Source organism: Argopecten irradians, chromosome 9, assembly GCF_041381155.1.
Source record: "Argopecten irradians isolate NY chromosome 9, Ai_NY, whole genome shotgun sequence".
In the NCBI taxonomy this organism is placed as follows: domain Eukaryota; kingdom Metazoa; phylum Mollusca; class Bivalvia; order Pectinida; family Pectinidae; genus Argopecten; species Argopecten irradians.
In genome coordinates, this window is record NC_091142.1 from 28,267,492 (window position 1) to 28,339,580 (window position 72,089).

General features: G+C 37.7%; 3 protein-coding genes across 7 annotated transcripts; 1 reads left to right on the plus strand and 2 right to left on the minus strand.

Annotated features, from left to right (window-relative positions):
• Positions 1–1,500: 1,500 nt before the first annotated feature.
• Positions 1,501–22,877, plus strand: LOC138331958 (GTPase Era, mitochondrial-like). The gene is given in 13 exon segments (XM_069279855.1): positions 1,501–1,519; positions 2,073–2,185; positions 2,697–2,852; positions 4,946–5,073; positions 6,073–6,206; positions 6,956–7,017; positions 7,954–8,066; positions 8,456–8,569; positions 8,571–8,703; positions 10,290–10,501; positions 18,946–19,095; positions 19,379–19,456; positions 20,460–22,877. Coding segments are annotated over 12 exon segments (1,518 nt in total). The 5' UTR covers positions 1,501–1,519; positions 2,073–2,142; the 3' UTR covers positions 20,655–22,877.
• Positions 10,696–17,126, minus strand: LOC138331956 (uncharacterized). Its single transcript, XM_069279854.1, has 2 exons — positions 11,719–17,126; positions 10,696–11,470 (listed from the first exon to the last, which is right to left on the minus strand). Exon 1 carries the CDS (start codon positions 16,367–16,369, stop codon positions 12,071–12,073), a length of 4,299 nt encoding a protein of 1,432 aa, XP_069135955.1. The 5' UTR covers positions 16,370–17,126; the 3' UTR covers positions 10,696–11,470; positions 11,719–12,070.
• On the minus strand, positions 22,152–59,488 carry LOC138331959 (signal peptide peptidase-like 3). Of its 5 annotated transcripts, none has more exons than XM_069279856.1 (14): positions 59,131–59,488; positions 38,402–38,579; positions 37,443–37,520; positions 32,988–33,064; positions 32,520–32,639; positions 30,710–30,788; positions 30,158–30,270; positions 29,611–29,717; positions 29,243–29,314; positions 28,830–28,918; positions 28,335–28,380; positions 27,551–27,701; positions 26,840–26,949; positions 22,152–25,600 (listed from the first exon to the last, which is right to left on the minus strand). In XM_069279856.1, the coding sequence occupies exons 2-14, from the start codon at positions 38,446–38,448 to the stop codon at positions 25,532–25,534; spliced, it is 1,158 nt and encodes a 385-aa protein (XP_069135957.1). In that variant the 5' UTR covers positions 38,449–38,579; positions 59,131–59,488; the 3' UTR covers positions 22,152–25,531. The 5 variants fall into 5 exon arrangements, with proteins under 5 accessions (XP_069135957.1, XP_069135958.1, XP_069135959.1 ...); XM_069279857.1 differs by lacking the exon at positions 59,131–59,488 and adding an exon at positions 40,449–40,563; XM_069279858.1 differs by lacking the exon at positions 59,131–59,488 and adding an exon at positions 40,377–40,472.
• Positions 59,489–72,089: the final 12,601 nt, after the last annotated feature.

Here is a 72,089-nt window from a genome sequence, read left to right on the forward strand (position 1 = left end):
CTATGAGGCAAAAGTGCCCTCACAACCAGGCCATAATGGGTTGAGTACATCATCCTCACATGAGACCCATTTTTATGACATTGTAACAGAAGCACGTCAAGAGACACCTCGCAACGTTACTTCATTTCCACACCATGCCATTACATTAATAAAAGTACAACATATGAATTATCGCAGAAATATGATTTTTTCTATAAAGCGGGATACAGCTCCATAAAAGTAGATGGACTGTCTTCTGTAGAAAAGCAGCATTTGCTTCCATCCCCACACATGTAACAGCCTGTCCGCCATCTTGACGTCTTGGTGGAAGCGACCGTTTAATGACGTCATACAATGGTAACGTTACAATATCAATAGTGCCCGCTTCAGAATCCAGTATTTTGGTCACGTGATGTACTAACATAGGGTAAAGGCACACCTCCCGTGTGCGTAATGCGCTGTGTGTGTAAATGTCTTTACGTTGGTTTGGGTTTTTACTTTTACCACATTATTTTGACTTTGGAATTTTAGAGCATTCTTTTGACTTTGGAATTTTAGAGCATTCTTTTGACTTTCAATTTAAGAGCATTCTTTTGACTTTGGAATTTTAGAGCATTAAATTCTTTTGACTTTGGGTTTTTACCAAATTCTTTTGACTTTGGGTTTTTACCAAATTCTTTTTGGTTTAGACTTTAACAGCATTCTTTTGGGTTTTCGCATTTACCGTATTATTTTGAGTTTCCACATTCTCTTGGGGTTTGATTTTTTACCACGTTATTTTTTACCTTTTTTCTCTCTTCATTTTACCACATCATTTTTTACTTTTGAATTTTACCACATTATTTTGATTTGAACTTTTACCGCATTCCTATATGTTTTTCAACTTACTATATTATTTTTGGTTTGAACTTTTAGTAAGTTGTTTTTAATTTACCACATTATTTTGGTTTTGGACATTTACCGCATTCTCTTTTGTCTTTTGGACTATTACCACATGTTGTTTTGTGCTTTTGACTTTTACTGCATTCTTTGTCAGTTTTGACTTTTAACACATTCTTTCTGGTTTTGACTTTTAACACATTCTTTTGGGTTTTGACTTTTATCTGATTCCTTTGGCTTTGGACTTTTAGTAAAAGTTATTTTGAGTTTGGACTTTGATCGCATTCATTTTGCTTTGGATTTTTACCACATCTTTTAAACTTTTACATGTACCTTATTCATTTTGCTTTTGAATTTTACCTCATTCTTTGTGTTCGTACTTTACTAGAATATATTGCGTAACTACTTTTAAAATGCAAAATTATCAATCTCGTGAAATAGGCCCCAATACACTTTTCATGCCATTCGAGGCGTCATCGGATTTTTGGTTTGATCAATGAGTATGTGAAGGGAGGTAACTGCTGGATAGGAAGCATTCCAAACATATGTCAAATGCGCATGTTTTATTCTTGGAAAAAACGGTTGACGGATTCGTTCCTCGCATTTTCCCCTCAAGTTGAACAGCGTCATTTTACTGTCGTGGACTAGAATGGTTGCCATTGTAATGTTTTACATTCTTCAAATAATAGACACTTGGTCTACTTTATTTCGAAAAAAATATAATACCAGATATCACAGATAATATCCACACTGCTCATGTATTTTAATGATATATGTTTCTAGTTAAAGCTATTGTCTAACACAGTTATTATTTTCGCGCCTTTGAACTTCAACATTAATGCTTTTGTAGGCTACTGCCGCGAGTTTGGTGTAATTTAATTTGTATTAAAATGTACCTAAATGTATCGGAGTTTTTTTCGTCAATTTATTTTCTTTTAGATAAAAAATTGTATAATACCAAACAGATTTACAGATATTTATATATTTCAAATGCCTGATTCAGACAGAAACACATTTATAACTATCAGTAGAGTCCTACAGTATCCTCTACTGGCTGTCTTTATCTATGTTTCTGAAGTTCAGGTGAAAAATAACATCAAATTATCAGCTTATCGAAACTGTTCGTATTAGTATTTTTTTTTTTCCAAAAGCAATTTACTTATTTATTTATTTATTTATTTATTTATTTATTTATTTATTCATTTAACTCCCAGTGGATTATGTGCTAGATCAGGCGTAAGGGAGGCAACTCCTATTCAGAACTCTCCAGTCACTGAAAAAAACATGGCGCTGTCCATGACAGGCACGTTGAGGATTTTGAGACAAGGTAAATTAGTGATTATTTATTCTATCGTTCCAAATTGACATGATTCACATTAACTTGTAAATTTATTTGAACTACTTTTTAACTATTGTCTTTGTTGATTGTAGTAATTGTATGACCTATTGTCCTTTCTTTACCTACCAGGGACATGTTTACATGCAGTGAGTGTAAACACCATTTTCCTGTGGCAAAATCACAGGTGACTGGCTCGTCGTACATTATATATTACGTAAAACATTACATACACACTTAAAAACCAAAGATGAGCCTGTCACCTGTGGGTAAAATATATAAACTGTTATAAATTGATCTGACAGCATGTCATGTCTAGATTTCTATATATAGCTGAGTGACTCTGACTGAGTTTGTAACATATTATGATAATATTTAAAAACTAGCTATTTAGAAAATGCTATATGAGGTACTAAGCTAGATATCTACATTAAATAAAGTATAATTTGTACACTAACTTAGAGTATAGCTCGTCAAGCAATTTTATTGATAAATAATACAGGAAGGACTTGGAGCCAAGTTGTTGGATATTACCTAAACCGGCGTCAAAATTCCTCAAAATGTGGAGAGGAATCAGTTTCATCCCAAGAAGGAGTAGCATGGCAACAACCAGACTGGAACGAGGACTTCTTAGACAGAGCAGTTGGATGCACAGAGGGTAAATAATATTCTTATGATCTCCCCTGAATAATTGATTAACTCCTTTTATGAGATGGTGTGTAGAACAGAAGGTCACCGCTAAACACCATGATTATCTCCCTTAAGGAGATGGTGTAGAAGGTAACCAATATTCTGATTATCTCTCTTTAGGGAATGGTGTAGTACAGAACTAAGAAGGTAATCAGTATTCTTATTATCTCCGATTAGGAGATGGTGTAGGATGGTAACCAGTATTCTGGTTATCTCCCTTTATGAAATAGCGTAGTACAGAAGGGCTGTAATAAGGTTTGATTGGTTGGACCAAGTTGTTCATTTATAAATAAAAGACAGACCTAAAGACATTGTTTTCGGGCAAGCCTTGACAAAGCCTTCACAGACCTTTTATAAAAAACTGCAGGTACATCAAGATTTATACATGAAATAATGAATTTAACTAACAGTCAAACTGGTTGTTTCGAATAAACAAAAACAGACAAGGTCACCATTTTTGTGGTTATCTCCCTTTAGGAAGTGATGTAGTACAGTAATCACTGGTATTCTGTTTAACTCCCTTTAGGGAATGGTGTAGTACAGAAGGTAACCAGTATTCTGGTTAACTCCCATTAGGGAATGGTGTAGTACAGAAGGTCACCAGTATTCTGGTAAACTCCCTTTAGGAAATGGTGTAGTACAGAAGGTAACAAGTATTCTGGTTAACTCCCTTTAGGAAATGGTGTAGTACAGAAGGTAACCAGTATTCTGGTTATCACCCTTTAGGGGATGGTGTGGTACAGAAGGTCTCCAGTATTCTGGTTATCTCCCTTTAGGAAATGGTGTAGTACAGAAGGTAACCAGTATTCTGGTAAACTCCCTTTAGGAAATGGTGTAGTACAGAAGGTAACCAGTATTCTGGTTAACTCCCTTTAGGGGATGGTGTGGTACAGAAGGTCACCAGTATTCTGGTTATCTCCCTTTAGGAAATGGTGTAGTACAGGAGGTAACCAGTATTCTGGTTATCACCCTTTAGGGGATTGTGTGGTACAGAAGGTCACCAGTATTCTGGTTATCTCACTTTAGGGAATGGTGTAGTACAGAAGGTCACCTGTATTCTGGTTATTTCCCTTTAGGGGATGGTGTAGTACAGAAGGTCACCAGTATTCTGGTTATCTCCCTTTAGGGGAATGGTGTAGTACAGAAGGTCACCAGTATTCTGGTTATCTCCCTTTAGGGAATGGTGTAGTACAGAAGGTCACCAGTATTCTGGTTATCTCCCTTTAGGGAATGGTGTAGTACAGAGGTCACATTATTCTGGTTATCTCCCTTTTGGAGATGGTGTAGTACAGAAGGTAACCAGTATTCTGGTTATCTCCCTTTAGGGAATGGTGTAGTACAGAAGGTAACCAGTATTCTGGTTATCTCCCTTTAGGGAATGGTGTAGTACAGAAGGTCACCAGTATTCTGGTTATCTCCCTTTAGGGAATGGTGTAGTACAGAAGGTCACCAGTATTCTGGTTATCTCCCTTTAGGGAATGGTGTAGTACAGAAGGTCACCAGTATTCTGGTTATCTCCCTTTAGGGGATGGTGTAGTACAGAAGGTCACCAGTATTCTGGTTATCTCCCTTTAGGGAATGGTGTAGTACAGAAGGTCACATGTATTCTGGTTATCTCCCTTTTGGAGATGGTGTAGTACAGAAGGTCACCAGTATTCTGGTTATCTCCCTTTAGGGGATGGTGTAGTACAGAAGGTCACCAGTATTCTGGTTATCTCCCTTTAGGGAATGGTGTAGTACAGAAGGTCACCAGTATTCTGGTTATCTCCCTTTTGGAGATGGTGTAGTACAGAAGGTCACCAGTATTCTTTTTATCTCCCTTTAGGGGATGGTGGAGTACAGAGGTCACCACTATTCTGGTTATCTCCCTTTAGGAGATTGTGTATTACAGAAGGTCACCAATATTCTAGTTATCTCCCTTTAGGAAATGGTGTAGTACAGAAGGTCACCAGTATTCTGGTTATCTCCCTTTGCAATTACTTCAGTCACAGTTGACACGTCCACTACTGTTGGATGCTTGTTTGATTGTGATGCTATATTTACATATATTTTGTTTTCAAGATAAGCAAGAAAGAAGGCTGAAGATGGACCCTGACCAGCCAGTAAATCCTAAGGTGTTACAAGTGGCCATTATTGGTACATATAACAGTGGCAAGTCAACCCTCACCAATAGCCTTATGGGCTGGAAGGTAAGTACAATGTACAACAAGTCTACTCTCACCAATAGCCTCTTGGGCTGGAAGTCTACCCTCACCAATAGCCTCATAGGCTGGAAGGTTAGTACAATGTACAACAAGTCTACCCTCACCAATAGCCTCATGAGCTGGAAGGTTAGTACAATGAACAACAAGTCTACCCTCACCAATAGCCTTATGGGCTGGAAGGTTAGTATAATGTACAACAAGTCTACCCTCACCAATAGCCTTGTGGGCTGGAAGGTCAGTACAATGTACAACAAGTCTAGCCTCACCAATACCTCATGGGCTGGAAGGTAAGTACATTGTACTACAAGTCTACCCTCACCAATACCTCATGGGCTGGAAGGTAAGTACATTGTACTACAAGTCTAGCCTCACCAATACCTCATAGGCTGGAAGGTAAGTACATTGTACTACAAGTCTACTCTCACCAATAGCGTCATGGGCTGGAAGTCTACCCTCACCAATAGCCTCATGGGCTGGAAGGTTAGTACAATGTACAACAAGTCTACCCTCACCAATAGCCACATGAGCTGGAAGGTAAGTACATTGAACTACAAGTCTACCCTCACCAATACCTCACGAGCTGGAAGGTTAATACAATGTAGTAGAGTATATCTATTCACACTGATCAAAGTTAGGTTCTTTTGTAAGGATTATATTGTATCCATGTTATTGTTAAACTTCAAAATAACACAGATTACAGTAGAATGTGATAATCTGGATGTTGGAAACCTCACATAATATCAGGGAACAGATTTTATTATAGACTTAGTTAACAGCATCTGACAGGTCTGGAAAAATTCACAATCCAGACGTAAATGCTGGGGACACAAATATTCAAATAATCAAGGGTCTACTGTATTTTAGTAAGATTTACTGATTAAGTAAACAGCATCTGTGGACGGAAGAGTTCGTAGTATCAAGGTTCTACTATATTTCAGTACGATACTATGTACAAAGTATTTTGTTTACAATTACCATTGACAGGTGTCTGCTGCTTCCAGTAAGATACACACGACACAACAGAATGTGTTGGCGATACACACAGAGGGGGATACACAGATCGTGTTCAGGGACACGCCCGGTCTCATTAGGGGCAGCAGGATCTCCGCTAAACAAAGGTCAGCAAACAAATGTGTGTGACATAGATAACCTTGACCTTTGTTCAAGGTGATTAAATCACATGGGTCAAATACATAAAATCTTCTTCTCAATAACTGTATTGCCGAAAGAAATAATATTCTATTTGTGGATTTTTTTCTCCCACACTTAGTAGAAAAAATGATGAGATTCCACTTGGTTTCCAGCCTTTTCATCGTGCCATTATTGCAGGAACGCCGTTATGCGTCAAAATTGATGATGTCATCTACAATGGGGGGCACAGTTACGCCGCATGTATTGATGACGTCACGTTATTGTCTAGCGTGTGTGAGCTGTCTTACACCCCGCTGTGTAAGATAGAGATAAGTTTTCCCTAGCAACCGCGGGATATCCCTGTGAAGTATGGGAGAAATAATATTCTATTTGTGGCTTGTACTGGTGAACAGCCATTATATTTATAACCATTGTCTATTATTCAAAGAATCAGATTTGCTTAGGTCTTTGAAATGGCATCAAAACAACAAAATTAATATATTCATACACCTGATTTTACGATGCTTGGGATTGATATTGGTAGCTATGTGTACTGTTTTAGTTCAAATTAATACTGTTAACCTTGACCTTGTGGTCCTAGGGGTCTTGCATGCTAAAAGCTTATAATGTTTTCTTTCTATAACCAAGACGTTCATAGAAGTATTCCCAATTGAACTCTGTCTATAGTGTAATGTTGTAGCTAACACTATAGAAGAATATATATTTATTTTTGTAGAGATAAATTACAGAAGTCCATACTTGAAGATCCAAAGAAGAGTTTGGTGAATGCAGATCTGAGTAAGTTTTCGTTCATTTTCTGAGCAAGATGTTCCATAAATTTTAGATATATTGTTTATCAATCTATATCATCAATAATTCATGTTACAATTATTACTTTAATTGAAATCTTTAAACTTATCTTACTGCCTGTCTCATCTGCTGTCGAACACATAGCCTTCAGATTCGGTCTGCAAAAGTCCAGAGATGGATATGACAACAGTGATAGTAACCTCTGGAATATCAAGTATGGGGGTAGATGTTACAGCAGTGATAGTAACCCCTGAAATATTGAGGATGGAGTGGATATAACGACAGTGATAGTAACCTCTAGAATATTGAGGATGGCGTGGATATAACGACAGTGATAGTAACCTAGAACATTGAAGATGACGTGGATATAACGATGATGATAGTAACCTCTAGAATATTGAGGATGGGGTGGATATAAGGGCAGTGATAATAACCCCTGGAATATATAGAATGGGGGTGCACGTTACGATAGTAATCGTAACCCCTGGAGAGGGGGGATATAATGGTAGTGATAGTATCCTCTAGAATATCAAGAATAAATTAGACCAACCTTTCAGTGAATGTCGCATCATACAGTCACACCAACTTAGGATGTCTCAGTCATCAGAAGATAGGACAGATTGTACTCAACCAACCTCACTGTCTAAAAATCACCATATTTTGCTTGGATTTAGGCTTTATTAGTTTAAAACATCTAGCTAGGTCATTTAGTGTGGAGAAAGCCAGAGTCAGTAACCTGGCAACTGCCCCACATGGGATTCACACTTAGGACAGACTTAAAACACAGCCACTGTAGCCCTCGCCATATTCCATCGTAGGCTATAGTTGGTATGAACCAAGCAGGTAAAAAGCATTATTAATTATGGTACTGTACATCTGTGAATATTTACTGAACTTTTTAGTTCTAACTATGTTGTATTACAGTCTGTGTGCTGGTGGATGCTTCTGACCGCTGGGACATTGAATACCTGGACGAGAATTTATATCATCTTTTAAAGAAAAACGAACACATCCCATCTATTCTAGTTCTAAATAAGGTATATACATGTAGATGCATATTTCACTGGAAAACATATCTAAAAAAAATTAACACATTTATTAGCAAAGTTTGCAACAACAATATACCAGTGAAGGGTAACAGTAACATTTTGAGCTATCTGAGATTTTGGTTGAAGTTTACTTTTATAACAGTGAAAAGTTTATTTTTAGTTGAGACTAACAAAAACCATATTCCTGTTAAATGAATTTTTACACATTCATGTATGTCCCCTCAAATTTTTGTATAAAACATTTAGGTTTCTTTGAAAAAGATTGTTGGCTGCTGTATACAAGACTCAGAATTGTAATTTACTATTCGAGGATACAGATCTGTATCAGTTTAAAAAATGAAATATGTTTTACACTGATTGATTGTTTTGACCTTCAGATTGACCTTGTAAAGCAGTCGTCTTTCCTGCTCCATGTGACTCGTAGTCTCACCATGGATACAGTCGGCGGTAAAAAGATCCCCTTTACCACCAGTAAGACAGAAAAAGGATGGAAGGAAGGTCAACGACATTATAGAAACTATCAAAACAGGCGGGAAAAAACAAAGAGCTGTGAAAACAAAACTGGACGCCTTGTTTGATAGAGTTGATCAAGTTCGTGGAGCATCTCACAGAAATCTCAGTGAAGGTATTTCTTTTTGCATCTCACCTAAACATTGACAAGTTCTGTACACATCCATCTTAAAAGAAAGATATAATATACTACTGCCATTAATAGCTTAGAAACTATCAGGGATTCTATGTGATTTTGCATTTGCATATTTCAGAGTTATCTGCCCTTGCAAGCAAGTTTTAATTGCTATTATCAGGTTTTAAGGTCATCTGACCCGAAGGGTCAGAATGACCTATTGTCATCATGCACCGTCTGTCGCCGTGCTCCGTATGTAAACTTTTCATTCAAACAACTTCTTCTCAATAACTGAAAGGCCTTGAGTACTGATATTTGGCCTGTAGCATGTTTGGATAAAGGGCTATCAAGTTTGTTCAAATGAATGACCTTGACCTTCATTCAAGGTCACAGGGGTCAAAAAGGCTAAAATCTTTAAACGTCTTCTTCTCAAGAACCACACTGCCCAGGGTACTCATATTGGGCATGCGGCATGCTGGGGTGAAGGACTACCAAGTTTGTTCAAATAAATGACTTTAACCTTCATTCATGGTCATGGTCACAGGGGTCAAATAGGCTAAAAAATTTTAACGACTTCTTGTGAATAACTAAGAAGCCTAGAGACCTGATATTGGGCCTGTGACATGCTGTTATGAAGGGCTACCAAGTTTGTACAAATGAATGACTTTGATCTTCATTCAAGGTCACAGGGGTCAAAAAGGCTAAATCTTTAAACGACTTTTTCTCAAGAACCAAAAGGCCCAGAGTACATGTACTCATATTGGACCTTCTGCATGCTGGGATGAAGGGCTACCAAGTTTGTTCAAATGAATGACCTTGATCTTCATTAAAGGTCACGGGGGTCAAAAAAGCTAAAATCTTTAAACGACTTCTTTTTAAGAACCAAAAGGCACAGGGTACTCATATTGGGCATGCAGCATGCTGGGATGAATTTGATTTGATTAGTTTATGGTCCTATTAACAGCCAAGGTCATTTAAGGACGTGCCAGATTTGTTGGTGGAGGAAAGCCGGAGTACACGGAGAAAAACTACCGACCAGTGGTCAGTACCTGGCAACTGCCCCACATGGGTTTCGAACTCGCGACCCAGAGATGGAGGGCATGTGGTAATATGTCAGTACATCTTAACCACTTGGCCACAGCAGCTGGGATGAAGGGCTACTAAGTTTGTTCAAATGAATGACCTTGACCTTCATTCAAGGTAACAGGGGTCAAATAGGCTAAAATCTTTAAAAGACTATGTTGTATTGTGCCAATAGTCAGATGACCGTTAAGGCCCATGGGCTTCTTGTTGTTTTTGTGAGCGTAATGTCAGATTTTTCAGGGATAATTATTGCTCACAAAATGATGATGTCACAATTGATACAAACCTTTAGTGATAGATAGACGAAATACAATAAAACACCAAGTGATGTACATATATATATAAGCTAGGATGTTCCTTTATGATCAAGATATGCGCAAATTTGAAGTAACATCGGAATAGTTCTCTCAGATGATTACCATTCTGTATCCAGTATTATTTCTCATAAGGATATTCTTGAGTGACTTGATTTTTGAAAATTCTTCTTTTAACGATACACTCAGGTGATTCACATGACAGAGAAACTGAAGGTCACCAGGAAGGTCAACCAGGTAGACAAGGTGAAGGTCATTATAAAACACCACAATACACAGATATCGCCCGGCCTGATATCCCAGAATATGCTCTCAGACCAGCCCTACCCAAAGGCTGGGACGGTTTTGAGCGTGTGTTTATGGTCAGTGCACTGTATGGCAAAGGGGTACCGGATCTAAAGGTTAGTTGTTCTGTCTTATTTTAATCATGTGTATGAGTTATCTGCCCTTGTAGGTAGGTATTGATTGTTATATCATGTTTGCAAGCATATAGCATGATATTTTTTCAGAGGAGATGACACAATTCTTTCTCATAGACTATTGTAACCTAACCGAGACATATTGCCACATGTTTCACAAATGAAAGAACAACAAATTACAATATTTACATTTATTACAATTTACAGCATAGACTATACAGAATATACAATATCCAATAGCCATCCACACTCCATATACACTCCCACAATACTCCCACAATACTCATTCAGTGAATCACACTTTAATAAGTATATATTATATATTTATATTACAATACTATATATTACAACAACTTTAGAATTTACACCTATCTAATAATAATACAACAATTTCCTAACACTAATTTATTCCCTCTATATAAAGTTCATGAGCTCCATACCGCTACACTGTACACTGCTGCTTCCACTAATCCCATACAAAATGTCAATGATATCCCGGTGTGTTCCCTCTGTCGTTCCATATACTCCATATACAGATATGGCCAGTTGTGCCTGTCTGACATCAGGCGCTGTACTGTAAGACCGTATCCAGGACTAACAACAGACTGTATTCATACATGTGTAATAGTTCTCGAGCGCTCCTTATGGTATAGGGTCGTGTACCAATCATCAACGACCTAGTACGAATAATCTCACTGCCGCAACACACAGCTGGGCCTCCATAGGGTATAATATATCGTACAAGTAGTCACCATAATTCCTGTAAGGGTCTCAATCCCTCACCAGGAGTCATCTCACCAGGCATCAACACCAAATGTCATATTTCTGGGTAGTTGTGTAGTATGGGGAACACCATCTGTATATGGCTGTTCAGGCTCCCATACAGTTCACATACAGGTGGTAATTAGCGTACGTATGTGTAGATGATGTGGCGTAGACATGGGCATGGAGCTACAATATATAATTAATAAAACCTATCAGAATACTACCTAACTTTAATATATTATAATTATACTAGAATAAATACAGGTATTGAATACCAAACACGGCAATACACATCATCGCTCTCTACGTCGCATACGCGTACCTGTTAACTCAATACTGTCAACAAATCATCATGCACGAGCTTATACACCTTTACGCTCACGGTCGTTCATATACACGACATATACAGGTAAATTAAACATAAATTGACTTACCGTGACTGCATTTCACGCTCCTTATGACTTTATGGAATGCAAAGAAATCCTAATCCATCAAGATGTCTGCCGTATTGCCCACGCTAAGCTTACCTTTCTGCCTCACGCATGCGTAGTTCCTATTATGAAGTTACGCGTGAGAAATGGCGCGTAATTTAAATGTGCTAACAACTATACTTACCAAATACTTAACTAAACATATGTACACGTCTCGAGGCGGTATGTGACATACGCCCTGGCATTGAGAAATAAAATCGGGTAGCAATTTTTATTTCCCCACACATCACATACGCCAAAGACTCATATACAGCTAATAGCTATCCTATACGTAGGATTAACACCAATGATCAACTTACAGTCTACTCAAACAATCGGCCCCAACGTTTTCACTTCCTCGGATCGCTCTGATGGTGAACCTGTATGGTTGTAACACCAACGCCCACCTCATGAGACGAGAATTGGTTCCCTTCAGTTTGTTGAGATACAGGAGTGGCTGGTGGTCAGTCTCAAGAACAAAATGTCGTCCATAGAGATATCTTTGGAACTTCAGCACTCCCCAAACAACAGCTAAGCACTCCTTTTCCACTACTGCGTAGGCAGTCTCTGCCCCTTTGAGTTTCCGACTGGCGTAAGCAACTGGAAGACGATCTCCAGCCTCTTCCTGAAGAAGCACTGCCCCAATGCCATAATCAGAAGCATCAGTCTGTAGGATAAATTCCTCTTCCAAACTTGGCAACTTCAGAATAGGACTTGAAGATAAAACTTTCTTCAGCGTCTCGAACGCTGTCACTTGTGCTTCGCCCCAAACAATCTTGTGTGGTTGGCCTTTCCTTGTCAGGTCGGTCAACGGTACGGATATCGCTGCGAAATCCGGTATAAATTTCCGATAATATCCAGCCATCCCTAAGAACGAACGCACCTGCTTCTTCGTCTCAGGTCGCGGAACGCTAAGTATAGCCTTCACCTTGTCTGAGTTAGGTAAAAGACGCTGGTCTCCCACAATGTGGCCTAGGCATTCCAGACTTCCATAACCCAAGGCACATTTAGAAGGTCTTGCTGTGAGATTAGCTTTCCGTAGACGAGTGAACAAATCCCTCAAAACACGCATATGGTCGTTCCAGTTCCTAGAGTAGATGAGAATATCATCAATGAAACTTTCAATGCCGTCCATACCTCGCAGGAGTTTCCTCATGATGCGACAAAATGTTGCCGGAGCATTTACAAGTCCAAACGGCATCACTGAAAATTGGAATAGTCCGAATGGCGTAGTGAAAGCTGTTTTCTCCTGTGCGGACTTTGACATCGGCACCTGCCAGTAGCCTTTGCTTAAATCTAGACGTGAAAAGTATTTGTGTCCAGAGAGCCTTGCGAAAATATCATCTGCATTAGGCATCGGCTCTGCGTCAAAAATGGTGACGCGGTTGAGTTGGCGGAAATCGATACAGAAACGGTTGGTTCCGTCTTTTTTCCGTACAATCACCACAGGCGCCGCGTATGGAGACTCTGACGGCTCGATGACACCCATTCGTAACATCTTATCTAGTTCTTCTTTAATTGTGTTCTTCATACTGTATGGAATACTATGACTCTTCACTCTGACAGGTTCACATGTTGTTGTCTTTATGTCATGTTTCCCTAGGTTTGTCTTTCCTGGAACATCAGTGAGTACATCTTCAAATTCCGCTAAAATATTCCTGATATCCGTTGTCTGATCTGAGGTCAGTAACTCTGATACTGCGACGTCATCTATCGACTCTGTTCTCGTCGGTGGCGGAATAGTGATGATATTCCCAGGAGGAAAATCATCATCTTCACTTTCGTCCTCGTCTGTTACCATGGCATTACATACCACTGACAGTACTCCAAAATCTTGTCCCACCATCACCTGACATCTCCGCTCAACATACAACTTCAAAAGGTTGGCGTGTAACGTCTTCTTCTTCCCTTCAACATTCACCCTGTAATCCATTGAACCCCTCTTTTCCTCAATCATGTATGGTCCTCTCCACTGCATCAAGAGTTTGTTCCTTTTGGTCGGTAGAAGTACTAATACCTTGTCTCCAGGTTTCATGTCACGAGCTTTTGCTTTCCTGTTGTAGTACTTTGCTTGGCGTGACCTTGCTGATCGAAGTTGCTCTTGTGCCAACTTACAAGTCTCTTCTAACCTATCCTTTAGGTCCACCACGTACTGGTATGTGGTCTTTGTATCTGGGTCTGGAACTTCCTTCGTCCAAAGTTCCCGGAGAATCATCATCGGTCCTCTGACCGTTCTCCCGTAGAGCAACTCAAAAGGCGAATAACCAAGGCTTTCTTGGGGTACTTCACGATAGGCGAATAAAAGCGCATTAAGGTACTTGTCCCAGTCTCGCGGACGTTCAACGCACATCTTACGTAACATCGCTTTAAGTGTCCCATTGAATCGCTCTACTAAGCCGTTGCACATAGGGTGGTAAGGAGTTGTCGATAACTGGCGTATTGACAATAATCTGCTGACCTCTCGCATCAGTTCCGAGGTAAACTGAGTTCCACAATCTGTCAGTACTTCACGTGGAATTCCAACACGACTATAAACATCTACCAGGGCCTCAGCCACACGCTCAGTCTCGATTCCCTTTAAAGCGACGGCTTCCGGGTACCGGGTAGCATAATCTACTATAGTAAGTATATAGCGATTTCCTCGATCAGTAACCGGTTGTAATGGTCCCACCAAGTCTATGGCAACACGCTGGAATGGGGTATCTATAAGTGGCATTTGTCCAAGAGGTACCTTGCTAATCCTACCTTTGGGAATAGTCCTCTGGCACACATCACAGGACCTACAGAACCTAGTAACGTCTGATGCCATACCCGGCCAAAAGAACTCTGTGCGGATCCTATCCATAGTCTTCTTAGCTCCCAAATGTCCAGCCATCATGGTATCATGAGCGAGTCTCACAACTGTAGACCGCAACTTCTCAGGTATCACCAACTGCTTGAAAACCCGTCCTCCTTCAACACCTGGACTATGAAACTCTCTGTAAAGCAACCCTCGTCCTACATAAAATCTAGACGACCCACCATCTGTTCTGTCCTTGACACTACCTTCCTTTGCGAAATGCCAGTACTTCGCAAGCGACCCATCAGTCATCTGTGTCTCTTTAATCTCATCTGGGCTTCCGATATCCTGCATCACTTTTGGCACCTTCAAAGGACGATATTGCTGACCATCTCTCTTCACTTGCGCTCTTGTCTGTACAGCTTGTACGACTTCTTTTGGTTTCCAGTCCTTATCTGGTCCATTAGCATGTCTAACCCCTGGAATATTCCCCAGTATTACATCATACACGGGATTATCCATACACCAAGCACATAAACTTCCGACAAAGTATGGCGAGTCTACAAACACCTTTGCAATGGGCACCACCACTTTATCACCATTCGCCACGACACAGGTCTGTGTCTCACCTGTCAAATCCTCATCAGCCACCAGACTTCTACGAATAACTGCTCCTGAACATCCAGTGTCCCTAAGCACCATCACAGAGTGATTCCCAATCCGTCCCTTTATCACCGGCATACCACAGCTTACCTGACGTTCACATGATGTTGACAATATATTCGTCCCTGATGCCTCTGGTTTCACTTCCTTCCCTACCTTCTCCATATCACAATCTCCAGTAGGCTTGACAATAACCTTTTTACCTCTGGCCGAAATACACTGAACCTGGCCTTTCTTCGACTTCTTAGGACAGTTGTACGACAAGTGGTCAGTTTTATTACATATAAAGCAATGCTTCCCTGATCCTGACTGTTTGGACCTAGAACTGTACTCGGTCGATGACTGCTTAATAACTTGGCTGTCTCCGGACTTACCATTTACCCCATTGAACTGCTTCTTATGTCCATCAGGACGAAACTTTAGTAGATTTGCCGTATTCCCTCTAGCATCTGCGAACTGATCCGCCAATTTAGCCATCTCGGTAATCGTTGCTGGAATACGCTCCTTTAGGAACAATGTCAGTTCGTTGCCACAAGCTTGGATAAACTGGTCCCGAATGATCAAGTCTTTTACACCCTCAAACGTTTTCGGTGAATTCGCCATCTCCAACCATCTCAAGAAATAACTATCTAACCTTACGGCAAACTGCACAAAAGTCTCTCCAGCTTCTGGTCGGCCCGTCTTAAACTTCTTCCTAAATCCTTGCTCAGTTGTCTCAAATCTTTTTAACAAAGCATCCTTCAATACGGAATAATCCAGACTCTGATCTACTGGTAGTCGGCTAAACACATCCAATGCCCTTCCTTTAAGCAATACACTCAAATTTGATGCCCACTGACCTTCCCTATCCCATCCTTGGGTAGTAGCAAATCGTTCAAATCTCTGCAAATATGAATCAATGTTGTCTTTGCCCTCCTCAAACGCTGGTAATTTAGGACCCCGTAAGTCACTACCACTAACTTTCGGTTTAACATCCTGCTTACCCTTAAGCTCCAAGATTTCTACCTGTCGTTGATGTTCTTTAACAGCCAATTCCTCCTTCTCCTTGGCAAGTGCCAACTGAATCTCTAGTTCCTTCTCAGCTGCTTCAGTCCTCTTTTGGATCAGCTCCAGATCATGCTTCCTGTCAGCCTCTATCTTCCGAGCCTCCCGCTCGCGTTCTCGCTCGCTCATCCCTTTCCCTAGCCTGCTCTGATAGGATAAACTGTTGCAGCTCTTTACCTTCCAGACCAATATCCGTCCCCATTTCCTTCAATTCTTTTAAGGAGGTCATTGTACACTATTGTACTATACACAACAAAATAGGCAAAGTAACAAATATCCTGAACCATTTAACAATAAGCAATGCTACAAACAACATATATCCTACCTGATATACCTACCTGTACACCAACTTTAGTATCTTGAAAGTAAGGTAAAAGTAAAACACTTACCTCTATTGTAGACGAATGTCACTTTCATAGATGAATCCTGTATAGCTGGCTCTTCTTGTAATACTATACTGACACCACACTCAGATTTATTCCACTCTCAGAGCACACACTCCAACATTCAAAATTCATCTAAACTGATTTCCAATTCAAATGTCAAACGTGTGAGCAATATCATCCCACCGCTGCCACCAAAAATTGTAACCTAACCGAGACATATTGCCACATGTTTCACAAATGAAAGAACAACAAATTACAATATTTACATTTATTACAATTTACAGCATAGACTATACAGAATATACAATATCCAATAGCCATCCACACTCCATATACACTCCCACAATACTCCCACAATACTCATTCAGTGAATCACACTTTAATAAGTATATATTATATATTTATATTACAATACTATATATTACAACAACTTTAGAATTTACACCTATCTAATAATAATACAACAATTTCCTAACACTAATTTATTCCCTCTATATAAAGTTCATAAGCTCCATACCGCTACACTGTACACTGCTGCTTCCACTAATCCCATACAAAATGTCAATGATATCCCGGTGTGTTCCCTCTGTCGTTCCATGTACTCCATATACACAGGGATCACTCTGGAATTTTTTCATGAAGGGCAGAAGGGGGGTCTAGGGGGGCTTCGCAATGGCATTTTGGCAAAAAAAACCCCATAAAAATGGTAAAAAGCTCATTTAAGCTCTTAAGTGAGACTCAATAATGGTAAACGTTTAAATGATTAAGACTCGTGCCGATTGGTTTTCGGATCCCTCAGGATTTTACATTAAGACGTATAGATAATCTGATGACTTCCGATTTCCGATAGTGGTCATGCTAACGAGGAACACGACGCCGATTTTTTATTGACGCGGCGCAAATAAGAGTAACACTTGCGACATTTTTGTAACGATTGCGCCCAAATATCCCCTGTTATCAATTTGAATGCGCCATTTCAGGAAAGTATGCGCAAATGGCGCAATGGCGCGGCCCAGAGTGATCCCTGTATACAGATATGGCCAGTTGTGCCTGTCTGACATCAGGCGCTGTACTGTAAGACCGTATCCAGGACTAACAACAGACTGTATTCATACATGTGTAATAGTTCTCGAGCGCTCCTTATGGTATAGGGTCGTGTACCAATCATCAACGACCTAGTACGAATAATCTCACTGCCGCAACACACAGCTGGGCCTCCATAGGGTATAATATATCGTACAAGTAGTCACCATAATTCCTGTAAGGGTCTCAATCCCTCACCAGGAGTCATCTCACCAGGCATCAACACCAAATGTCATATTTCTGGGTAGTTGTGTAGTATGGGGAACACCATCTGTATATGGCTGTTCAGGCTCCCATACAGTTCACATACAGGTGGTAATTAGCGTACGTATGTGTAGATGATGTGGCGTAGACATGGGCATGGAGCTACAATATATAATCAATAAAACCTATCAGAATACTACCTAACTTTAATATATTATAATTATACTAGAATAAATACAGGTATTGAATACCAAACACGGCAATACACATCATCGCTCTCTACGTCGCATACGCGTACCTGTTAACTCAATACTGTCAACAAATCATCATGCACGAGCTTATACACCTTTACGCTCACGGTCGTTCATATACACGACATATACAGGTAAATTAAACATAAATTGACTTACCGTGACTGCATTTCACGCTCCTTATGACTTTATGGAATGCAAAGAAATCCTAATCCATCAAGATGTCTGCCGTATTGCCCACGCTAAGCTTACCTTTCTGCCTCACGCATGCGTAGTTCCTATTATGAAGTTACGCGTGAGAAATGGCGCGTAATTTAAATGTGCTAACAACTATACTTACCAAATACCTAACTAAACATATGTACACGTCTCGAGGCGGTATGTGACAACTATTGATGTCGCAATCTAAACCTACCTGTAGTTGCAGATAACTCATGTAATATGACAGACAGATACGGTATGTAGGTTTCTATTGATTGTCAAGTCAATTATATACAAGGCATGTCAATTACTTAAAAAATTCTCTGTTCAGCCAAATTAATTAGAATATTAGTGTTTTACTTTAGTTACGTTTTTATGAGTGCAACATCATATTTTTCAGAGAAAACAAAATTTCATTGTTTGCAAAATGATCACATCACAATCAATATTACCTACAAGGGAGATAATTCTGTAGTAGGTAGGATAAACAAGTGAAGTTGAATCATCAATTAACAAGTTATATTGATTTTACTATGAATCTTGATTCAGTGAGTAATGTCTTTGTTTATTGTCTGTACAGAAATTCCTGTTTTCCTGTGCTGCACCGGGTGATTGGTGTTACCATAGCTCTGTAGTTACGGACCAGAACCCATACCGACTGGCAGAGAAAATCGTTTGGGAGAAAATGCTGGAAAATTTACCTAACGAAATGCCATATAAAGCATATCCTGTAAGTTTCATAGTATGTTCTGCATGATTTTTTCTAAAGAATTTATTATATATAGATAGCTCCAAATGGAGACGTCTATCATCATCCGGGCTTAAATTTCATTATACATTGAAGGAAGTAAAATTAACTCCAATACTTGGATAATTCAAGTGTAGATATGGTGATAAAACTGTAGCATAGTTGTACTGCTGGTAGTACCGCATACATGTACATGTATTTTGAGTGAAATTTGTTTCACCATGTTTTCGTTTCTTCATTTAAAGCTGGTGATTATAAATTACAGGTAGTGACGCATTGGACGGTAGAGAATGATTTACTCATGATCAAAATGAATATCAACATGTTTAAAAATAAATTTGTGGTAAGTACTTATAACTGATAAGTCTTTAGTTATACCTCTGGTGTTATGATGTGCGATTATATGATCTGCAGTAAGCTACTTTACTTTTGTATACTCTATATTCAGTGTCTACACTAATTTCAATAATTTTGTGACCTTGACCAATGACTCCTACTGACGATGGTGTACTATATAGTGTATTCCGTTTTTGCATATTACAGGGTTAGCTCCCTTGCGGGTAGGTATCGATTGTTACGTCATTATTTTGTGAGCGCAATTAATGTCGTTTTCTTCGAATCGTCTGACGTTATGCTCTTAAACACATGACGTCACAATCAATACCTACCGGCAAGTGCAGATAACTCGTAATATGCAAATTCGGAATACGCTTTGTACAATTATTGGTGAAACATTTCAATTTGCTTAAGAGCTCTCTCACAAAATTACGGGAAAATTTGTATCTCCCGAAAATCAAATGATTTACAGTAATCAGTTATCATGAAGCCAAGAGTTTGGAAGATGGCTTATTGATTTTGAGATAACATACAATATATGTAAAGGGGGTCTGGCTAGACGGTAAAAATACACTGAACTTTTACCAGCTGGTGTTCGATTCCTGATTATGATCTTAATAATTATGTGCTTAACTACACAAGTTTTCCCTAGGAATGAACTCTATACATAAGACCTGGCCCTTTGAGTACCTATACATATTCAGCCAATTATTAAAACATTTCGGTTGGGTAAAAATTGTACCTTTTAGTTTTATTGGAGCACTGCTGCATCAAAAGTTTCTATACTTTTTGTAGCTCTCTGATTATGCATATAGATACATGTACATGTATTTAAAATTCTCTCAAAATCATAATCTCTACTTTGCTGCTCACAAATCGTCAATTCTGCAATCTGTACCATTCCGTCTTCATTTCAAGTGGAGTCAGGGCAAAGTTATGTCTTGGACACATATTTAGTTTTTATTTGAAGAAAAGCTGTTATATTTTCGTGTTGTTTATTCATTACTCAGGAAACGACAATTGGAAAAGAAGGATCGACAATTAAAAAGATTCACCAGGAGGCCCATACAGCACTGATGGATGTTTTCAGATGTGATATTGTTCTACAGTTGTTGGTGCGTAAGGAAGAGGGACGGTACAAAAGGAAATCGGACTATAAATCTACCAATCATGAGCACAGTAAAGAAACATCTAAATATTCCTGAAGATATTATCGATCTAGAAGTAGACTGGGAAGAATGTTATATACAATAAATGTTTTTAATTAATAAGATGTCATATCAAAATAATATTTGTTCTTTATCAACATCAGATAATTTGAACAAAATCTACTAAGTTTCATGAACATTCCTTAAATTTAACCTTAACTTAAAATTCTTCATAGGAAAGCATTACAGAATTTAAGGAAGGCTCCTAAACTTAAGATTTTTCCTGAACTTTTATAATGCTTTTCTATGGGGACATTAAAGTTAAGGAATTCCTTAAAGTTAAGTTATGTTCATGAAACTGGGACCAGGTAACATAAAATTCTCCATAGGAAAGTATGAAAGGAGCTACAGAAAAAAAAATTTGAAGTTAGGAACTTGTCAATAGTTTTTCAATATTCCTTCATTTGAAGGAAATATCCTACCACATCACTTGAGTTCATTCATAGGAAAGTACTAGATATAAAAGGAGTTACAGGAAAAACTACTCACGGTAACTTAACAGATTCAAAGTGAGTTTTTAATTGGTATTCTGAAGGCCATAGAGCCAGTAATAGTCTTTTATCACTTGAATTTAAAACGTAAGTAATAATGGGACTAATTCATGTACCACGTAATACTCAATAACGTTTGTGTGGGACTGGTATATCTCCAGTGGCGATGGAATGTAACTCTATGTAATCTTCCTGCTGAAATGACTACGTTAGCACGGGGTATCATCTTTTGACGTCCTTCCATCACCAATAGAAACAATAGTCCCGCACAAAAGTTATCAGGTATCATGTGGTATGTGAATTAGTCCCATTGTGTAAAGTTATTGCTGACCTATATTTTGACCTTTGATCTACATGCGTGATAAGTTACTCATTAAGCTCAGTTGTTCAAAAGATAATTAGGCGTATCAAAGTTTTAACAATAGTTTTCAAATAAAGATTAAAGGTACAATTCAGTAAGGCTAATTCTGTTCAATAACCATGAAGCAAAATACGACATAAATGTATTATTCTACATTCCTTATGAAACATTTAACAAGAAATATTGATAAAGTTCATGACATTGTAAAGTATTTTGAAGGATACCGTTGAAATTCCAAATTGTTGATTAATACGATTAAACAAATGCAATACATAACCACAGAGAACTTGGTTCAGCATACAAGGCATCCGACCACTATATGTGTAATGGCGGAATGTAAGTGAGTTTGAACATTTCACATACATTTCAGGGCTTTTCTGGCATATCACAGTAAAACCAACTAATCTAATTTCAATTAGAACTGGCTTGTTTCCACAATAAGTGCAAATTTTAATGTATAAAATTATTAAGTATTCCATTCTTTACCTACTAACTCAATTTATTTAAGGGAGATAAAACCACAGGCTTTGCAACAAATGAGAAAGAAAATTCCACCAATCAAGTTATATTTAAGCTAATCACCTTTTGAACATCTGAGCCCTGATTACAGCGAGATTACAAAGAGATTACAAACATAAAATATAAAGTTTAAAGAATTTATTACATGTTACATGGTTCCACAGTACAAATCACATATGTGCTTACAATTACCCTGAAACACTCAAAACTTCTGTATCACAAGTACGCATGCCCTTATTCTCGCACTATTCTCACACTTGATGCCCCATTCATTCTCAACCTAATTACGACTGTTTATCAAATCACAACTTGACGAAGCTTCGCAAAATGATATGCAGATCTGCAGCTAGGTCCTTTTATGATTATACATATACATGAAAACGAGTATGGTAAAAACATCTTACAAAGGGAGGCAATCCCTGATCTTTTGTCTGTAGAATAATCTGCAGTGTGGCACTATTCATAAAACATCGGTGTTAAGAAATCAAAAGCACTAAAAAATGATAATGAGAATTGAAATTTTATATCAAGGTGAGTTAGTTTTAGATTAAATAATTCCAATTGGATTTTTACAACAGTTTTTTTCAACTACAAGCAGTTCCATGCATTTTGATAAGCTTATGCAAAAACAAAAAAACAAAAAAAAACAAAAAAACAACTGCAATAAGTACCAAAGTTGTCTTGAAATCTGGCTTGAAAGTGTAACTATGTTTCTCCCTTTCCTTCTGCTTTGTGCAATATCTTATAAAGAGGACACAGCATGACCTTGGCTAGACAAGAAAATAAGTTGAGTACACGATAGAGGACAATTAGCATAGTGTGATGAAATTCACAAACGGCATAAAAACATACTAAAATATGAACGGAAATATCAATATGTGTTGACACTCTACTATATTAATGTCGTCTTTTATATAGACAGAGCTATCTAACCTGAAGTAAAAAGTGTAATGTTATTTTGTGAGAAATTTCCCGAGGCGATAATCAATGTCCTAGTAAAGGCAGATAACTCTATAATTAAATAACTCTAAAGAGTTGCACGACAATTAAATGTGTAGTAATTAACATCATCAGACTTTTCACCATGGCAACATACACTCATATATGTTGATAATGACAAATGGAAGCTCGGAAATTTTGGCATTAATCACTGAAATGTCTACAATCATATATATTGCTGATTCTGATTTTGTTTTTATGGATTATGGATGGTAACATTACAATACTGTAGTATCGACAGACAGCACCATCTAATGCTGACAAAGAAAATGATAATTATTAACCATTGTTGGTTTGATGAACACACTATGATAATGCAATGCTTGCTGATCTCTGTTTAAAATTCTTGATGAAATAAAATTCTGACAGGAAAATGACAATGTATTTAAGCATGTGATGGGAATAGGAACACCTGAATATAAAGATCTAATGACTACATGTATATATATATCGAAATGTTTTTGCATGATTTTTTGTAGGACATTGTTCTTATTGCGAAAAATCACTCTGCAAAATAAGTAGTAATTTTTCAGCTTGATTACAAAATCATAAGTTTAAGTAAAAATCATTAATGTTTTTATCTGTGAAAATAATTGGCTGCACAGTTAATACAATCACAATCTAATTATCTCACAATTTCATTGTATTGAAAAAAATGAAATATCTGAACAGATCTACTAATGGCTGAAACCACGACATGTAGTAACAACCTGTAAAATAACTCTATCACACATATAAACACAGTTGAAACAAATATTCATGGCTCACTCGTATACATTTAACATATTTATCTTAAAATTAAAGTACACTGTAAAAATTCAGCTGCATTTTTTGTTTTATTTGATATCATATTGGTGACCCTTTATAAGAAAAGAGTTAACAAGAAAAAAATCATTATTAGGTAATCAGTTTTGAAATATTGGTTGAGAGTACAATGCTCCACTGGAAAGATTCCTAGTGACAGGAATTTTTTGTCATTAAAGAATAATTCTACAATCGAATTGCTATATTTTCAAATCTTTTTGTATAAATCTGATATTTCTTTGATCAAAATTTGTATAATGGCTCTGCATTATCTTTCAGTGTATAATTGTATCTTAACATTTTATAATTCTCAAAATTTCTTTAACTAATCAATCAAATATATTTGGGAATTAGATATTGCAATGTCCAAAAGTTATAAAGCCTTCCAAAAAATTTGAATTACCTCCCCTGGTTCAGAAAACTTATAAAATTATACTCATTAATTACCACAACGTAAATCAAGCACTGCTATTTTTTAAAATCAAGTTATTCTTGACTAAACAATATACTACATTTTAAAATATGACAATATTTTACACTTTAAAATGAAATAAATTGAATGTGCAGATAAACCCTGCTGCATTATAAAATACAAGTACAGTATAAAATTTCAGTATTGTACTTGTGGTATCTTGTCCTTGAATTATTATGAAAGATCACTTAATGGTTCAATAACAACTGCAATGAACCATAAAAACTGGCCAAGATAACTTAGGAATGAGTTCATCAATATGATAAACACATACTACATACCAATCAACACACTCACATAGCCAAAAAAAAAACATTATTAAATCTAGCTACACGCTAGAGCGATTCCCACAGAATCTGACATAGTCCAGATGTCTCTAACCCTCGTAATGTTGTCTTCAGCCCACATATTCAAGTTTCTTAAAAATCAAATTTACATAAAAGTAATAAATCTATTGTGTACTGATGATACAATTTCATTCTAAGATTAATTTTTATATGTTGCCATGGAAACTTTCCAATCATCCAATCACATAAGTCACCTTTTCCTTATTCTCATATATATATATCAATCAAAGCCCAGATGTGTCTTTTTTCACTTTTGTATCATTTTGAGTCTCCATATCTCATACTGGAGGACCATGTGGTAGATAAGCCTTTGGCTTTGGTAACATATAAATCCATCCTCAATAAATAAAGTTTATTATTACATATGTGGTTTGCTGTTTCACTTTACTTAGAATTGTCAATAGGACTCTACAATCCGAGGATCCTCTTCCCTTCCACGTTTATTATCATATAAAGACAATCTGATTCATCCAAATTCACATAACAAAGGATTTCAATACTCGCGCAAAGTCAAAACCAAAGATTTCATCATGGAGCAGCCATTGTTTGATCACAGAGACTTTCTCCTGTAAAGAATACTTCTTTTTCACACAGAAATCTGTCCGTCGTGTGACCACAGTTGCAGAATTTTTTTTGTGTAATTGAATTCAACTCTTCACAGCACATATCCTCATGTAAGTTTTTTTTAACAAGATACAAGTTTCAGATTCATGAATATGGATGAAAATTAAATGACAATGTCACAAATTATCATGTCCTTGAATGATCTTCAGATCCTTATGAACGTATCCTCACTCCTGATATATATATAGTGTAATTGGATGTAGCAGGTAATAACTTGTTGAGTTTCCCATGTTGATGTTCACTAGTGCACAGATCAGCTATACGTCCAGGTTTTTAGGTTGGATCTGAACTATGAAAGGTTCGTGCCACATTCGCCGAAGATCTCCCTGCAAAAGACAAAAGTAGCATTAACGATCTTAATGTATAAAGAATTCAATATTGTTATATATGTCCTTTCTGTCTTTCATACTTTCATAATTTGACAACCAATGATTCATAAATCAGAGTCAAACATCTCCTTAAATATTCTTATTAAACTCAAAATACTCAGATTTCAAATTTCAATAAAAAATTTTGTTCTGGAACAAATGAAATGGGATTGAACAAAAGGCAGGTCCTATTTAAGTGCTTCATAATCAGACTTCTGGCAATGAAAAAGGAAGAACCTCAGAGTATTATAAGTCAACTATTTCCCAATATATTGCAGATTTTCACGATCATAGAAATATACCACTAAATCGCAACAATGACAAGCTATACAGTATACTGTTAAGTTGTGTATGTCCTGTTCAAATTTCATAGTGGAACCAAGGGTATTACATACAAACATGTACAATTCTAGTTATTTTCCCAATCATATGCAATTGTTGTTGTCATAATTAAGAATGTGAAGTGTTAAAGTAAATTATTTGATAGTGGAAGAAAATCAATTCTATTGAATTCACAGAAGTAGACGGTAGTAGATGAACATTATTTTCTTACATCACATATCAACAAACAACCTCAGAAAGTATTCAAAGGATGAGTAAAATATTAAATATATTTACATCTCATTTCGGACTTGCTAATATGAATACCCCAAGGCTCAAATTCCATCAACAGGGTTTTCTGTCCGCATATATCAGGAGAAAATAAGTCTATCCATCAAATTTACAGGTCAGTGGCAGGTTAGGACGGAAAAGACACTGACCCCAACAGTAACCCCAACACTGACCCCAACAAAGTCTACCTCATATATGTCCAGAAAATTAACTCTTCATGTTAGGCTATCAAATCCTACACATTTTCACATTTAGACATTCCATATAGCCGGTATTTTCAGATATTTTCTCGATTTCATGGGACATAAGTTTTATCACAAAGATTTTATCCGCAACTAATTGAGAAATGGTTGAGTGTTTTGTGCCCTTAAAGCCAGTCGTTTAAACAGCAAAAATATAATTTTCTTTGTTTTTTACTTGAAATCGCAAAAAATTTTGACTCACAAAAGTAATCAAGTACCTGTATACAGTATTAAGGGTGATTAATGAAATAGGAAAATCAAAAGAGCAGAAGTACTTCTGATATTTCGATTTGTGTTGTGTTGCCATAGACAACGAGCATGTCACACAGTCGAGAGTGTTTACCTTTAGGTAGGCCATCGTCAGGAGGGGTAACAAGGTGAATGGGACAAGGTACAGGAGAGCAGGCTGGGCCGCCTTGAACACTTCAGAGGATACAGTTGCCGTTAACAAACCTGAAACAGGCAAACATTATATAAACCTCACTATGTAATAACCAGATACAGCATAACTGGCAGGGCATCCAGTTGACCCTAGACTTATAGCAGATTCAGGAGTCAATTAACCATTTCTCAGAATTCTGAAGGGTAAAAAAAATATGACAAATAGACATGTGTTTCAAACTCAAAGAGTCAAATCTGATTTTTGGGAGCAAAAACTAACTCTGAAGGGTCTACTGGATGCCCTAATTGTGAGCAATGCAGTATTTAGAAATACTTATAAATATACTTGTACACATCAGTTTCAGGTCATGCTTAGCAGAAGTCTTTGAAAGCACTGTTACTGTGTAAATGCTGTCATTTTCAGACTAAAATTAGGGAATAATGTTGAAATATATGAAGCAAATTAAAAGCTTTGAAATATTTGAGGCAAATGAAAAGCATAGCAATGTCTGTTCCAAGTGAATAATTATAACAATGAGCCTAAATATGCTTTTAGGTGTGATTGAATCTTTTAAAAGACAATAGGTTATAACAATGAAAAGTGAAGGCCTGCTTGATCTTGTAATTTGTGGAGTTTACTGTATATTGATGGCTAAACAATACCACAACTTACCAAGGAAATAGCCTATAAGAGAACAATGGAAATAAGTAAGTTTCTGTACATAGTTGGAGGGTGGGGGCACGCCTGCCTCAATTGACGACACCTGTGTTTTCTTGTAGGCATCATATCGCAACACAAAACACAGCAACAAACCAGGCATTACCTATAACAGAAAAAATGTCTTAGAGAACAGCTGAACCGAACAACAGAATAACCAAAACTACAGTCATTGGGGCTAACAAAGCTTTGTTTTTTCTTCTTTATAAAATCTCAGATCAACTGATTAAGGAAGTGCCAGAATGAAGTTGATGGACTCAAACTCAAGTCTCTGAATACAGGGATTTGTATTTCCCAAAACAATGTGGGTAAAGTATAATTTACCTTTGATTGGTCCCACCTTTTGATGATTGTGACATCATATTTTGACGTGAATTTGGTGACGTCATAATCACCCAAAGTTGGGACTAATTAATGGTAAATCATACCTCACCCACAACATTTCAGGATCTCCAAACCCCAATAGTCTAAAGGCACTGACTGAATGTCGGACACCTTAAGATCGCTTTCATGCAGGATTAATTATAAATCAAATCTGCAATATAGGGATTTTGATAAGTGCTACATGAATAAATAAATAAATTATTATTCATACACTCTTTCAGAATTTGTTAATGATTTGATTATTCAGACTCCTTGCCGTAAACAGAATTGTACAATTATTCAGTAATAGGTAGGTTGTTTTTTATTGTTTGCTTGTTTTCTTTTCAAAATGAAAATAAGATATTGTTGTACTTACAATATCCCCTAACCCAAGCATGGAAAAGTGACTAGAATTCTGCAAACTGTAAGAGAAAACATCCATATCATACAATCATATAAAGTCAAGTCACGTCAATCAAACAGCATGCCATACAGATTTACATCTTATTGAACGACTGCAGTTTACATTTATTGCCCATATTTCATGTAAAATCTTACTACTGTATAGACACTGAAAACATAAGTTTCACAAGAACTCAAAATATTCATTTTTAAAGACTTTCTCACAGGAATTTAATTATGTCTTTTAAACATGTGGTGATTAAAAGTCTGGATTTGTTTTGTCCATGAAACATATGAAGTTTAATCTCATATGAAAATAAGCAGTAATGGAGACCAACGGTTGATTGCCCTTTGCTCAGATAAGTGTAGCGACAGAGCATAGTGCTATCAATCGTGGGCCTCCGACAATGGAAAAGTTGTTTCGCATTAAAACATATTTTTGTTTGTAAGAAAATATTGGGTAGGTTACCTTGGAAACACTAATTTGCCTGGCAAGGAGAGTTTTGGAGCGTCTCTCATCAGGCCATTCAAATGAAGCTTTTTGGCAAGAACCCCTACCTGTAAAATATACAACACATGATATGGTATAAAGAATGACCGTGAAATCAAATTCTTCTCCCAATCACTAGTAACTCCTACGTATTAACTGTCATAACTAAATAAAACATTCTCTTTCAAATTTCATTAGCAATATTTCTGTAGCTTTCTGTTTCCCATTTGTACTTAAAAATTGGGATGTATGTGTTTTAATCTCAAAATATTTATAAAGATAATTTTATCTAGCATAATTATGCTTTGGTAACAAGCTGAATATTCTTATTTAAAATTGCTATAATGCATTAAATCAAATATACATGATCCGATGCAAAAACATTAACTTACAGGATTTTCAGCTGGTCTAGTTGCAACTTTGACCATAACATTGGCACTAAATATGTACGAAGAAAAAAATACCTGTGGGAAAAAAAACCCAAACATTTAATTCAATTTATAACATGTTATATATACATCGTGATAAGGTTTGCTACAAAAGTTACAAAGCAAGCATCTGGTATTTGTTTGTTTGACCCTTATAAGGGGAGATAACCACTACCTTCTAATATCTCAATAGGAAATCATGCCCTCACTGCATAGGTGAATGGTACAAATTTCTAATATTCCTCCTAAATATCCAGACCTAAACTATTGTTTTAGCAGAACTTTTGATACAATGACTTAAATGATGCCAGAGATGATGTTTTGTAACTCACCCAGAACACATCATAGATAAGAAGACCGACCAGGAGCAGGGTGGACACCTTGAGGCTGGGAAGTCGGACGAGAGCTATAAATGCCACACAAAGACCCATTCCCAGGGCTGCAATAGAAAACAATACAGATATCATACAGACACATAGGCAATTAACTGCATTCAGGCGGCAGTCATGGGCTAATGAATGTCAACTGAAAGCATTTCAATCATTACATTCACATTTTATGGTAATTTTGCAAAACTTCATCGAGATGTTTTGTTTATTTAAGGACTGACTAGTGAAATTTGGTTCTCATAAAGATTTCACAGAGAAATAAGTTTCTATAAAGAATAAACAGATGATTGGGGTATCTACAATTATTGTCAGCACAGTAATGGTTACATTATATTCATAATCATGATATGTAACATTTATGGAATCATAATTGCTAATTAAGCTTGGTAATGTTATTCATGTGACTGCAAAGTGAGATTATAATAAAGATAAAAATATCACATCATTATTGCAGGAAGGGAACTTTGAACTATTTTCTACGGTAACTTACCGTCCATGAGAAGCCAGTGGCCAGTCAGCACCCAGACACACACAATTAAGAAGGCTAGACAGAAGGACAGGATCTCTGCTGCAGTGAAGCGGCCACACACACCAAAGGATATCCTGGCAAGACACAATTATTCGTGTGAGAAAAATCCATAATAGGAACATCTGACTAAATACCACCATAGCCTTTTACTTGACAAGCAATATGGTAGATGTATGTAATTTCTCATTCAGATTATAATCAGGCGGTATTGTTAAAGTTTGAAACCCTTGGCGCAGTTGCCATGAAACAAATGTAAAGAGTTAATTTTTCTCAGGTAATCCAGTTTACATCCAACTCCTAAACTTGGGCATTTCTCTAAATGACCTTGGCAGTGAATGGGACATTATACAAAGTAAGTCTAACCTATATTGTTTCCAGAGATGTAAGGGTGATGAAGACTATGAGAAAGTTTTATAGTTGATATCATGATTACACAGATAATAGTCTGTTTTACTTCAATATGAAGTCAGGTCTCAGTTTCAAAAATATTCCTTAACATTAGGGACGACTTACTTTTGTCCACTGGAGCATGGCTTGATGAGGTACTGTGACATTGGTAACAACAGGAAGGCAAACGCTACAGTCGCTAACACTGTAAGGGAAAACAGGCAAGTTAGACAGAGTTATGGCAGGAAGGGGCTTATTGCCTTTTATATATGACCTTTAGGCAAAGCTGGAAGAAGCTTATTTTTTTATGACCTTTAGGCAAAGCAAGAAGGGGCTAATTGTCCTGTATGACCTTTAGGCTAATTAGGAAGGGACTTATTGTCTTTTATGACCTTTAGGCAAAGCAGGAAGGGGCTTATTGTTTTTTATAACCTTTAGGCTAATCACAAAAGAGGCTTATTGTTTTTTAAGACCTTTAGGCAAAGCAGGTAGGGGCTTATTGTTTTTTATAATCTTTAGCCTAATCAGAAAAGGGGCCTTTTGTCTTTATTGACCTTTAGGCAATGCAGGAAGGGGCTTAATGTCTTTTATGACATTTCTTTAGGCTAATCAGGAAGGCCTTATGTCTTTTATGACCTTTAGGCAAAGCAGGAAGGGGCTTATTGTCTTTTATAACCTTTAGGCTAATCAGAAAAGGGTCTTATTGTCTTTTATGACGTTTAGGAAAATCAGGAAGGGACTTATTGTCTTTTATGACCTTTCTTTCTGCTAATCAGGAAAGCCTAATGTCTTTTTTACCTTTAGGGAAAGCAGGAAGGGACTCATTGTCTTGTATGATCTTTTGACAAAGCAGGAAGGGGCTTATTGTGTTATATGACCTTTGGGCAAAGCAGAAGGGGCTTATTGTCTTGTTTGGGCTTATGGCTAATCAGGAAGAGGCTTGTTGTCTTTAATGACTTTTAGGCTAATCAGGGAGGAGCTTATTGTCTTTTATGACCTTTAGGCAAAGCAAGAAGGGGCTTATTGTCCTGTATGGTTTTATGGTCAAGCAGAAAGGTCTTACTGTCTGTTATGGACTTAGGGTCGATTAGGGAAGGGCTTATTGCCTGTTGAACACTGTTAGTGTTAATCTAAGATGAGGTACGTAATTGTGATCTGTGATCTGACTTAAATTACAGCCCAGCATGTATACATGGTCATAATCACCTGCTGTCTAAAATATCATAATTACATATGTAAAACAAAGCTTTAACACTTTCTCTGTTTCACACCTGTGTATTACTTATCTACAGGTGGTTACTAACTGTTTAACACCTCGACATGAGGTGAGAACACAGTACAGGTGAGTGCTTTAACACCTGAACATGAGGTGAGAACACAGTACAGGTGAGTGCTTTAACTGGTAGTTACTGTGGTACTGATTAAGCTTTTTATCTAACTGTTTATCTGACAAATTGTCAGTTTTCTACTGCCTGTAAAATATGGTTCACCAAACACAAGTGTTCATGGTTGTGAAAATCAGATAAAATGCCAGGTTAAAAAAATTTTACGCTCATAAAACATAAAATCAATCTTCAACAAATTTTCTTCCACCTTCAATATATTTTCTATGACTAGACATATGTGTTTAAAGTGAACATTATGGAATCCCTGAAAACTAACATACCTAATCATGACTTGTCTATGAAAACAGCTTCACTAACTAACAATATTGTTTTATTTCAAAAGTACATAATTTTGAAGTCATTTAACTTTTCCTTAATATAATGTTCCAATTTTCAAATTTAGGAAGTATATCAAATATCACTGTTATATGAAACAGAATTTTACATCTTGTAGGCATAGTTCCTATCTAATAACAATGAATAAAATGAAACAGTTTAAAATTAACATTAAATAAATAATTCAAGGACAAGTTCCCCTTATTGTGCCTCACCTGCAGTACAAATTGCAAACACCATCTGTAGTGAATCAAAGAAGAGGAACATTACAAGGAGGGACACTGAGGCTCCAATTGGGAGAAATGCTGCCTGGCATGAGTCAATGGTCTGGAGCTCTACAACAGTAAATGACAAAATATTTTAAAATGATATCAATAAAATCTAAATAATTCAAATTTAAAATTAGTTATCGTTATTTTTTACAGCTGATATATATTGGGTACTTTTCTTTACTTTTGTCTATGCTTCAAGGCAATTAAGCCTTTTCAGTTATTTATAGTCATCCCATTTCCAATTTTCTTTTTTAATGTAGCCAACAAAATGGTCTCTTTTAGTTAAATTTCCAAGAAACACAACAGTTATATTCCTACTCATATTACTAATTAATTGCTTTCTTATCAACGTAAAATGTTTCCATATCCAGACAAAGTTCAAATTATTATGATTTATAATGATTCACTCACGTCCTTCATTTTCAGATTGGGGGTAGGAATCTTTCACTTTCTCCTTTTCTTGATTTTCTTGATCAATATTTAAAGATCTGGAAAAGAGAAATACTTCTGTTATAATTCTATTTGGCAAGGCATCTGAAAGAACATTCAACGACGATCAGACAATCTACAAGCAGTTCAACGTATAGCTTTTACACTAGTCTACAGCAGTTCAACGGATAGCTTTTATACTACAGCAGTTCGATGAAAAGCTTTTATAATACAGCAGTTCAACGAATAGTTTTTATACTACAAATATGTTTTTCATTCTTCACACATAGTAATGATTACCCCATATCACAGAGTTGGTGAGACTGTGTTAAAACTTTCAGTTATTCAACTTTTCAGGCTAAATGAGTTCAAATGTTTCATTTACAGTTTGCTGGGACATTAGATACATATTATACCTTATATATGTATATGTATTAGAAACATGGAGCTTTGAGATTAAGTAAAGCTCACCCATCATACAAGTTTTGATAGACACTATTTACCTAACAGTCTTTACAAGGGTATTTTTTCTTGATACACATTAAGTTCTTCAAAATGATTGACTCATGATCAGCTCAAGTACCTTCCGGGCATATTAAAAATGAACAACACGTATTTAAAAGCTCTTTTAAAGCAATTGAAAAGCTCCAAGCATATATTTCCTGCAATACATTAAGTAAAGAGTTATAGCATTAGTCAACAAAATCAAACTAGTCTCTAGAAACACTTTTGTGATGTTTTTTGTTTCAAGCTGCTAACACACGATACAAATTAATTTGATGTAATGGTTGTATGTGAGCGTACAATAACAAGTACAGTGTATGGTGTAGAAGAACAGGGAAAAATACATGATTCCTGTCGAGTGTCGACCCGCGTGTCTCCTGTGTGAAAATTATGGCTCTACCAACTGAGCCAAAGAAGCATACTCAGCCAGCTGAATGACAGAGACCGTATTTAACACTAAGTACAAAACCTACAAACTTACTCCTTTCACAATGGTATACATGTATGTACTCTTTTACCTTCATCGGACAATAATTGGAGTACCATATGTCATAAGTGTAAAATGTGTATGATTTGTCTTTAAATTAATTACTAGTCTGATGGAAGTGACAAGGTACAAACTACATTACTCATCAAAACGTCACAAATAATTCTTGGTTGTACAACACAAGCTTTACATAAATTGCCCTTTTCGTCCTGAAAAATTGTTTTTAATACTTATATTTACTAAGAATGCATTCAGGATGAATCTATTCTCTACTACATACTGTGTCACATATGTTGTCATTCATGATTTTGAAACATAATGAGAATGTACCCGACATATGTTCATACCTATATTTCTGTAATACACTCAGACCGACTGACACATCTTGATCAGATGAACTCTTGACAACAGCAGGATGAGTACAGAAGGCAGCAGTTAATTAGCACCTTCCCGCTAAGTCAACGTTTGTGACACTTCATTTGTTAAATCCAAAAGAGGACTATCTGTACATGAGTTCACTGAATGGTGAATTGTGTGAAATTTCTACTATTTAATGGACGTTAACGCTATACATGCAGTGATTTTTCGGGGTATTTTGTGAATTTTTCTTAAAATTTGTTTTATAGTATTATAAACATATTATCGAGTAATATTGACAGGGTAATAAAATTACTATGTTATAGCCATGAAATTGTTGTAAGCGTGTTCTTTATAACCGTATTTTACTGTAATTTCATACTTAGTTATGTACTAGTTTTGGCAAAATAGAAATATACCTAAACAGTTCAGCTGTGTAATAAAAGGGGAGAAATAAAACGGAGTGTGTGGTACTTTGTCATTGCTTTTATACTTTAAACAGAACAATCTGAAATAAAATCCTTGACAAAAGATCTCAACATGATACCAGCATCAATTTCTTTATGAGGACCAGACCCTGTGGTGAAGTTAGACACTGGCACACGCCCAATGTCATTGTTCTGATTTATAAAACTCAACTGTCAAACTTGACAACAGGAAAAGTGTTAGTGGTGTCAACTTACAGACACAGATCCACCAGCCTTGCTGACCCAGGTTGTTGACAAACAACTGAATATCTTAGGTAAAGCAGTTTAATATCTAGGCCTTTATCGGGGGTCAGACAGCCTAGCTAGCTGAGCTTTACAAGTCTACTGAATTCCGATCTACATGTGAGTGAAGTGCCCAGTACATGTACTTATCTTAACACCATACAGGACTTGGGTTTATTTTGTTTTATGTCCTAACAAGAGCTGTGGGAGCTAAGTAAATCCGGTAAATACGGTATTTACAACAACAAAATAAAATTTGCAGTAAAATCCATCACTAGGGCCATAACACTATGGACATTAATCTCCCTTCATGTTAACATGTTAAAGTGGTTCTAACAAATTTTATTTCAAGATTTGAATAGGTAAACTTATATGCATGGGGCTTTTACTGATTTCCAGCCACAACAATTTAACTATTACCGGTAAACAAAGTAAGGGTACTGCTCAAACAAGATGTACTTAGGCTAAAGAAAAGGGTTCATACAAGGGTAAGAGAGCTTATTGCAGTAAATACACTGTACTGCTTATACAGGAGCATGAAGGCTTATTGCAGTAAAAAAGTACTGTTCAGTATATACAGACTACACAAAGGGATTTATACAGGGGTAATAGGCTTATTTTATTACATTAAATGCAGTACTATACAGCATATACAAACTACAGAAAGGGATTTATACAGGGATAATAGGGCTTATTACAATACATACAGTTCTGTTCAGCAACAGGCTACAAAAGGAGGCTCATACAAGGACATCAGGGCTTATTATAGTAAATACAATACTTTTTATATAGGAGCATGAGGGCTTATTACAGTAAATAGAGCACTGCCCAAGTAAAACATATTACACTGCCACTGTACGGCGCCCTCTGCATGGTGAGATGTAATACATTTGACCTAAGCGCTGTGAATACAAATGACTAAATGCCGTTACTGCCACTTGCTTTCCCTTGATTGATAGATATTATTAGATGTATACCAAATCTAGTTATAGCTTGTCTATAGGGGACTATCGAATATATTCAACTCATAAATGTCCAAATTAAGAAGGATTAATATTTCTAACTGGATTCTTTCTTACAATGCTATTCTGTTATGCCACCAGATGCATGCTAAACTGCTCTTTTCTATTCCTGGGAGTAATTGAATTTTTCAGTTTTACAGTGAGACATAAATCATCTCTAGTATATTACTTTTCTTTGTCTTCATTTTGCATCTGATAACACTTTGACTATTGTAAATGTGGATATTTTCGTGAGTGCTTAATTTCACAAATTGCATGCATAAAACTTTCACAGTGTTGTTATTTTTGCGATAGATACACTTTCATAATTTTAACAACAAAATTTATACATGTACAGAATCTTATATGAAGGGGAAATTTTCGTGATCAAGCGATCTTCATTTAATTAACAAAAGGTCCCCCTCACGTAAAATTCCACCCTAACAGTATCTACAATCGATAATTTTAAGGTTTTATATGCATCCTCTTCCAAAGGTTGGTTGGTATACATGTATATATAGGGCAATCTTATTATTATTTTTTTAATCCATGATAGCTATTTCAACGAGATAAGGTCACAATTCAGCTTGCAGTTATTATCATTGCATGATAGCTGTAGAACAAGCACTGACATCATTATGCTGATATGACAGACAAATGACATTAAAAGCCGTATATGTAATCATGGTCTTTACAACTACAGATGGGCTGTAAATCCTCTTATTTGATCTCATTTAACTTAAAGACCTTGTTAAACTAAAAGTTTTTTTTCATCCACATAAAAATAAATCAGTAAACCCATTCACCCCCAATTACATATTTAAACTCTTCCCATTTTTAGGACAGATCGGTCTATAATTGAATATTAGGGGACTCTTTACTACACTCCTGTCACCTTGGAGATAATGAGATTTGGCTGCAGTTTATCAAAAGTTGTTTTCAGGAAAGCAAATGTATCAGACGACATAAGATCAATAAATAGGATATTAAATGAGTGTTCATTTCATATGAGATTTTATTAAAAGAGGTTTTTTTCTTCAAATTATTCATTAAAATTAAAATTTCAAGATAGGTTTCATAAAATTTCATATGAAATGATAACTCATTTGAGATACTTTTTTATCACATAACTACAACAACGTACATTTTGAAGAATTTCAATGTCAAAATGTATTACAAAATCCTGGGGAGATTGCCATTTTGTCACGATTTCCTGAAATATTGATGTCACAATGGATTTAAAGTCAACGAAACATGGTTCAGGTTATTTTACACTAGTGACGTATGCAAAAATATAACAGGGCGAAGTCACTGGATATCAGGCGGATTATGTGATAATAAGTAGCTTCAATACTGGTTGTGTTTATAAGGTACATACCTAAAACTGCCGTACACAATCAGTAGTATAGAGATAACAAAAGTTGATAGTCGGGAGGAGTCCATCAAGGTAAAAGCCCTGCAACACAAAAACATTTGGAGAAAACATCAGAAAAAAGAATCAACATTGATGAACTTTTTTGGATGAAGTGGTTTCTGCAGATGATCATTCATACATTCATACGACAATAGAAATCTAGAACTGTCGTCATGGAGATCAACTTGTTCCAATATAGATTATTGTATACACATCTACACTGAATAAGGATTATTGCCACCATGCAAGTTTCAAATCCGTACAGTAGTTTAGGAGGAGTAGCTGTTTAACCATTGTGTCTATAGACAGATAGATGGACAAACTCCCTAAATACAATCTAGTATACTTCATCCCCCCCCCCCCCCCAATTTTTTTTTTTTAAATCCAAGACCGGTAAGAGGGTATAATTAATCATGGTACGAATACATTATAATGAATTAAACTGATTAAAAACTGGTATTCTGTCATTATAAAACAGTGCTAGGATGTACATATGATGTATTCAATATACAAAATCCATTTTATGTCACAAACACATTATTGATATTTATTTTAATATTTTTTTCCCCAAAGGAAGCCAACCTAATTATCATTATGTCTATAAACTAAATACATTTGAGGTTTTACTTATTGTAACGAGAGACATTTGTGGACAACTCATGAAGGAATTATACTATGTTTCCAGGCATAGAATGTGATTTATTATTAGACTAAGGTTTTTTTTGGGACAGGGGTCTTTTGTGGTTACATTCTGTGTTTATAATTTACATCTTGGACTTAGTTGTTTAGGTTTACACATCCCTTCAACATTCATAAGAAGCCAAGTATCTGTGTGCCTCGAGATATTGGTATCAAGAAGCTTTCTGATGTCAAATCTTTTCACCTGCTCTTGTGACAGAAACCTTAGGTGTGAGCTCACTTACGAGATGGTGGCCGAAGCCTCAGGACTTAGTTGCTCCTCAGCCGCCATGGCTGAGGTCACTCTAGGTCGTTAACAACTTCCTGTACAGAGGGATGATCAAGTATGGGGACAGCGGTGGGATACACAATCTCTCCAGCCCGGGACTTTCAGTGGTACTCTATATACCTGCTCAAGTCTTCCTGAAAAAAAAATCACAACAATTATTAAAGGTTATATTTATAATACCAAAGCATTAAGTCATTATACTTATTCAGAAGATCATGAAGCATTTTTTTTTTATTTCTTGCTTTTGAGCAAATATCCTGATTATGTTGAGATTAAAAATAATACACTATATAATAAGGATACATCAATATATATTGACAGAAATTCTTATAAGGATGCATCAATTTAAACTGACGAAAATCGTTACAAGGATGTGTTAATACAGATTGACAGAAATCCTTATAAGGATGCATCAATTTAAATTGATGAAAATCGTTATAAGAATGTGTTAATACAGATTGACAGAAATCCTTATAAGCATGTGTCAATATAGGTTGACGAAAACCCTTATATGGATGCATCAATATAAATAACTGATAGAAAGCCTTATAAGGAAGACTAGTCCCACACCTGTCCATCACTATCCATCTCTATCAGTGTGATACCCTATATAAGTAACAGTCATAAGAGATTGACCTCTGATTGCCTTAGGTGTGTGCACAGCACTAAGGAGATTTAAAACAGGTTTAACATTATAACAAAGATAAGGCTCAATTACTATCAATACCAAGTGTCAACAAATATAGCTATCAGACACAGAATGACCCCAGGTAAACATGACAAAGTCTTAGGCAAACAGGAAGTCGACATTGTCTCCAAAAGTTGACTGGCCAATACTGTTGAACTTATTACACATCCTGTAGCTGTCAGTGTAACATATTGTCAAAGCCTGTAAACATTAGTATGGACTGTATTTTACATCCTATTTAGTTTAAGGCACTTAAGGATGGGTAAATTGTTGAGTTTCCGAGGGAAAAAAACATTGACTAAAAATAACTAAAAGGCCGTCATGACAGTACATATCTTTGTTTCAAACCACAGCCTTGAATTAAAAACATGCAAACAAAACTACAGTAGTATAGTACTGTAGTAAAATGTTAGCAACCTTAGCTACAAGGGAATATATATATATCATAGGCACAAAGCCATATGTACAATGAAAATCAGTACACTTTTTTTATATAGTGATTTTCGGGTAAAAATGTAAAATGGTTCTACTATATACAGCTATATCAGTATAAGATATATCTTTGGAAATATAAGATTATCTTTGGAAATATAAGATATATCTTTTGGAAATGAAAAGTAACGAAAAACGAGAAGAATTTATCTGGTCTAATATATCATAAAGACATTCCTGAATCATTTCGCCTTTCATTCAATAATAATTGATTGAAAATAAGTTGTATATTACACATAATATTCAATCATTCTTTTCAACAAAGATGTTTATTTTTTATTTTTCATTTGAAATTTTAACAAATAAAAAATATTTTGATTAGAGTACTCATGATGAATCTTAGTAACAATATGTACCTTAATTATCAAGTTAACACATGTACAGTAAACAAAAGATTTCTAATTATAAAACAACAGGTAAAGAAATGGACATAATCAAAAATGTTCCAATACTCTATTACAGCTCTAATAAGTTTATAATATACAAATGTTATTACATGTACTTATTAAATGACACTGTTAGACAAAGGATCTATAGGGCCCGTACGTTATAGCCGGGGACCCCCGTGTTATAACATAGCCTGTACAACGTAATAACCCAAAGCAGTGATGGTACATGTGTATCTGGTATATGCTACAAACAGCCATATTTATCATCTTACCAGGATGTTGTCACTCATCCTTTTTAACACACAAATTCTGGTGTATCCTATATAATTCCCTACCTGTAGTACAGAAGCTATAACAAATACCTGTTCGTGGCCATCCACACTAGTGAGAGCTACGATATTTTATCAACCTATGTGCTGTAAACAAAGACTCACCTAGTGTACAGCTGAGCCCAGGTATACACTACAAAGATCATTTGTGTTTATATTTAGGTCCATGTGTTGAGACACAAAGGCGTTTGTGTACAAATAGGAACCCTGGGAATTTTTTCTATATTTAGTATAGGTATCACATGGTGTAGAGGATGTCAGCAGGCTGGTGTACTATGTACTTGTGTATACATAAAAAGGTATGATTACATTAAAGGTATAATAAGTAGGCTAGAGAGAATTCCGATCAACTGATGTGTTGTTACCGTATATACACCTGATCATGAACATTCTGTACTGAAATTCAACACACAAGCAATGATCAGAAAATCAATACCATAATTAGCAATGATCAGAAAATCAATAACATAATAAGTCTTTTATTGTTCAACTTCTTAATGTTGTAATTGAAATTTGCATTAAACATTTATATTATTTGTTCACATGAGAATACTGATGAATTACAAAAGGAGAGAGTAACGATTTGTTTGGTGTCTTCCTATGTTGATACATGGAGTTAAACCTCTGAATGTTACTCAAAACCCAGTTCAATCAGAAAAACCTTTGCCAGTCTTAATACTTTTTTAGATATATATTAAAGTATATATATTCTTGTAACCTGGTCAATACAAGTGTATGTGGTGAAGTGTGTAAATATTCTGGGAAACTGCAGTGGAAACTGTTGTGTGTCTCCTTGTGATAGTGGAAGTGTTGCCTTTTTATAGTGCTATCTTACTGAAGCATGCTGCCAGAGACAGAACACGCACACACCATGTGGTCACATTATTCCGAATTTGCATATTACAGAGTTATCTGCACTTGCGGTTAGGTATTGATTGTAACGTCGTGTGTTTGCGAGCGTAACATCATACGATTCGGAGAAAATGACGTGAATTGCGCTCACAAAATAATGACGTAACAATCGAAACCTACCCGCAAGGGAGCTAACTCTGTAATATGCAAAGACGGAATACTGACATTGGGGCATGTATACAGGTCTAGAACATCACTTAATAACACCATTCCTCTAAAGACGCTGTACTGCGGCTCTTCTAATTGAGTTAAATTATCACAACTAAACAAAGAGCTAAGAGATAATTGACACTACAATACAACCAAAATAAACCTTAAAACAATGCTGACACTGAAAAACAGAGGAAACTAAAAATTTCTGTTTCAAAGTTACAATTAAAATAAATAATTAAGCACTAATTATACCAAAGAGTAATTAACATCTGTTTTACATGCAAAGATTGAAAATGTTCACCTTAAACAAATGATAGAGGATTTAACAGGTCAAGGACATTCACATGTCGATTCAGTGAAAGTCTGGTGCAGTTGCCTCCTTGATTCCATGTAAAGTTTCTTTTCTAATGCCTTTACTTCAGTGATGTAAGTGTACTTATATCCAAAGAAAGAAATGGAAAGGCAAAAGATAAAATCTGAATCTGTAATCTTTACCCTCAAGTTAATAATTGGTAGTAATATATAATGGATTTCATCCCTGTAGGTTAAATACTATCAATTGAGGTCTCTGACCAAGCTACAGGGCATTATCTGTCATAATACTCAACACCTTTTCTGTCAATTAAAAGCAGAACTAGACTCATTCAACAACCTTTGTAATTTCATAATGGACTGGTCTAGTCTTTGATTGAGAGCCACCATAATGTGTCTTCAGGGATGAGTGAGTTAAATGACAACCGCTATAGATCTCTGGCATCATAACTTTAATCTATGTCCATAGGGTTTCATAATTTTAAAACTCTCATGCATCAATTAAAGCATACATATATCTATTCACATTGTAACTACATAGAAAATTCCCCACAAAAAAGCTAAATTAATTAATATGTTTCGTATATGAACACCTTATGACTAAACCAATTCAATCTTAAATCTTTTTATGGTGTTAAATATACTATTGTTTCGTTTAACAATAACTTAATTATTGTTTGATGTTAATTACACCAAAGTCCAGTCCTATAATTAATTTGTGGTTGTTTTTGGGTACATTAATAAATGAACAGCTTCAATTTTCGAATAAAGTTTTAGTTGCCATTTTCTATGAAAATATAGTGTTCCAATGCCCCTAAAAATATGTCATCTCCAAAAGAACTAAAATTTTAAATTTGATTAGAATGGAAACAGCTGCAGTAGCAACAAAGATGTTGCAGCTTTGATAGTAAGGTACAATTCAATCTCAACACAAAGCCACATAAAAACCTGTTTTTCACTCCGGTGATGAAGGAGTGTCAAAGACAGCGATGTTGATGAATCCCGTCACCTACTCACACCTTCGACAAACTGTGACTACAGAACACAGCAGGATCTGTAAACGTTGCTGTTTCGAGATTGACGTCAATCAGTTCAAATAAATTTTTTTCAATCATTTTTTTTCTTCTAAATTTTCCGGTTTTTAAGAGAAATCCGTCTCCAGGTATTGAGAATTGACGTCCATCAGTACAAATAATATCCAAACTTTTTTTTAAAATAAATTCTCCTCTGTTATTAAGAGAAATTTACTGTCTAGTATTTCATCATTTGATAACAGAAAGTTCTTGTAAACTCAGCTTTTTGCATGCACTTTGGTTAGTTTAACATCCAATTAACAGCCAGGGTCATATAACGACATGCTGGGTTTTATAGTTTAGATGGTGAGGAAAGCTGAAGTACCCGGGGGAAAAACCCACTCACCTGTGGTCAGTACCTGGCAAATTTGTGACCATTCAAATTTGTGACCCTGAATAAAGTTGAGGGCTTGTGGTATTGTCAAGACATCTTAATTACTCAGCCACCGTAGCCTCTTTTGCATTCACAATATACTTTACAACAACATTAATTCACTAAAAATTTTGTTCAATCATAGAACATAAAATATTTTAACTTTCAAGAAAATGTTACAGCAGTATTTGTATGAAATCAACACAAAGACACTTAGTGGATGACTTAGATTGTACACAAAGGATTTCAGATCAACAGATTTCATACAGCTGAATACAGTAGACTGAAACATGTCTGAGCATATGGTTACCTGAAAATCTGCCTAGTATAGTTGTATAACCAGTAAAATACTTGATACAACTGAATAAGGACAAGGTTAACTTAATGTGTAACAAAGATGCTATGTATGCTAAAGAAATGGGGCATGTACAGGTATATTTATGCAATCGGACAGCTGCTTACAGTCCCCCTTAACTCATTCACCACCCGAAATTTCATATTGAACTGGTCTAGTCTTTGATTAAGAAGAGTCTAAATACATCTTCAGGGGTAAATGTGTTAACTTTATATAGGTTCTGAACAGTGAAATACATAACACCTTCAATTCAGGTGCTACAAATTCTTACACAGTATGCCAAGTGGAACCTCAAAATTCCGAACACTTTCATCCCCAGCCTAAACCGTCTGGACTTTGAATGTTCCAGACTGCCGAATTCCCTTTACTAAGTCCATAATCAAATCTGTTCCCGATATAATTACGTCCAGATTGTGAATTTTCCAATCTGCATCTGGATTATCAGGGGACCATAAACAGTAACTATATGTAAGACTCAACACATTACTTATAAAAGCGAATTGTCAGAGGTTTATTCACATAAAGCCCAAACACATTAGCTATACTAATGTGCATTGGTCAGCTATTGGTTTGATAATATGGGTTTCAATGGCTTCAGATGTGCCTTCATTTGGTTTATTTTTGTTATGTCCTATTAGCATTCAACTCATCATTTATCCCTGAAATTTCATAATGGACTGGTCTGGTCTTTGATTTAGAATAGTCTAAATGTGTCTTTAGGGATGAATGAGTTAACAATGTGCAAGGATCTCAAGGGGAGGAAAAGCTGGAGTACCAGGAGAAAAGATGTACAGTGAAGCACACTTATAACAAATTTACAACAGATGGTTATTATAACGTATTAATTTTCATTCCCCAACAAGATTCCTGTAAGATATATGTGTATAACAAACTATGTAAATAACAAAGTAATTTTGTTTGTCCCCAGAGGTTCGTTATAACTGTGTTTTACTATGTATAATCAGTACTTGACAACTTATAGCCAATGGCCATTGGCCAGTATGACTTTTGTCCGAGTAGTTTGTAGTAACATAAATATGACTAACTTAAATATCATCAGATATGCTTGGTTTGCCAGCTGTTACAAACCTTCACCTATTTAAACCCGTAATGTACATGTACAATGAAATCTAAGAATCCTCGTTAGCTCTACATGACAATACACGAATAACTGTGTCTCCCCTCAAGGCTAGCTCAAACAAAGAAATCGGTGATGCTTCCTTCATGTCTCTTCCTGACAAAAATTTATGGACTTTGAAAAAAACCCCGTTGACATCTGGTTACTCATTTCTGTTCATTTGAATCTAGCTACATAGCTAACGGCCAGGGGTCTGCAGATACCATAAATAACAGGTAAAAACTCCTTCATGATACATAATATGTATATGCTGGAAGCCTAAGATATGGATACAATCTGAATGCTCTTGATCCAGATTTTCGTGATTAAATTATTTCTATTACTTATTTTTTTCTTTCATAGAAATCGTAATAAGAAATTAAATCTGAGACCGTTCTTTATCGCCTATCTTGTTTTCTCACCAGGTTAAAAACGCAATAGACATAACGGGGAGACAAAGGGTTTAAGTCAACAAATAAAATTTCTGAATTTTTTATTTTAGAGAAATACCAAAAACAATTTTGAACTATTAATCTATTTCTAAGCAGGTTTGCCACCTATACTCCCTAGAGCTATATACCCTAGTTATATCATTCTGGTCCAAACCATTTCAGTGTAGATCAATGTCGAACAGGTTAGCGCAATGATGAATTTGTGTAATCAGGTTTAGGTTTTATATGTTAAAATTCCTATTAACGGCTAGGGTCATATAAGGATGTGCCAGGTTTCTTGGTGGAGGAAAGCCGGAGTACCCAGAGAAAAACCAGACCAGTGGTCAGTAACTGGCAACTGTCCCACATGGGCTTCAATCTCCAAAGGTGGAGGGCTTGTGGTAATATGTGGAGACATCTAAACCACTCAGCCTCCATGGCCCCCTAGCAAAATTACCATATAGAATAGTTATATAAGAAAACAGAGAAAATGATTTGTTCAATAGTATTTTAGCACAATAATGCAAGCACAAAAAGCACTACAATAAGATTAATGCTCAAACTCTGCATTTGCATATTACATAGTTATCTGCCCTTGCGGGTAGGTATTTATTGTGACGTTATGTTTTTGCAAGCCGAACCTCATACTTTTCGGAGAAAAACGACTTGAATTGCGTCCACGAAATAACAACATCACAATTGATATCTACCCGAAAGCGAGGTAACTCTGCAATATGCCAAGACCGAATATGTACGTTTGAGTTAGTTCATTGCTTATCATTAAGAGGATTAGATATTTCTGTGTTGCCAAAGAATACAGACGATACATTACATAAGTTTATTTCATTCAGTTATGTCGGTCATTATAGTCTGGCAATGAGTTACAAATATATTCATTGAACTGTTCAACATTACACCAATTATTCAATGTCAGTCAACAGTTGTGTACAAAGTCGTTACCGACATACATAAGGACTCTAGAACTTGTCCGATTGTTAAACCAAGTCTGAATTACCATTCAATGATACAATAAGTTTGCTCACACAATTACAGTTTAAACAACATTCTTAAAAGGATTTGAAATGTTAATACCCTTAAATTTGAGGAAGCTTCAAAACCTTTCAATAATCAAATACAGTGCTCCCATTATTATACTTCAAAGACTCTTACTCATACATAATTTAACACATAAGAATTCTGATCGCTGACTGATGTGCATAGCTGATATGATTGTAAATCAATCTGTCTGTGTTCTTCTAGATTTCTTACATGTATAGAGCCTCAAGGACTACAAACAATGAATTTTGGTTGCTACCGTACATAATTAACCTGATATATCATATGTGTAAAAGACATCAACTTTTCCCATTGTTTATCCTAATGCGATGTCAATAGTCTAACTGATTATTCCGTATTAAACCCAATAAGCTAATTGTGGCCATGCCTCGATTTCTTGAAATAAAACTGCAGACTTAAGTCAAAACTTAAGTTTTTCTCCTTATGTAACTTATATGATAATTTATGACTTTAGTCAGTTTTTGACTTAAGTTTGTTTCGAGAAATCGGGGCCATGTCTTCTAACAGCCAGGGTTATTTAAGGAACTACCAGGTTTGTTGGTGGAGGAAGGCTGGAGTACCAGGAGAAAAAACATGGACCAGCATCCAGTACCTGGCAACCGCCCCACATGTTGATTCAAACTCAAAACCGAGAGGTGGAGGGCCTGTGGTAATTTGTTGGGACACATTATCTAGAGTTGAACATAAATACATGTCTGGTAAAGGCAAACAAAATTGGTCCATTTTGTGTGTGTGTGTGTGTGTGGGGTGGGGGGTGGTGGGGGGCGAGGGGAAAAAAACTATTTTTATTTTTTATTTGACATATAAATATCATTGAAATGTATAACTATAATCAATGAAGTTGAAATGTGTAACTATCATCAATGTTTTTATTCAGTATTTAATAACCAAAGTCTTCAATGTCAAAATGAAACCATAAACTTTTACTATCTAATTTTAGATCTTTCTGTTTTGTGTACGATATTACCCGTAATATGGATGTTGTACAAGAAGGCAAATTTTTACACCAATCCATTTTTATGTTTTTTACACACTTCTACACCAGCTGGAGGGCTAATTGTTTCTATCACACAGATGTCGCACCATATATATAGCTATCACTTAAAAAATCAATAGTCGATCACACTGTTAACAATCTTTATATCTCATTTCGCCGCCTACCAGCTACCATATTCGTTTATTTTGGGTTTCAAAGCTTACATCTGCAACAGCTTTAAAGGTCGATGGAATATGATCATTGATCCAGTGATATACCAATTACAAAGACCTGTTACACTTAATTAGATATTAATGCTTCAAGTACCTGTCAGCTGGGCAAGGTATTCACCAGCAAGGCTACCAGTGGGCCATTCATCTCCATTATGACATCCAAATACTATTAGATGGACTGACTGTGGACCAGGTGACTAACTCTGATGTAACTGGCACCAAGCCCGGTGTTGTGAAATGAGGAGGGAATAACACTAAGCATGGTAATAATGTAAACTATCTTTCTTTCCCAGGTGTTTTATTTTTTTTCGCAAATTTTGCGATCAAGGTAAATTCGCAAAAGTTGATCTCCACAAATAATATAAGATAATTCTTGCACCAGTGAATTAAAAGATATCTCCATTAAATTTTAAATCTGTGAAAATGTTTAAAAACCGAAATCGCGAAATTTAGCAGCTGTAAAAGAAAGTTGGTTTACAGTATAACTAAAACCTTGACTTTAAACGATAAAACAAAACCACACAGTGGAACTGACTAGCTCTGATGTAGCTGGTTTTAAGCTTGCATCTTTATAAGGAAGGAGGAGCATAAAGTCGTCCGTAGAGGTTGCACTGGTCCCGATTTCTCAAAAAAAAAAAAAATCAAAAAAAAATCAGATTCAAGTTATTTTCCCTTTTGTAACTTAAATGAAATAAATGCCTTTAAATAAGTCAGGTTTAGACTTAAGCTGGTTTTGAGATATCTTTGCATTGTTACCTAAATCTTGACTTGTACTTCAAACCAAAATGTGAACCTGATCATGACTGAACCAGGAAAGAAATAGGATGTTAAAACATCAAGATCAGATGTGTATAACGTACGTTTTATAAATCCATTTTACTCCAGGGATCTGTTTTACCCTGAATCATATCCCTGTCTGGAAATAGCTTTGTCTGAATCACACAGCTATGAGTGAAGTCAACCCCTGAATGCCTAAACACAGACTAAATTGGTTAATAAAAGTTATACCTCTATCACAATGCTGTTTTCCATAACATTTTATAAATATCATTCCTCTTTGTATAAAATGCATACACATAGTACACATACTATAAAAGCTAGCTATAATCTATATATCCCTACTCAAAAACAGACATGCTAGCTGATTAGTAGTCCAAGTTCTGGTTTTGTGTACTACGGTACACAATATTGTACGAAATATTTGTACAAATTATTAGACTCAGGAGGCTAGATCTAAAACCTTTTGAATTCAGGGTAAAGGCTAGATCTACAAACTCATGAATTTGGGGTAGAGGCTAGATCTACAAACTCTTCAATTCAAGATAGAACTCTTGGATGCAGGGTAGAGGCTAGATCTACAAACTCTTGAATTCTGGGTAGAGGCTATAGTTAGATCTACAAACTCTTGAATTCTGGGTAGAGGCTATAGTTAGATCTACAAACTCTTGAATTCTGGGGAGGTAGGGGCTAGATCTACAAACTCTTCAATTCAAGATAGAACTCTTGGATGCAGGGTAGAGGCTAGATCTACAAACTCTTGAATTCTGGGTAGAGGCTATAGTTAGATCTACAAACTCTTGAATTCTGGGTAGAGGGCAGGTTAGATCTACAAACTCTTGAATTTGGGGTAGAGGCTAGATCTACAAACTCTTCAATTCAAGATAGAACTCTTGGATGCAGGGTAGAGGCTATAGTTAGATCTACAAACTCTTGAATTCTGGGTAGAGGCTATAGTTAGATCTACAAACTCTTGAATGCCAGGTAGAGGCTAGATCTACAAACTCTTGAATTTGGGGTAGGGGCTAGATCTACGAACTCATGAATTCAGGGTAGAGGCTATAGCTAGATCTACAAACTCTTGAATGCGGAGTAGTGGCTAGATCTACAAACCCTTCAATTCAGGATAGAATTCTTGAATGCAGGGTAGAGGCTAGATCTACAAACTCTTGAATTCTGGGTAGACGGCTAGGCTATAGCTAGATCTACAAAGTCTTGAAGGGGGGGTAGAGGCTAGATCTACAAACTCTTGAATTCAGGATAGAGGCTAGATTTACAAACTCTTGCATTTGGGATAGAGGCACGGTCTAGAACTACAAACTCTTGAATTCAGGGTAGAGGCTTGATCTTACAAACTCTTGGACTAGAAGCTAGCTATTTCTTAAAGTATGACATACAAACAAATCACTTAATTCTGGGCTACAAACAAATCACTTAATTCTGGGCTAATTGTCACTTATTATCACAGAAGAAAATGTCCAACACTAAACAGAAGGTTTAGTATTCATTCTGCCCGTAGTATTCATCATCAACTGTCACACCTACCTTACATAACCCCGTTACCAATCAAGCTGTTACATTCTTCACACCTCATTGTATGTTACATATGTATATAGCAGGCTGCTAGCCAGGTGGGCAAGAAGGTGACAGCCTTTCTTTCTTTAATAACAGTCAGCTTTTTTCATTCTGCACTGTTGTTGTTTGATTTCATAAGGAGAAAATTCTATGACCTTCTGCCTTAGATACTAATTCGCGGACAGAAATGTTGACATACATTATTATATATATTTGTCAACCTCAAACAATAATAAGCTACATAGGTTATCTTATTTGTCATTCTTTCCATTTTAAGTTCACGTAAATTGATTTCATGTCGAATATAAATATTCTATAGTAAATTTTGATCTAAGTATGAATAAGAGAAAATATACAGTATAGTAAAACTTGTTTTAAAACGAACACGCTTACAACAAATTCATGGTTAAAATGGTCATAACAAACTATGTATAAATCTACCAGTATGTTTATAATGAAACAATTTTGTTGATCCTTCAGAGGTTTGTTATATCTGTGTTTTACTGTATTTAATTAACAGTCAGTTTTCCCTCCCTCACTTATCAGCAAGGGTTCTACTCTACAATTTACTTGCCTATCTGAAACAGCGGTCACTTTGCTTGTCATTTCTACAAATGATTATATACATATTATCATTGATCATTGTAAATGAATTATAATTGAAGATGTTTAAAACCATAAAACTTTATCTTAATTGCTTTACAAAATGATTATAACGTAATTTTTATAAGCATTTATGTTTCATGTAAGAAGTTGATCAGGGCTTTTTATATACTCAAGGTCATTGGGTTACATATATGGTACACAAAAGTTGCCATCTTTACTCACTATGACTGGTACATAAATAAGGTAACAATTTGTCTATATATATTTACACACACACTGAGCTATTAAATATAAAGTACACAACTAAATGGATATGTGCCCTCCAAGCTAATGGGATGGAAAAGTCTTCCGAAATAGAAATACCATACCACATGTTCTGAACTTCATAAAATAAATAAATGCTTTTGAATAATATATGTTTGAAGTTTCCCAAAGCATTAAAATACATATATATACCTATGAAGAACAGAAAGTTTATATTCATAAGCCATATCCTGTTATTTAGTTTGCATGAAATAATCAATATTTCTATTTTGACTTTCTGTTCCCTTGCATCAAGCTAAACTTTGGACACAACTCTTTGCTGGTCCTTCATGTGATATAATATTGTTCTGTCATCATCAGTCAGGATCATTTAGACAAACCTGTCTATAACGCCCACTGAAGGGGAGACAAAAAAAGTGGTCACTATAGATAGGTTGCCTTTATAGATAGTTGCTTGAGGCTTTTGTGGCAGCTGCCATTCAGTAAACATTGAATGCAAAAAATTTCTGAAATATAATGTAATAGAATTTTAGTACAAATCTTTACTGTATAGAACCAATGCTAGAGCAGATATTACTACCATAATTCACCGCAAATAAGACCCCTTCCACATCTATTTTGACAAATTTCCAGGATTAGGGGGGGGATGGTTAAGTGAATGGTAATTGGTTGAATTATAGTGTTATTATGTATTTGCATATTTTGCATATTACAGTTATCTGTCCTTGCGGGTAGGTATTGATCCTGACATCATGACATCATGTGTTTGCAAGCGTAACATCTAATTTTTCGGAGAAAGAATGTGAATTGCACCCAAAAAATAATGACGTCACAATGGATACCTAGCTACCTGCAAGGGAGCTAACTCTGTAATATGCAAACACGGAATAACAGTTGTGGCAAATGTGATTGAATTTCCCATGTACACAATGTGTGATGTGCATGAGGATGCCTGTAAGATTTGGGAGGCTGCAGTATATTTGTGTTGTGTTTATTTGTTATAATGGATCTTTTGCTGATTGTATAGTGCTATCTCACCGAAGCATACAGCCATAGATACCAAAGAGCACTACATACCCCAACTGGTCACATCTCAAACTTATAAATAATATTGTACTCTGTACACATATATCCAGGTATATGAATCGAACATGACCAACACACTTTATTAATATAGGAGAATCAACATCAGGTGTATTGACAAGAAATTCATAACTTATATATAACCAGAATCAACCATGCTGCAATTACCAATTCAATACTACAGCAATCATAATGAATGGCCTTGACTTTGACATTTTATCCCATGTGCATTATTAATCATAGCAATTATATTATGTTGACTTATTATTGTTCATAACATCACAGGTCATCATGATCACTTAATTCACTGATACAGATATTGGATGCTGTTTTAAGCTTTTCTCAGGCCATCAGCAAACTTTATACCTCTAAATGAAAGTGTTTGACTACCCCAGACAGATATAGTTCTGGTCAATATTGAAATGGCTTTATTTTTAAATGTCACATGGTCATTAATTAGAATTTGTTGAACAATGTCTGTCACTACCAGCACATTACTGAATCATGATAATCAAACATGCAAGATGAGCGAATGGCCCGGTGTCAACCATATAAGTACAGGATAGTCACATGGGCCAACTTCCTGAAAAATATGAACCTGTACACTTGGGCCTCAGGTATTACAATCTGGCCTGAAACCACAAACCTCACCTGATGGAAAGATCGTTTCCAGCTCTTCATACTGACCCTTAACTCTGTCACCCCTATGTAACTTTAGTAGACTCTACCATCCATTGATATGGATGAGTCCATTATGGCCTACAGTGGTGAAAGGGTTAATGTGTTGACCCTTAGCCAGTTACATAATACATACCATATTCGACGTAATTACCGACCCTCCCATGGAGAAGGGGTTTAAGTTATATAAATGCCCCCTTCCCATGGATTTAACGATGTATGATGCCTATGACATCAACATTGTATTCCATATTACATGAACTTGCAATTCTTTTACATGTGAATCATGACGTAATAATGTGTCTCAAAGGTTAAAAGGCACAAGTACAGAAAGACTTGATACGGCTAACATTTTACATCTTGGGTTCACTAATAAGGTCCCACTTTGTTACAATTTTTAAGCAACCTGGGGGCTCATTAAGGCAAATATGGTAGATACTTAAGTGTTTAGATTTGACCCTTAGCCAGCAATATACTAAATAAATGTGAAAGTATTTAACTTTATCAAGTTTGATTTCCCCAAGAAATAATGATTCTATTCTTAAATGAAAGTCATTGATCAATGTCTTCTGATAAGGCGTAGACACAAATTTACTTTGCTAGGATGAAAAATAATCTTTACACGATGAAACTCCAGTGCACAATGCAGACCTGCAGCGCTTTTCAGTTCAAACCCTATCAACAAAGCTGGGTTTAAGTAGTACATAGTCATTGATATTTCTCTGTACGCAGTGTACAGTCTGCCTTAATGCATACAAAGGACATTTGTGGGAATTTTCACCAGGTTGAGTTTGTTGGTAGAATGATGGTGCCAGACAGAATTCTAATATGGTGAATATTGTCTCTCTGGATGTGGTATTATGGTATTACCGTATCACCTGGTCTTTGAGCTCAAGGTTTAAATAAATTCTCATGAAGCTTATTAGTCATATAAACATACAATTACTGTTCACCACGTTATTTTTCACCTATACAATATAAGAATTTCCTGTCTTTGTTATTCTCAACATATTTGTGAATATACATAAATTTGCGACCAGGGGTTCATAATGACAATATAGTGCATTCATATATATCATTTATACAACTATTATAGTGTAACATTTGAATTAGTGTTAACTATTCTTAAATTATACTCTATTTTCCCTGATTCAAGATCATTATCTATTATCAATAATGTGAATGCTAGTGGGGTATATGCTTGCAATTAATCGTCTGTGTCTCTGGCAACATGCTTTTGTGAAATTCATTTGTAGCACTATAATCAAAGTACTCAAAGTACTGCAAATACAACGCAGCAGAAACAGAAAAATAGAATGAAATCAAATGAATTTCCAAAATCAAAATATATAAACCATATGATAAAGACTTTAATATCAATTATTTCAAGAACATTCAACTGATCACAGAAAATACATATGTTTTGTTTGACATTTTTCTTAATTAAAGTTCCAACATGAAAATTACAAAGAAAACAAAAGTCTTCATTAAAATGAGTTTTTATCCTTAATATACTCTTGTTTCTTATGTTGCACATACACTTATTTTGGTAAAACCATGCTCATATGAGGGCAGCCTTATAAGTTATTTTGCCTTTACCTCAGATCTGTGTTTAACATTAATTTAAAAACATTATTTTAAAGTACACAAAAAGGGCATATGATTAGTTTACTTTAAAACTCATATGTCTATAAGCCTTAGAAGTAAGTCCAATTTGAATTATCATTAATAGAGATTATGTAAGTTGGACAGAGGAGTTACCAGCAGGCAACAGTTGACCTAGATGGGCTGTGTATTTTCTCACATCAACCACGCTGAGAGATCCCATGAGATGACATGCGCATGCAAGATTCAGTACATACGCATCACTTTGATTCAGTGACATCTCTTCTGTAACTCTTACGTTTTCGTCATTATTTTCAACTAATTTGTGGTTTGCCAGGGGCAAAACCCTTACCTGATTAGTCTAGGACTGACAGGTCAACGTTTAGCGACTTTTTAGACGCTTCCTGTGCTACCACGTGCTAGGCACGTGTGTTTTTGTTTACTTTCCGCCACCAGTGGGCGAGAACAATATGGCGTCAGAGTCTGTCCAAGGGACAGAGCCTACTTCAGACTTTCCAAGGGAAATGTCGACTAGACCGTCCAAACCTAGGGTGCGGACTAATTTCATCGCCAATGCGGCTTTCTTTGCTCGTGATTGCGACGACTCCGGTGAAGCTTCTCTCGATGACAACAATGAACAAGATGTTTTGTGCGTCGAAGCTACAGTGGAGAATGCGGGAATACGCCATGATGAGCCTCAACTTCCGGCATCTTCACCTCGGCCGCTGACGTCACAGCCTTCCGTACCCAGTACGCAGGCGCCGAGTGCGGGCCTGTTTGCAAACAATGCGGGTTTACTTCCGCCCAATGTGGACATACAATCTTTCATATCGACGTACAATGCCCTCGGTCTGGCGTTAGGCCTACAAGCCCAGAATACACCTAACGAACAGAATTCGGTTGATTCGATGTCTGTCCAGTCGGATCTTACGGAAGGTGATGCTTTGGACAATTTCATAAGCGATGGTTCGCTATCTACCGGGGATGATTCTTCTGCAAACTTAGAGGACAGCGTTAATGCTGATCTATTATAACACTCTGTGTATTCTATACACACTCTGTGTATTCTACCAATCAGAAGGCAGTCTTCCTATGACTACTGATTGGTCCAAAGGAATATTATTCAATGAATAGGGAATTTATGAATGGAATTTTATGAATGAAATGGTTCAAGAGGTCACCACTAGATGTCATTGTAGGGCAAGTCATACTCAGTCCTACACATCAGTAGTAAACCAGGTAGCATTAATAAAAACGCTAGTCGCGTTGTATTAAAAAGGGTGGAAGTTCCAATATAGCAAAGAGTCACAACACAAACATACTGCAGTCTCCCAAAATAGCAGTCTCCCAATTGCAAAATAAGCATGAACTTCACCACACCGCATACGTGGGAGCTTGAGGTCATCCTTGAGAATGACTTCGTTGAAGCAGTTTGCATGGTTTGATAAACATTGGAGGCCAGAAAAAAACTACAAACTATCATGAAAGTTACTTCGGATGTAGCATACAAACAAAGTCTTATATCTATCACACTGGGCTCTGGGCCCTTATCTATCATTGTTACAATCCAGCCTATAAGTATGTTTAAAATACAGTATACACAGTTCTAGATACTCAACTGCTGATCTACATCATCTTCTAACTTCTTGTTGACAATTCCACCCAATTTCTTATCGCCTCAAATCAATAGCCCTGTCTGCTAATCTGTTTGCTGTACACACATTCCAGGTCTGAGAGCCAAAGCTCTAAAAGGGTCAGTATTAGTCTGTTTGACTGAATATATACAAAGTTGAAACATGAAAGAAGCTGCTGCAATACTATTGAACTGGCCACCAGACCGCAAGTTATTGATAATATTTTCTCAGCAGAATTTTAAAACTAGATTATCTCCCCCTAGTTTGAGACTAATCAGGCATGTTGCAGAGACAAAAATTAACAAGCCAAATTTTAGTAATTTAGTGATCAATATTCTAGAGACTGTTGACAGTCTGCAAAACTACATACATTCTGAAATTTTGTGATCATAGCAAATTTGATTTAATAGCATAAATACATGTAAACTAATCAATACAGTTGGATTTCCACTTGGAATAAAATGAAGTCTAAATCAAGTTTGATAATTGAAAGTAAATGTCCTAACAAACTTATTTATGATTAACAATCACATTAACCTGGCACATACACAATATTTATAATTTTGTTGTTTTACATATTACAGAGTTATTTGCCCTTGCATGATTGTTCAGATCTATGTCATGTGTTTGGTGCAAGCGCAACATCATACTTTTCAGAGAAAATGAAGCGGATTTCACCCAAAGAATAACTACATTGATCACAAAGGATACCTGAACCTGCATGGAAGGTAACTCAGTTAACCGAGAGACTAATGCACTGAACCATTTGGTATATTGAACGAAAAAAACTCAGACCAAGTATAAAATATTCTGTAATTTACTTACTACATGCATATGATGGGGATTTAAGCAAATTGTAATTTATCTTAGCAGTAAAAAGATGCACAGATGGATATTTGTTATTATCATTTGAAAGCATAGATTGACAACAGATGTGTGATAGCTTGTGATTGGTAACAGTTATACATCTGTCACCATGCATGGATGGCAAAGAGACTGAACCAGTTATAAACAAACTTGTGAAAACATTAAAGATGCTCCATCGCCAACAGAGCATAAACGATATTCGTCATTTGAACAATAATTGGTGTTTGATCATGTATATATATGTCTAATTAACACAGAAAATAATATTAAGTAATTTATTTTGCCTTTGGTGCATGCACAATCAGTATTTATTCCATATAGGATATTATACCACGGAATTTTTTAGGGATGCAATTAATTATTTTTCATACTTTTAGCTTGAAGTGAAATTAGAAGCTCAAACTTTTCAATGGTGGTAATGGTTTAAAGTAAGTAACTCTTGTAACTGAAGAAAAATACTAAATTGTCTGCTCCTGTTTTAGATAGTGAAAAAATAGCATTTGTAAGCGGTGGAGCATCTTTAAACAAACTCATTATAAATTCTTCCTGCAATAAAATAATTCATTGTGACTTCAAAAAATTTAAATACACATGTATATCTTAGCATACAGCTGTATTTTGATCTTTTATTCTTATATGTAACTTTCATTGCAATTGATATGTATACAATTTTTTTCACAATGAAAACACTCTCAGCTATTCAATTCATAATTTATAATACACAATTCAAAAAGCAATTTCCTCTAGGTTTATTCAGCGGTAAGACAAGATGTTTTCAGAACATATGAGTACTATATTTGATCTAGTAAACACTCTTGTCCTATAAGCACTCCCTCCCCTTTTGAAGCCAAACTTTCACTTACCTCAAATTAAATAAATACCAAAAAAATGAAAATCAATGATTTTTGCAATTGATTTCTTTTACAAATTGATTTATGACTTACTTTGTGCAATACTTTTGTGATAAAGTAGTCCAAATTTGGTACTCATTTAATTGCCTGGCCCCTCATCTCTTTAAAACTATTTAAGCACGCCACGATCTTGCTTATTAATTGGGTAGAATACGGTTCCTAGCTTGTACCTAGACATACCTTAGTCAGCTTTGGGAAACAAACAGAGTGATGACATTACCTGGTATTATCATATACTTTAACATAAGTCAGGTGGGATTAAATGGGCAATCTCAATGTGGCATAAATCTGTGTCTTCTACTTATCATGTTACCATATATATATCACCAATAGATGTCAGGAACTCTGATAAACTTATCATCAACACAATCAGATGCCCCTGAGACACCTTAGGGGATCAGATACCAGTTCTATTGATGTGGCTATATCTTTAATATGTCATGTAATCTTTGACCCCTACAGCTGGTTTATCTCCATAGAATTACTGACCATGTAATGTTTCAAAAGACCTGAAATCACACTGATCATGTATAACCCATTCGCCCCTAAAGATACATTTTGATTCTTTTCATTGAACAGTCCACTTTGAAATATCAAGTATGAATAAGATGATGGTCTTCTTTTTTTAATATTCATTATTTCACTATATGCATAACATGAATCTGTATTTTCATCATTAAAACGTAGCATGCTTTCTTCCAACCAACAGTTGAAATTCCAAAGATAGTGGTTAATGCCATTAAAGTTAATCATGCTTTCACAAAGGTAATGTTACATATCACAGATGTTTGTAATACACACATTTATAAATATATACACATGTTTACTGGTCTACATATGATCGGCCTATAGTGAGATGTCAGGTATATAGTGGTCATGATCAAGTCACCTAGCTATTACTGTATTACAATATAACTGACCATATCTACCCAAACTTGGGGCAGTCAGACATGCATAGCTCATGATGGACAGGTCGGCCACTGGTCACCAAATGATAAGAATCTATGATGTAATATATCCCTATGATATTTTATCCAATCACTTTGGTCAGATATATTTCCAATAACTTTCAGAAAGAAAGTTATGAAAATCCATAGACAAATATTACTAATAATACAATACAAATATATTCCAAAAATGAATTTGGCCAGCATCCTGTTGTAGTGAAAAATATGGGACTGGGTCGATCATTGATGACCAGATAGCTCAGTCAGTAGAGTATTCTGCTATAGTGTTTGGGGGTCCCCAGTTCGAATCTAGCTGCATGACCACGACATTTTCTCATCTTGTTACAAGCTTAGAGTCCCACATTGGACGCCAACATAGAAGAACAGGAAACAACACACGATTCTTTCCAATGACCTGACCAGGAATCAAATTAACCTGGGTCTACATTGTGAAAATCCATGGCTCTACCGATTAGGTACCAAATATTAGCTCTAAACCATATAAGTGCAATTTATCATGCATTTATAGAGGAAGTGGGGGTGGTAGTGCTCGAATTTCAAGTTAATATGCAACAGTTTACACATTTGTGTTGCTACATATTATTTGAGCCTGGTTTGTAATGGTTTTCAATAATAATATTCACACTAAAAACACACATCCCGTATGGTTTTCACACGTGTTTTGGTAAAATACTGAAGTTTGCAATAAGACAGCTGGATATTGTTATTGTTGCAAATTTTACAATAATCAACAGGCCAAATTTGAAGATATTTTAGAAGCATACATGTAAGTTTGGGACTAAGGGTCTTGTCTGCGTGATAACTTACCTTATTGAAAAAAAACTGAAGTCAAATGTCGCTGAATTCGGATAGTAAGTGCAAACCCCGTGAACATCAATCACACATCACTGCCGGAGAAGATTTACATGCAGATGGTTCAGGCTGTACCCACTTGCAGCTTATTTCATCTATTTACTCAACTCACAAATACTCCATTGGCACAAAAAGTCAATCCTGATATATCAGAAGGTATGCAAACAACTGGACACGGACAAATTACATAACAATACTGTTTACAACACAGAGAATTCTTTACCCTCCTTTCTTTTTGTTTATGTTTTTCCTTCGAACCGAAGTACTCACTTTACTCCACTCCGCGTCAAAATTGGAATCACATATAATTTCGAGTTATAAGAAAAAATAACCCCTTACACATCCTAATTCATCCAATGAAATATTATTTCTTTATTTCAGTGGTTTTTTTTAAAGAAATACATACGAAACGGCATCTGTCATCAGTGGATTTACGAGCGATTAACGCGCATGAATATATTTGACAAGTGCTCTAATCAGACCAGAAGGGAAGTAACTCTAGCTAAAACTACTTCAATACACTAGCTGCCCAAGGCAATACACACCCAAGTATGATCAGCTGATGATATCATTACATAATAGTTGCGTCGCCGGTGCAAAAAAACTTAACCGTTACATGGAAGTACACTTAGTTTAACAAATTAAACTTATGTGAACATGTAATGCAGCGAAGCAAACAATGATTATTTTTGCAGCATTTTATGAATTATATTAATTTTTTCTAAACAATTGTAACTTTGAAAAATGACTCAATCATCAACTTGATCACGTCAGTCTCATAATTAAAATATTTCAAAGGAAGATTAGTTGTGATGCTGCCAATCTAAAGATCTGCTTGTACTAAATGATATACTGTAACAGGAGAGGAGAAATGTAGCGGCCAGACCGGGATTCGAACCCGGGACCCTCAGAATACTAGCCGAGTGCTCTACCGACTGAGCTACCTGGTCACCGATGATCGACCCAGTCCAATCCCGCTACAATACAATATTTTTGTCAGGCAATTAATGTTGATTGAAAAGTTTTATCTTCACCATTGCTACCTGTATTTGTCAATCCCAGACCAAATTTTTATACGATTAATATATAGTAAATAAAATACTGAATATATCTTCTGGCTAGAACATAAAAGTCCTTGAAAAATTAACATACATTTGTTGATAATAATGAAGGTCATTTTTTTGTCGATATAACTTCTTATTTCTTCGATCTTCGCCTACTGCACGTGCCACTCTAAATACCTCTGTCTACCCCTCCCCTTTATCTATCTTTTTTTTTCTCTCTCTCTTTCTTTCCTTTCTCTTTGTTTTTCTTTTCTGTTTTTGTTTTTGTTTTTCGTCTCTCTCTCTGTATGTTTGACAGTATAAGGTGTATGTGTGTACATTTTTTTTATCTCCCTTATGATACACATTAAATGATTAATTATAACAAATTGAAACAAGAGGCCCAGAGGGCCTGTATTGCTCACCTTGTATAATTTTCAGTCAGTAGCCCATAATTTGCTACCAGTCAAATTTTATTAAATTTTGGCCAGCGTTTATGGAGAAGAAGTTGATTTTTGACAGACAGATAGATGACGGACGCTTCAAACCTGGCGATCTAAAAAGTCTTTCAATATTTTAGTCCTCCACTCCTGGGTTGTGGTGGTTCAGTCTTAGGGTGAACATGGTGGCTGAATAGTTTAATGTAGACAAGAGGCCCATGGGCCTAAGCCGTCAGCTAAGTTCAGATACAAATAAAACAAAAACATATACCTAATATAATGGCCATTCAAATATATCTTGATAAACATATCCAGTATCTTACCACTAGCCCACCATCTCTTGGTTGTGGTGTCTGAGGTGTTAATATGACCAGCATCTTACCACTAGCCCAACACCTCTTGGTTAGGGTGTCTGAGATGTTTACATGTCAAGTATCTTACCACTAGCCCACCAGGTCTTGGTTGTGGTGACTGATGTGTTAACATGTCCAGTATCTTACCACTACCCCACCACCTCTTGGTTGTGGTGTCTGAGGTGTTAATATGTCCAGTATCTTACCACTAGTTTACCACCTCTTGGCTTTGGTGTCAGAGGTGTTAACATGTCCAGTATCTTACCATTAGTCCACCACATCTTGGTTGTGGTGTCTGATGTGTTAACATGTCCAGTATCTTACCACTAGCCCACCACCTCTGGGTTGTGGTGTCTGAGGTGTTAACATATCCAGTATCTTACAACTAGCCCACCACCTCTTGGTTGTGGTGTCTGAGGTGTTAACATGTCCAGTATCTTACAACTAGCCCACCACCTCTTGGTTGTGGTGTCTGAGGTGTTAACATGTCCAGTATCTTACAACTAGCCCACCACCTCTTGGTTGTGGTGTCTGAGGTGTTAACATGTCCAGTATCTTACCATTAGTCCACCACCTCTTAGTTGTGGTGTCTGAGGTGTTAACATGTCCAGTATCTTACCATTAGCCCACCACATCTTGGTTGTGGTGCTTGAGGTGTTAACATATCCAGTATCTTACAACTAGCCCACCACCTCTTGGTTTTGGTGTCTGAGGTTTTAACATGTCCAGTATCTTACCATTAGTCCACCACCTCTTGGTTGGGGTGTCTGAGGTGTAAACATGTCCAGTATCTTACTTATAGCCAACCACCTCTTGGTTGTGGTGTCTGAGGTATCAACATTTCAAGTGTCTTACCACTAGGCCACCACCTCTGGGTTGTGGTTTCTGAGGTGTTAACATGTCCAGTATCTTACAACTAGCCCACCACGTCTTGGTTTTGGTGTCTGAGGTGTTAACATGTCCAGTATCTTACCACTAGCCCACCACGTCTTGGTGGTGGTGTCTGAGGTGTTAACATGTCCAGTATCTTACCACTACTCCTCCATCTCTTGGTTGTGGTGTCTGAGGTTTTAATATGTCCAGCATCTTACCACTACCCCACCACCTCTTGGTTGTGGTGTCTGAGGTGTAAATATGTCCAGTATCTTACAACTAGCCCACCACCTCTTGGTTGTGGTGTCTGAGATGTCAACATGTCCAGTATCTTACCATTAGTCCACCACCTCTGGGTTGGGGTGTCTGAGGTGTTAACATGTCCAGTATCTTACTTATAGCCAACCACCTCTTGGTTGTGGTGTCTGAGCCCACTAGCCCACCAACTCTGGGTAGTGGTGTCTGAGGTGTTAACATGTCCAGTTTCTTCCTACTAGCCCAGCACCTTTGGGTTGTGATGTCTGAAGTCTTACTGTCAGTAACATGTCCAGTATCTTACCACTAGGCCACCACCTCTGGGTTGTTGTGTCTGAGGTGTTAACATGTCCAGTATCTTACCACTAGGCCACCACCTCTGGGTTGTGGTTTCTGAGGTGTTAACATGTCCAGTATCTTACAACTAGCCCAACACGTCTTGGTTTTGATGTCTGAGGTGTTAACATGTCCAGTATCTTACCACAACTCCACCATCTCTTGGTTGTGGTGTCTCAGGTGTTAATATGTCCAGCATCTTACCACTACCCCACCACCTCTTGGTTGTGGTGTCTGAGGTGTAAATATGTCCAGTATCTTACCACTAGCTTACCACCTCTTGGTTTTGGTGTCTGGGGTATCAACATGTCCAGTTTCTTACAACTAGCCCACCATCTCTTGGTTGTGGTGTCTGAGGTGTTAACATGTCCAGTATCTTACCACTAGCCCACCACCTCTTGGTTGTGGTGTCTGAGGTGTTAACATGTCCAGTATCTTACCACTAGCCCACCACGTCTTGGTTTTGGTGTCTGAGGTGTTAACATGTCCAGTATCTTACCACAACTCCACCATCTCTTGGTTGTGGTGTCTCAGGTGTTAATATGTCCAGCATCTTATCACTACCCCACCACCTCTTGGTTGTGGTGTCTGAGGTGTAAATATGTCCAGTATCTTACCACTAGCTTACCACCTCTTGGTTTTGGTGTCTGGGGTATCAACATGTCCAGTTTCTTACAACTAGCCCACCATCTCTTGGTTGTGGTGTCTGAGGTGTTAACATGTCCAGTATCTTACCACAACTCCACCATCTCTTGGTTGTGGTGTCTCAGGTGTTAATATGTCCAGCATCTTATCACTACCCCACCACCTCTTGGTTGTGGTGTCTGAGGTGTAAATATGTCCAGTATCTTACCACTAGCTTACCACCTCTTGGTTTTGGTGTCTGGGGTATCAACATGTCCAGTTTCTTACAACTAGCCCACCATCTCTTGGTTGTGGTGTCTGAGGTGTCAACATGTCCAGTATCTTACCACTAGTCCACCACCTCTTGGTTGTGGTGTCTGAGATGTCAACATGTCCAGTATCTTACCATTAGTCCACCACCTCTGGGTTGGGGTGTCTGAGGTGTTAACATGTCCAGTATCTTACTTATAGCCAACCACCTCTTGGTTGTGGTGTCTGAGCCCACTAGCCCACCAACTCTGGGTAGTGGTGTCTGAGGTGTTAACATGTCCAGTTTCTTCCTACTAGCCCAGCACCTTTGGGTTGTGATGTCTGAAGTCTTACTGTCAGTAACATGTCCAGTATCTTACCACTAGGCCACCACCTCTGGGTTGTTGTGTCTGAGGTGTTAACATGTCCAGTATCTTACCACTAGGCCACCACCTCTGGGTTGTGGTTTCTGAGGTGTTAACATGTCCAGTATCTTACAACTAGCCCACCACGTCTTGGTTTTGGTGTCTGAGGTGTAAACATGTCCAGTATCTTACCACTAGCACACCACGTCTTGGTGGTGGTGTCTGAGGTGTTAACATGTCCAGTATCTTACCACTACTCCACCATCTCTTGGTTGTGGTGTCAGAGGTGTTAATATGTCCAGCATCTTACCACTACCCCACCACCTCTTGGTTGTGGTGTCTGAGGTGTAAATATGTCCAGTATCTTACCACTAGCCCACCACCTCTGGGTTGTGGTGTCTGAGGTGTTAACATGTCCAGTTTCTTCCTACTAGCCCAGCACCTTTGGGTTGTGATGTCTGAAGTCTTACTGTCAGTTACATGTCCAGTATCTTACCACTAGGCCACCACCTCTGGGTTGTTGTGTCTGAGGTGTTAACATGTCCAATATCTTACCACTAGGCCACCACCTCTGGGTTGTGGTTTCTGAGGTGTTAACATGTCCAGTATCTTACCACTAGCCCACCACATCTTGGTGGTGGTGTCTGAGGTGTTAACATGTCCAGTATCTTACCACTACTCCTCCATCTCTTGGTTGTGGTGTCTGAGGTTTTAATATGTCCAGCATCTTACCACTACCCCACCACCTCTTGGTTGTGGTGTCTGAGGTGTAAATATGTCCAGTATCTTACAACTAGCCCACCACCTCTTGGTTGTAGTGTCTGAGATGTCAACATGTCCAGTATCTTACCATTAGTCCACCACCTCTGGGTTGGGGTGTCTGAGGTGTTAACATGTCCAGTATCTTACTTATAGCCAACCACCTCTTGGTTTGTGGTGTCTGAGCCCACTAGCCCACCAACTCTGGGTAGTGGTGTCTGAGGTGTTAACATGTCCAGTTTCTTCCTACTAGCCCAGCACCTTTGGGTTGTGATATCTGAAGTCTTACTGTCAGTAACATGTCCAGTATCTTACCACTAGGCCACCACCTCTGGGTTGTTGTGTCTGAGGTGTTAACATGTCCAGTATCTTACAACTAGCCCACCACGTCTTGGTTTTGGTGTCTGAGGTGTTAACATGTCCAGTATCTTACCACTAGCCCACCACGTCTTGGTGGTGGTGTCTGAGGTGTTAACATGTCCAGTATCTTACCACAACTCCACCATCTCTTGGTTGTGGTGTCTGAGGTGTTAATATGTCCAGCATCTTACCACTACCCCACCACCTCTTGGTTGTGGTGTCTGAGGTGTAAATATGTCCAGTATCTTACCACTAGCTTACCACCTCTTGGTTTTGGTGTCTGGGGTATCAACATGTCCAGTTTCTTACAACTAGCCCACCATCTCTTGATTGTGGTGTCTGAGGTGTTAACATGTCCAGTATCTTACCACAACTCCACCATCTCTTGGTTGTGGTGTCTGAGGTGTTAATATGTCCAGCATCTTACCACTACCCCACCACCTCTTGGTTGTGGTGTCTGAGGTGTAAATATGTCCAGTATCTTACCACTAGCTTACCACCTCTTGGTTTTGGTGTCTGCGGTATCAACATGTCCAGTTTCTTACAACTAGCCCACCATCACTTGGTTGTGGTGTCTGAGGTGTCAACATGTCCAGTATCATACCACTAGTCCACCACCTCTTGGTTGTGGTGTCTGAGATGTCAACATGTCCAGTATCTTACCATTAGTCCACCACCTCTGGGTTGGGGTGTCTGAGGTGTTAACATGTCCAGTATCTTACTTATAGCCAACCACCTCTTGGTTGTGGTGTCTGAGCCCACTAGCCCACCAACTCTGGGTAGTGGTGTCTGAGGTGTTAACATGTCCAGTTTCTTCCTACTAGCCCAGCACCTTTGGGTTGTGATGTCTGAAGTCTTACTGTCAGTAACATGTCCAGTATCTTACCACTAGGCCACCACCTCTGGGTTGTTGTGTCTGAGGTGTTAACATGTCCAGTATCTTACCACTAGGCCACCACCTCTGGGTTGTGGTTTCTGAGGTGTTAACATGTCCAGTATCTTACAACTAGCCCACCACGTCTTGGTTTTGGTGTCTGAGGTGTTAACATGTCCAGTATCTTACCACTACTCCACCATCTCTTGGTTGTGGTGTCTGAGGTGTTAATATGTCCAGCATCTTACCACTACCCCACCACCTCTTGGTTGTGGTGTCTGAGGTGTAAATATGTCCAGTATCTTACAACTAGCCCACCACCTCTTGGTTGTGGTGTCTGAGATGTCAACATGTCCAGTATCTTACCATTAGTCCACCACCTCTGGGTTGGGGTGTCTGAGGTGTTAACATGTCCAGTATCTTACTTATAGCCAACCACCTCTTGGTTGTGGTGTCTGAGTCCACTAGCCCACCAACTCTGGGTAGTGGTGTCTGAGGTGTTAACATGTCCAGTTTCTTCCTACTAGCCTAGCACCTTTGGGTTGTGATGTCTGAAGTCTTACTGTCAGTAACATGTCCAGTATCTTACCACTAGGCCACCACCTCTGGGTTGTGGTTTCTGAGGTGTTAACATGTCCAGTATCTTACAACTAGCCCACCACGTCTTGGTTTTGGTGTCTGAGGTGTTAACATGTCCAGTATCTTACCACTAGCCCACCACGTCTTGGTGGTGGTGTCTGAGGTGTTAACATGTCCAGTATCTTACCACAACTCCACCATCTCTTGGTTGTGGTGTCTGAGGTGTTAATATGTCCAGCATCTTACCACTACCCCACCACCTCTTGGTTGTGGTGTCTGAGGTGTAAATATGTCCAGTATCTTACCACTAGCTTACCACCTCTTGGTTTTGGTGTCTGGGGTATCAACATGTCCAGTTTCTTACAACTAGCCCACCATCTCTTGGTTGTGGTGTCTGAGGTGTCAACATGTCCAGTATCATACCACTAGTCCACCACCTCTTGGTTGTGGTGTCTGAGATGTCAACATGTCCAGTATCTTACCATTAGTCCACCACCTCTGGTTTGGGGTGTCTTAGGTGTTAACATGTCCAGTATCTTACTTATAGCCAACCACCTCTTGGTTGTGGTGTCTGAGCTCACTAGCCCACCAACTCTGGGTAGTGGTGTCTGAGGTGTTAACATGTCCAGTTTCTTCCTACTAGCCCAGCACCTTTGGGTTGTGATGTCTGAAGTCTTACTGTCAGTAACATGTCCAGTATCTTACCACTAGGCCACCACCTCTGGGTTGTTGTGTCTGAGGTGTTAACATGTCCAGTATCTTACCACTAGGCCACCACCTCTGGGTTGTGGTTTCTGAGGTGTTAACATGTCCAGTATCTTACAACTAGCCCACCACGTCTTGGTTTTGGTGTCTGAGGTGTTAACATGTCCAGTATCTTACCACTAGCCCACCACGTCTTGGTGGTGGTGTCTGAGGTGTTAACATGTCCAGTATCTTACCACTACTCCACCATCTCTTGGTTGTGGTGTCTGAGGTTTTAATATGTCCAGCATCTTACCACTACCCCACCACCTCTTGGTTGTGGTGTCTGAGGTGTAAATATGTCCAGTATCTTACAACTAGCCCACCACCTCTTGGTTGTAGTGTCTGAGATGTCAACATGTCCAGTATCTTACCATTAGTCCACCACCTCTGGGTTGGGGTGTCTGAGGTGTTAACATGTCCAGTATCTTACTTATAGCCAACCACCTCTTGGTTGTGGTGTCTGAGCCCACTAGCCCACCAACTCTGGGTAGTGGTGTCTGAGGTGTTAACATGTCCAGTTTCTTCCTACTAGCCCAGCACCTTTGGGTTGTGATATCTGAAGTCTTACTGTCAGTAACATGTCCAGTATCTTACCACTAGGCCACCACCTCTGGGTTGTTGTGTCTGAGGTGTTAACATGTCCAGTATCTTACAACTAGCCCACCACGTCTTGGTTTTGGTGTCTGAGGTGTTAACATGTCCAGTATCTTACCACTAGCCCACCACGTCTTGGTGGTGGTGTCTGAGGTGTTAACATGTCCAGTATCTTACCACAACTCCACCATCTCTTGGTTGTGGTGTCTGAGGTGTTAATATGTCCAGCATCTTACCACTACCCCACCACCTCTTGGTTGTGGTGTCTGAGGTGTAAATATGTCCAGTATCTTACCACTAGCTTACCACCTCTTGGTTTTGGTGTCTGGGGTATCAACATGTCCAGTTTCTTACAACTAGCCCACCATCTCTTGATTTGTGGTGTCTGAGGTGTTAACATGTCCAGTATCTTACCACAACTCCACCATCTCTTGGTTGTGGTGTCTGAGGTGTTAATATGTCCAGCATCTTACCACTACCCCACCACCTCTTGGTTGTGGTGTCTGAGGTGTAAATATGTCCAGTATCTTACCACTAGCTTACCACCTCTTGGTTTTGGTGTCTGGGGTATCAACATGTCCAGTTTCTTACAACTAGCCCACCATCTCTTGGTTGTGGTGTCTGAGGTGTCAACATGTCCAGTATCATACCACTAGCCCACCATCACTTGGTTGTGGTGTCTGAGGTGTCAACATGTCCAGTATCTTACCATTAGTCCACCATCTCTTGGTTGTGGTGTCTGAGGTGTTAACATGTCCAGTATCTTACTTATAGCCAACCACCTCTTGGTTGTGGTGTCTGAGCCCACTAGCCCACCAACTCTGGGTAGTGGTGTCTGAGGTGTTAACATGTCCAGTTTCTTCCTACTAGCCCAGCACCTTTGGGTTGTGATGTCTGAAGTCTTACTGTCAGTAACATGTCCAGTATCTTACCACTAGGCCACCACCTCTGGGTTGTTGTGTCTGAGGTGTTAACATGTCCAGTATCTTACCACTAGGCCACCACCTCTGGGTTGTGGTTTCTGAGGTGTTAACATGTCCAGTATCTTACAACTAGCCCACCACGTCTTGGTTTTGGTGTCTGAGGTGTTAACATGTCCAGTATCTTACCACTAGCCCACCACGTCTTGGTGGTGGTGTCTGAGGTGTTAACATGTCCAGTATCTTACCACTACTCCACCATCTCTTGGTTGTGGTGTCTGAGGTTTTTAATATGTCCAGCATCTTACCACTACCCCACCACCTCTTGGTTGTGGTGTCTGAGGTGTAAATATGTCCAGTATCTTACAACTAGCCCCACCACCTCTGGGTTGTGGTGTCTGAGGTGTTAACATGTCCAGTTTTCTTCCTACTAGCCCAGCACCTTTGGGTTGTGTTGATGTCTGAAGTCTTACTGTCAGTAACATGTCCAGTATCTTACCACTAGGCCACCACCTCTGGGTTGTTGTGTCTGAGGTGTTAACATGTCCAGTATCTTACCACTAGGCCACCACCTCTGGGTTGTGGTTTCTGAGGTGTTAACATGTCCAGTATCTTACAACTAGCCCACCACATCTTGGTTTTGGTGTCTGAGGTGTTAACATGTCCAGTATCTTACCACTAGCCCACCACGTCTTGGTGGTGGTGTCTGAGGTGTTAACATGTCCAGTATCTTACCACTACTCCACCATCTCTTGGTTGTGGTGTCTGAGGTTTTAATATGTCCAGCATCTTACCACTACCCCACCACCTCTTGGTTGTGGTGTCTGAGGTGTAAATATGTCCCAGTATCTTACAACTAGCCCACCACCTCTTGGTTGTGGTGTCTGAGATGTCAACATGTCCAGTATCTTACCATTAGTCCACCACCTCTGGGTTGGGGTGTCTGAGGTGTTAACATGTCCAGTATCTTACTTATAGCCAACCACCTCTTGGTTGTGGTGTCTGAGCCCACTAGCCCACCAACTCTGGGTAGTGGTGTCTGAGGTGTTAACATGTCCAGTTTCTTCCTACTAGCCTAGCACCTTTGGGTTGTGATGTCTGAAGTCTTACTGTCAGTAACATGTCCAGTATCTTACCACTAGGCCACCACCTCTGGGTTGTGGTTTCTGAGGTGTTAACATGTCCAGTATCTTACAACTAGCCCACCACGTCTTGGTTTTGGTGTCTGAGGTGTTAACATGTCCAGTATCTTACCACTAGCCCACCACGTCTTGGTGGTGGTGTCTGAGGTGTTAACATGTCCAGTATCTTACCACAACTCCACCATCTCTTGGTTGTGGTGTCTGAGGTGTTAATATGTCCAGCATCTTACCACTACCCCACCACCTCTTGGTTGTGGTGTCTGAGGTGTAAATATGTCCAGTATCTTACCACTAGCTTACCACCTCTTGGTTTTGGTGTCTGGGGTATCAACATGTCCAGTTTCTTACAACTAGCCCACCATCTCTTGGTTGTGGTGTCTGAGGTGTCAACATGTCCAGTATCATACCACTAGTCCACCATCTCTTGGTTGTGGTGTCTGAGATGTCAACATGTCCAGTATCTTACCATTAGTCCACCACCTCTGGTTTGGGGTGTCTGAGGTGTTAACATGTCCAGTATCTTACTTATAGCCAACCACCTCTTGGTTGTGGTGTCTGAGCCCACTAGCCCACCAACTCTGGGTAGTGGTGTCTGAGGTGTTAACATGTCCAGTTTCTTCCTACTAGCCCAGCACCTTTGGGTTGTGATGTCTGAAGTCTTACTGTCAGTAACATGTCCAGTATCTTACCACTAGGCCACCACCTCTGGGTTGTTGTGTCTGAGGTGTTAACATGTCCAGTATCTTACCACTAGGCCACCACCTCTGGGTTGTGGTTTCTGAGGTGTTAACATGTCCAGTATCTTACAATAGCCCACCACTCTTGGTTGTGGTGTCTGAGGTGTTAACATGTCCAGTATCTTACAACTAGCCCACCACCTCTTGGTTGTGGTGTCTGAGGTGTTAACATGTCCAGTATCTTACCACTACTCCACCATCTCTTGGTTGTGGTGTCTGAGGTTTTAATATGTCCAGCATCTTACCACTACCCCACCACCTCTTGGTTGTGGTGTCTGAGGTGTTAATATGTCCAGTATCTTACAACTAGCCCACCACCTCTGGGTTGTGGTGTCTGAGGTGTTAACATGTCCAGTTTCTTCCTACTAGCCCAGCACCTTTGGGTTGTGGTGTCTGAAGTCTTACTGTCAGTAACATGTCCAGTATCTTACCACTAGGCCACCACCTCTGGGTTGTGGTGTCTGAGGTGTTAACATGTCCAGTATCTTACCACTAGGCCACCACCTCTGGGTTGTGGTTTCTGAGGTGTTAACATGTCCAGTATCTTACAACTAGCCCAACACGTCTTGGTTTTGGTGTCTGAGGTGTTAACATGTCCAGTATCTTACCACTAGCCCACCACGTCTTGGTGGTGGTGTCTGAGGTGTTAACATGTCCAGTATCTTACCACTCTACCCCACCATCCTCTTGGTTGTGGTGTCTGAGGTTTAATATGTCCAGTAATCTTACCACTAGCCCACCATCTCTTGGTTGTGGTGTCTGAGGTGTCAACATGTCCAGTATCATACCACTAGCCCACCACCTCTTGGTTGTGGTGTCTGAGATGTCAACATGTCCAGTATCTTACCATTAGTCCACCACCTCTGGGTTGGGGTGTCTGAGGTGTTAACATGTCCAGTATCTTACTTATAGCCACCCACCTCTTGGTTGTGGTGTCTGAGCCCACTAGCCCACCAACTCTGGGTAGTGGTGTCTGAGGTGTTAACATGTCCAGTTTTCTTCCTAATAGCCCAGCACCTTTGGGTTGTGATGTCTGAAGTCTTACTGTCAGTAACATGTCCAGTATCTTACCAGTAGGCCACCACCTCTGGGTTGTTGTGTCTGAGGTGTTAACATGTCCAGTATCTTACCACTAGGCCCACCACCTCTGGGTTGTGGTTTCTGAGGTGTTAACATGTCCAGTATCTTACAACTAGCCCACCATGTCTTGGTTTGGTGTCTGAGGTGTTAACATGTCCAGTATCTTACCACTAGCCCACCATGTCTTGGTGGTGGTGTCTGAGGTGTTAACATGTCCAATATCTTACCACTACTCCACCATCTCTTGGTTGTGGTGTCTGAGGTGTTAATATGTCCAGCATCTTACCACTACCCCACCTCCTCTTGGTTGTGGTGTCTGAGTGTAAATATGTCCAGTATCTTACCACTAGCCCACCACCTCTTGGTTTTGGTGTCTGAGGGTATCAACATGTCCCAGTTTCTTACAACTAGCCCACCATCTCTTGGTTGTGGTGTCTGAGGTGTCGTAACATGTCCAGTATCTTACCACTAGCCCACCACCTCTTGGGTGTGGTGTCTGAGGTATCAACATGTCCAGTTTCTTACAACTAGCCCACCATCTCTTGGTTGTGGTGTCTGAGGTATCAACATGTCCAGTATCTTAC

What these genes read in the sequence shown, in the direction of transcription:
- LOC138331956 (XM_069279854.1), bottom strand. Translation starts at nt 16,369, where the DNA reads ATGAGCGAGCGAGAACGCGAGCGGGAGGCTCGGAAGATAGAGGCTGAC.
- LOC138331959 (XM_069279856.1), bottom strand. Translation starts at nt 38,448, where the DNA reads ATGGCGGCTGAGGAGCAACTAAGTCCTGAGGCTTCGGCCACCATCTC. An exon ending in ATTGTGTACGGCAGTTTTAG is followed by an intron (nt 33,065 to 37,442) that starts GTATGTACCTTA and finishes TCTCTTTTCCAG; the next exon opens with ATCTTTAAATATTGATCAAG. An exon ending in CCATGCTCCAGTGGACAAAA is followed by an intron (nt 30,271 to 30,709) that starts GTAAGTCGTCCC and finishes GTGTCTTGCCAG; the next exon opens with GATATCCTTTGGTGTGTGTG.